Here is a 70,744-nt window from a genome sequence, read left to right on the forward strand (position 1 = left end):
ATGAAAAGGGAGAGGGCTTCTAGGGAGATGGTGAAGTGGTAAGCAGTGGAGAAAACAGCCTCTCTGAGAGTCACTGTCCAGACACTGGAATATAACACTGCGAGGAAGACAAGAAGCAAGGAAGTGGGTCCCCTGGACTCAGGAAGAATCCAAAGTGCAAATTGAAGCCCACAGAGAGAAGGACAAGAAAGACTTTAAGGAAGAAGAAGGCAGTAGCTGGTGGTGCCCTCTCTCTGAGATGGACTCATTGTGTGAGATGTTTGAATCTGGAGATGTATGGTCTGGGTGATGGTGACAGCTGGCAACCCCGGGGGCCTTTGCAGAGAGATGCAGCAGTGCGGGGAGAGGCAGATGTGGAGGGCTGCACTGGCTGCTGGTGAGTGCAGAGAACTCAGTCCTCGCCCAGGTAAAGAGTAATTAGCAGGAAGCCATTTTGGAGACAGGCCAGATAAGCCCAGACCTCAGAACTGCTGCCGGCTTCCTCTAGCAGCCTCTAGCTGGGCACAGAACTATGGAGACTGCTTGGACTGTGGTGAGCCCGATGAGTCTGGTCTCAGGGCAGGCCTGCAAAGATTATCCACTACTCTGCCATAAAGCAGCTGCAGGCTTGCTGGGATAGAGTGGCTTGATTCGGGGCTGTGTCTTCACAGGCTGTCCACTTATGAAAGCAGACAGAATGCTGGAGTGGACTATTTGTTGTTTGGTTGTTTTTTTCTTTTTTTTTTCCTTTTCTCTTCCTCCATTGTTTTTTTATGCGTGTGAAAGTGGTTCCTAACCTCTTTATGGGTTTTTCCTTTTGTCTCTTCCATCTCTTTTCCTTCAGTCTTCAGCACCAGTTTCCCCACGTTGGTGTGATCCCCCTTTGTCCTGTAACATTACTTGTAATTACTTTGTCTTCTTCCACTTCTCTATTTTCTCCTTAATCCATTTGAAATTTTAACACTGAGGGCAAAATTGACAGACACATTACAGACTTATATACTTCATATAATTATCTGGTTTATTTTATATTTTGTTATATAATCACAAATCTAGTTCATACAGTTTAAAATTGCAAAGTAAGAGTTAGCTCCGTTCGTTGTTTCCTAGGCTGTGTTTGATGCTATTGGTACTACTATAGCCAAAAGTGACCTAATTGTTCTAAACATCTGTTGGTCCTGATAATTCATGACTGAGATTAACTAAGGGTCACAGAAAATGTGATTGCACAGTACCAAACAACCAGGAACTAGGCCAAATGAGCAACAACTTCTCATCTCCAACAAACTGAAGAGGTAAGATCTTCCAACAGACTCAAAACCCCAAAACTAACTACAACTAGAAGATACCTCGGACAGCTATTTATCATCTAAGGATCCTAAATACCAATAAAGCAACCCACCATAGGTGACTTACAAACATCACCAGAAATTAAACTAAAAAAAAAGAAAACAAAATGAGAAGACACTTAAGCAAAATGCAACTCCAGATATCCAGATCACCAAAGGCAAATCCAGCGGGCAATGAGGTGGGACAATCTGAAAGCTCCCCTCTCTACAGTGGGAACAACAAAATAATTGAATGAGGTTCTGGGAAAATAAAATCGAAAGTAATCTCTTAGATAACTACAGAGATTAGCAAAATATACATCATGCTTAGCAATGTTAGAGCAGACACAGACAAAAAAACATAGATGAGTTTAAGAAATTATGGAAGCACAGCATAGGAAACAAATGAAATCCATAAAGCAAACTCAAGCAGATATCCAGGAGAATAAAAAAAAAAAACTCCACTGAAAATATTCAAAGCAGATTAGGCCAATATGAGGTCAGGATCTCAGATATTGAAGATAGGCTTGCAGTTAGTGACCAGAAAGATTTCTCAAAATCTTAAAAGGGAGCATGAGAATTCAATCTAGCAGCTGCTAAATAAGACAAAGAATACTTTAAGATTAATTGGAGTCAATTAACAAACAGGAGATACCACAAATGACATTTTTTAAATGTTCACAGAAAATTTTCCTGGTAGAGAAAAAGAATTTGACATACAAATAAGTGAGGTTTGTAGAACTCCAATTAGCAGTGATTAAAAAAGATCTACAGCCAAGCATATCACAGTCAAGATTTCAGAAATTCAACACAAGAATAGAATCTTAAAGGCTGTTAGAGAAAAGAAACAAATCACCTATTAAGGAAAGCCCATCGGAATCACAGCTGACTTCTCAACACAAACTCTCAAGTCATGGAGGGCTTGAAGTGAAGTATTCCAAGTTCTAAAGGAAGAGATTGATGTATCCCACAAAGCTCTCTTTCAAAATTGATGGAGAAACAAGATACTTCCATGACAGAGAACATCTGAGGAAATTTATGATCACCAAACCAGCACTCCAAAGTGTTCTGAAGAATATTGTGGAAAGAGATAATAAGGACTATAGCTCCATGAACCTCAACAGAAGGAATCCACCAGGAAGGCAAACAATTAGAGGGAGGGGAAACAAAGGGGGGAGCCAACAACAGGAAAGTAACATGGTAAGAATTAGTCAATACGTATCAGTTATAACCATCAATGTTAATCATCTCAGTTCACCAGTCAAGAGATACAGACTGGTAGAATGGATCAAGAAGCAAGATCCAACAATATGCATACAAGAAACACATTTAAACTGAGTGTGGTGGCACATGCCTGTAATGCCAGCACTCGGGAGGCCGAGACAGAAGGATTATTCAAAGTTCAAGACCGGCCTGAGCTGCAAAGTGAGCTCAAGGCCAGCCTGAACTGCATAGGGAGACTGTCTGAAAGAAAGAAAGAAAGAAAGAAAGAAAGAAAGAAAGAAAGAAAGAAGAAAAAAAGAAATACATTTAGTTCAAAAAAGCAATTCACAGACTGAAGGTCAAAGGATGGAAACAATACTCCATGCAATAGGAACCCAGAAAAAGCAAGGGTAGCTATTCTGCTTGCAGACAAAGTGAATTTCAAGCCAAGACTGATTAAGAGAAATAAAGAAGGCCACTATTTCTACATAAAGGACACGATCCAAGAGGAAGAGATACAATCATAAATATATATGCAACAAATACCAGTGCACCCAGCAATATAAAACAATTATTAGTGGATATGAAAAAAATCAAGTAATCCCTAGTATTTCTATTTGGAGACATCATTACCCACTATCACAAAAAGACAGATCAACTAGACAAAAAATTAGCAATGAAATATTAGAACTAAATCAAACCTTTGAACAAATAGACTTAGTAGAAGTTTATAGAATATTCCACCCCACAACACCAGAATACACATTATTCTCAGCTGCACATAGTGCATTCTCCAAAATAGACCATATAGCTCATAGAACATGCTTAAGTAAATGCAAAGGAATTGAAATTATCCCGTGCATACCATCAGACCACAGTGCAATGAAACTGGAAATCCATGCCAAAGAAAACCACAAGAACCTAATAAACACATAGAAATTAAATAGCATCTTACTGAACAACCAGTGGGTCACAGATGAAATTAAAGAAGTTAGACAGCTATTACAGTTGAAGAATAATGATAATACAACATACTGGAACTGGTGGGACACAATAAAAACAGTCTTAAGGGGAAAGTTTATAGCAATGAATATCCATATTAGGAAAACAGAGCAAGTACATATTAACAATTTAATGTTGAATCTCAAACTTCTAGAAAAACAAGAGCAAGCTAAACCAAAAACTTGTACAAGGGAAGAAATTATAAAGATCAGAGCAGAAATTAACACATTGGAGACTTAAAAAAAAATACAACAAAAGAATGATGAGTTGGTTCTTTGACAGATTAAATAAAATTGACAAACCTTTAGCTACCTTATCAAAAAAGGAAAGAAAAGACTCAAATCTACACAATTAGGAATGAAAAAAGGCAAAAATCACAACAGATCCTGCAGAAATCCAGAAAACAATCTATACCTTCTTTGAAAACTTGTATTCTAATAAGAAGAAAAATACAGGAAAAAATGGACAGATTCCTAGATACATATAAATTACCAAAGCTGAATCAAGAAAATATAGAAATCCTAAATATCAATAAATGAAATTGAAGGTATAATTAAAAACCTATAAACAAAGAAAAGCCCAGGCCTGACAGATTCACTGCTGAATTCTACAAAAAATTTAAAGAAGACTTAACACCACTACTTCTCAAAATCTTTAATGAAATTGGATGGGAAACAATACTTCCAAATTCATTCCTGGAAGCAAGCATTACTCTGATACCAAAACCAGAGAAGAACCTAAGAAAGAAAATGATAGGCCAGTCTCCCTAATGAACATTGATGCAAAAGTCCTCAGTAAGATACTGGCAAACAGACTGCAGCAAATCATCAAGAAGACTGTACATCATGACCAAGTGGGATTCATTCCAGGGATGCAGGGATGGTTCAACATTGTAAATTCATAAATATAATACACCATATTAACAGAGTCAAGGACAAAAATCATATGATCATCTCCATCTCAATAGATGCAGAAAAGCTTTTGACAAAGCCTAGCATCCATTCATGACAAAAACCCTACAAAAATTGGATAAAATTTGATAAAATCTGATAAAAGCCATCTACAACAACCAACAGCCAACATCATGCTAAATGGACAAAAACTGAAAGCTTTCACTCTAAAATCAGGAACAAGACAAGGAAGTCCACCGTCTCCACTCTTATATTCCTTGCAACTTTAGCTGGAGCATTAGACAAGAGAAAGAAGAAAAAGGAATAAAGATAGGAAAGAAAGAATTAAAGTATCGCTACTTGCAGATCACATGATACTCTACTCAGAAGACCCCAAAAACTTCGCCAAAAGACTTCTCGATTTAATAAATAAATTCGGTAATGTAGCTAGTTACAAAGTCAACACTCAAAAATCAGTAGCCTTCCTGTACACAATAGCTTTCTTGTACACAAATAACAAACTCACTGAGAGAGAAGTCAGGGAAACAATACCTTTTAAATAGCATCCCCCAAAAAAAGAAATACCAAGGAATCAATCTAACAAAGGAGGTAAAAGTCTTCTACATTGAAAACTACAATACTCTGAAAAAGGAGGTTGAAGAGAATATTAGAAAATGGAGAGATACACCATGCTTTTGGATAGGAAGAACCAATATAGTGAAAATGGTTATACTTCCAAAAATGTTATATAGATTCAGTGCAATCCCAGTCAAAATTATAATAGCATATCTCACAGAATTAGAGAAAACAATCCTAAAATTCATTAGGAATCAGAAGCGACCTAGAATAGCACAGGCAATCCTGGGCAACAAAGACAAGACAGGGTATCACAATCCCTTATTTAAAATTATACTATAAAGCTACTGTGATAAAAGTAGTGTGGTACTGGAAAAAAAAAAGACCTAAAGATCAATGGAATAGATTAGAAGATGTAGAAGCAACTCCAGACACACTAAGCCACCTTATTTTTGACAAAGGTACAAACACATTCCCTGGAAGAAAGATAGCCTCTTTAATAATGGTGCTAGAAAAACTAGCTGAACACGTGCTGAAGATTAAAACTGGACTCATCTCTTTCACCATGTACTAAGCTAAAATCAGAATGGATCAAAGATCTTAATATTAAAACAGAAACATTAAATCTACTGGAAGATAAAGTAGATAAAACTCTTGAAGACACTGGTGTAGGCAAGACTTTATGAACAAAACCCCAATTGCACAGAAACTATCAGAAGAACCAACAACTGGGATCTCGCCATACTGAAAAGCTCGTTTCACAGCAAGAAAAACACCACCAGAGTGAAGAGACAAGCCACAATGTGGGTGAAAAGTTTTCCAGCTGTTCCTCAGACTAAGGGTTACTATCAGGAACATATAAAGAACTCCAGATTTAAAGATTTAATCCAAAAGTGGGCATCTGAGATGAACACACTTCTCAGATGAAGAAATATGAGCAGCAAATAAATATCTGAAAAAGTGTTCAGCATCACTGGTCACTCGAGAGAAGCAAATTAAAACATCACTGAGATTCCACCTCACCCCATAAAGAATGGGTACTATCAAGAAATAAAGCAAAATCAAATTGCTAGAGGGGCTGTTGGTGGGAATGCACACTGGTGCAACCACTGTGGAAATCAGTGTGGAGATTCCTCAAAAACCTAGGATTGGAGGTTCAATTCAGGCCAGCTCTTCCCCTTCTGGGTATTTTCTCAAAACATAAATAAATAAAATGAAAAGGGAAATGAAAAAGCAGAGAAAAAAATTAAAACCAACCAACAATAAAATAAAACAAGTAAGAACATAAACACTGCTTTCCCACCAAGGTACTTGAATGCAGGGGCAAGGGTGAGTGATTGTAACCCTTGCCAGCTGAGAGGATGGTGGTGCACCCTGTGAGTCCCAGCACCTGGGAGGCTGAGGCAGGGGGATTCACAAGTTTGAGTCCAGTCTGAGCTACAAACAAAACCCCATCTCAAAAATCCAAAACCAAACCGAAGTGAACCGAGCGAAGGCTAAGGTTGTTCATCCCGTGCCTCCTGACTAACAGAAGTGGTTGGTGGCTGACATGAGTTGGGCTTCCTCTCAGTGGCTTTGCACCCTGGGACAAGGTAGGGCAGAAGGTGACGCTTACCACTCAGATTCCCTCTGGGGTTGTTTAGGCTGCAGAACTGTGGCTGTCCCCAGAGGCCTCTGAAGGGAGGGAGAGGCACCTGGCAGCCCAAATCTGTGGGCAGCAGCGGGACCCTCAGGTTCTAGGCTCACCCTCTTCAAACGGCAGGTTTCCCCAGCAGCAGATTTTAAAGAAAGGCGCTCTATGCTCCCTCCCCTGGCAGCCCACAGTTCCACCACGCAGAATTCTCTCTGGGTTCGGTCTGTTTCTTCTCCAAGCACAGCGCTTAGTGAGGGGGCCCCTCTCTAAGCCATCTGTGAAATGGTTTGGGGTCCAGCAGACTGGGAAACGCAGAAGTTTTCAGAATAGCAAGCTCAGACGGTAGGATCCTCCTCAAGAAAGCTCCCAGTCCCAGCCTTGTGTGAACGCCCTGGGAATGCGGGCAAGTCCTTCTGCAAACCAGTCACCGCAGAGCTCAGGTCTCCTCTCTTCAGAGCTCTGCCATGCTCTGGATCCTTAGACCCAGTGGAGCTCGCTGGGCCTCCTCTTCGGCACCCCTGTAATCACTGCCGCCACGTTCCCCTCTCATGCCAGCTGGGACCTGTTTCCCTTACCGTTCTGCTATCCAAGGGCTGTGAGTCACACCGGATGCCTGAGTCTGTCCTGTGGGTCGCCACTTCTCCCAGCACCACCCCCTCAACTGGCAGCTGCACACCTGCTGTTTGGTTCTGTCTCGGTGAGCAGCAGGCCTGCCATGGGCGTCTCTGATCTGCCATCTTCCATCTCCTGAGTCATAAACTTTATTACTCCTTAGATTAACAAAGCTCGAAGCCATCATTCCCCAAACATTGCTTCTGTCCTGACACTCTCCCCTCCTGGAACACTGGTTATATGTACGTTACACTTTTGGCCTTATCTCTCTCTTACTCTTTTGCAGTACATAATACTTACATCCATCCCTTGTGGGGGGCTGACACATACACATTCACATCTTCATTCCTTCTTCCATCCCTTTCCCTCCCCTCCCTTTCCCCTCCTTTCATCTCTTGACCCTCTTCCCCTTTGAGAAATATCTATATCCCTACTTACTATATGTCTTTTAATTTTGCTCTCTATCTATACTTCGGGTTTCTCAGATAACAGAAACCATGTGATATTTAAGCTTGTGTGTCTGACTTATTTCAGTTAATATTATGGCCTCACGCTGCATCCATTTTCCTACAGATGATCCAAGTTTACTCTTCTTTTTGGCACAGTAATAGTCCGTTGTGTGTAAGTAGCATGTTCTCTTTATCCACTCATCTACTGTTGCACATACAGGCCACTTCCAAGATTTAGCTGTAATGAACAGTACTGCTACAAACACAGGTGTGCATGGATCGTTATAATATGATGATGTCTTTGGGCCAGGGATATAGTTCAGTAGCAGTGACTGCTTGGAAGGTGCACGGTCCTGAATTTGAGTCCCAATACCAAAACATGTATATATATCTTTAGCTTTTTTGGGAAGACACTTAGAAGAAGAACAGCTGAGTCAAATGGAATTTCTTGTTTAGTTTTTTTTTTTTTAAGAGAAATCTCTGATTTCCATAGTAGTTGTACTAGTTTACATTCTCACCAACCAGTGTAGAATTCCCCATGGCCTCCCGAGCACTTCTTATTACTTGATTTCTTGATGATGGCCATTTTTTTCTGGGGTAAAATGGAATCTCATTGCTCTTCTAATTTGCATTTCTCCCGTGGCCAGTGATGATGAGCATTTCTTTATGTGTTTATTGGCTATTTGTTCTTCTGTAAAGTGTCTATTCATTTCACTCACCTGTTTCTGATTGGGTCTTTTATTTAGGAGAGTTTAACATTTTTAATTCTTCATATATTCTAGATATTAGTCGTTTGAGGAATAGCTGGCCAATTTTCTCCAATCTAAATACTTTCTGGGACTGTCTTTGATTCTAAACTGATACTGTACATTTCAATACTTAATTTCTGATATTTCAACCTGGATAGTCCATTTGATTCCTATTCATAGATCAAATCCTCTGCTTGAAGTACTCTATTTTTCCATCTTTTTATATATTTCTTTTCTTTTTCTTTCCAAGTCGATTTTATTTCAAGGAGAAAAAGGAAAACTAAAAAACTAAAACAAAAATTCAAAACACATCAGTCCGGGGGGACAATGGTGCATACGTTGCATAGTCACCCCCAAATCATTCACCCAGTCTTATAATTTAAACAATGTACTAATTATAGTCAGCTCACTCAGATCATCTCTAGGTCTGCTTCATTTGCTTTGTTTATTTGTTCATTCATTTTTGTTTTGCTTTTTGTTTGGTTGGGTTTTTGTTTGTTTTGTTTTTTGTGTCAGGAATCCAACTCAGAACCTCGTGCTCGCAGACTTGCACTGTGTGGCTGAGCTATGTCCCCGGCCCTCATTTGCTGCTTTGTCCCATGGTGATGGGGTTCTTGTTTGTTTGCTTGATTTTTTCTTTTTTTTTCATGGACAGTGATTGTTTTTCCCTTTTTGTCTTCCAGACATAGTGAGTAATACAGTGGAGGGGCTCTAACCTGTGTTCCTCTGAGTGTTGAATTGGGTTTTGGTGGTGTCTAATTTTGTAACATGAGTAGCTCATGGCCCTTCATCCTGGACAGCCTTCCTGCAATGCTTTTTAAGTTTCAAGGCATTGACGAGGTCCTATACATTCCAAAAGGTATAAGTTTAAAACAAATATCGTGAATGTTGAAATACAACTTTAAAATTTTTATTACCAAAAAAGACACGTTATTATTAGTCCCCTCAAAATTCTCCCCTTGCATCGAACACACTTACTCCATCATCCATTCTGAACTAGTCCTAGAAGTACTTTTTGTGTCTTTCTATGGCTGCCTTGATGTTCTAAATCAGTTGAAAATATTTATGACGATTTCTGTTCAACAAAGACATTGTGGTGTACCCTCATGCACCTTATTCACTGGATGGTAAGACCTCTGGCTCTTTTATGAGGTAAAAACAACCATGAAAGGCAAACATGCTGAGTCAGCGGAAGACAATGAAGTGGACACAGCACAGCTACAGACACTCACAAGAGAGGACTTCCGGAACTGCTTCAGAAAGTGGCGAGGACGATGGGACACGTGTGCTCACAGTGAGGGGAAGTACTTTGGGGAGGATCAGTGGCGATGTGTTTTTTGTTATGATTTGAAGAATCTCAAAAGCATTCACAGTATTTTTGGATCACTCCTCATATACTAGGCCAGGCCCAACCTCTTATATAGCCTGATTATTGTGCAGCTCTGGCTTTCTGCCTGGCCCTCGGCCTTCTAGAACTCTCTGCTGGGCTTTCTGTTGTCTTTCCATCATGTACGGCCACAGTAAGCCAAACGTGAGGGATATTTTTATGCAACTTTTGAGAGTCCTGTCTTGAACCTCTTCTCTTGAAGTGAGCTTGCCTTCAACCCCAGCTTGAGAAGACTCCAGCACGGCTACTTCCTCTGCCCGGAGCCCCTGCTGCTCTCTGTGAGGCTTTGTCCTTCTGTGCCTTGGTGTTTTACCTTCCCAGAAGGACAAGAATCCTGCTCTGCTTGCTGTCCAGGGCCTGCAAATTATTGCTTCTATGTTGCCTTTTATTGTTGTTTATACCAGAAAAGTGAGTTCCATGCCAGCTACATGTAATCGTGACTACAACTGCAAGTCAATACATTTATTTTTCTAAAAATAATGAATTTAAGAAACCTTTGTTTTTCTCATCTCTAGCTATAGTGCAAGGATAAACTTAAAGATGTCCCCCTACCGTGTGCTTCTACCAAAATTCAGACTCCAAATTGAAAGTTCTATATTTTTGTAAGTTGCCTTTTATTTTCATGCTTTCTGTAAAATAGTTAATAGCTTACTAAAATATACTCAGCCTAATCTTTAGTAAATTTCTTAGTATAACAGGAATAAAACTTAAAAATTTACCTATTGGTATTCCTATTAGTAGGCCATTTCTGAAGAAAAAAAAAAAAAAAAAAAAAAAAAAAGCTTTACTAGGTCAAAGAACATGGAAGTATAACCAACCAGATATTTTTCAAATGTTAGGAGTAAACTCAGTTAGTTTTGCCATAGCATTCCTTCTTGCTTTTTGCTGTTTGTTGTTGCTATTGTTGTTGTTGCTGTCTGAGACAGGGTTTTGCTGAGTGGCTCAGGCTGGCCTTGAAATCACAGCGATCCTCCTGCCTCAGCCCCTCTAGTGCTGGCATTACATGTGCACCACCATGCCTGGCTTCTTTTTTTGCTTTTTTAACAATATAAAAAATGAAGAAAAGCTATGCACCTTCACTAAAAGTGGCATACCCACAAAATTAGTTTAGAGTTAAGGAGCTCTACAATTCCCACTTTTCCTATAAATTGCCTTAAGACAATTCAGATCCTGAGTAGGAGCTGCAAATGAAAGACAAGACAATTCCTAGGTAGGAGCCTAAAATAAAACATTTATAGTAAAAAAGTTTCTGTGTTATGGTCTTAGAAACCAGCATTTATTTTTGTTTCCCTCATGTTAGGAAGAAAAAGAAGCTACTTAGCAATCCCTGTTTCCCAATACCCTGTTGCTACTTAATTAACATTGAAGATTAAAATTATTAAAAGTTTTCAAGGTGGTGTGCGTGTGTGTACACGCAATGCTGGATATCTACAAGGTACTTTTAAAAGTAGGATTCCCACTATATTCAAAGCAATTATTAAGTCATTAACTATGCATTGAACATTTATTGTTCAAATGAAAAGGTAATAAAAATAAGTTGCACATTGTTCTTACATTCAAGGATTTATTTTAATTTTGTGGGGGAAGTAAATAAATATAGCATGTGGAAGGAAGTGGCCACTTACTACATTTTATTAGTGTTACGAAAGTTCAAAGAGAGGAAAGATCTTATTGTCTGTGTGGTAGCACAGATCACAAAGACTTCAAGAACACAGTTGCATCAAATATGGCATGAAATTTTAGGTAGGATTTTGATAGGCAGAGTGTACAACATAGAAGAATCACATAGTCAGAGAAAAAAGGAACTAGAATAACAGGTGTTTAATGTGCCCAGATGTTATAGTTTGTGTCTGGATGTTCCCCAAAACTTCATGTGGTCATGGGGGGCGGGCAGGCATTTGGGAGGCAGTTGAATCTAGAGTTTGTGATTGATTCATGGGATTATGGGTGTGTTACAGCTGTGCTAGGGCAGGTATATTGTACATAATATTAGGGACAGAGAGAGTCTTATCTCTCTCTCCCCTCTCACTCTTGCTTGTTACTTTAGCCATTTTTCCATTGCCATGAATAGTTAACCCTCTGTCATATGCCACCCTGCCTTGGAGCCAGTCAATTATGAACTGAAACCTCTACAAACCATGAGCTAAATAAACCTTTTCTCTTTTAACTTTGGATGTCGGGCATTTTGTCTCCGTAACAAGAAAAATAACTAAGATGCCAGCAATTAGAAATCACAGTGGGAAGGTAGTGCCTTAGTCTGTTTCCTATGCCTATACTAACTCACCTGAGACCAGGTAATTTATGAGAAAGTTTGCTGAGTTCATGTTCTGGATACTGGGAAGTCCACCGCATAGTGCTAGCAACTGTTCAGCTGTGTGAGGGCCTTTTTGCTGCATCAGGACATAGCAGGGCGCACTGGATGGCTAGACAGAGCTCATGCGGGAGTGGGGCTTTTCTTCTGCTCTGATAAAGCCATGAGTCCTATGTTGGCCTTCACCCTGTTTGAAATGCTACTGGGAGAAAAGACCAGAAACTGAGAACAGGCGGTTATGCTCCCAGATTCCACTCTCATGCAGAACACTGGAGCCAGAGGGGACATTCTTGGAGAGGGCAGTAAAAGTAGGCTGACAGGAGGAAGGGTTATTGGTAAATTAGGAGATGAGGCAACCTTTTGGCTATGGGAGTTGATGGAGGGCAATTCCAATGGTGCCAGTTAAAAATTAGGGGTGCCAGGAGGACAACAGAGTAGGCAGAGGCCACACAGAAGACTATGTTCGGGCACTGTCATGTGGCTGTCCCTGTAGATAGCTCTTTGGCGATGCCATTGAGCCACTGAGCTGTTACCCTCGGGCTAGGGAGGAGGACTCATTTATTGATGAGACAGCAGACATTTGCGTTATACCTACCATGAGCCAAGCACAAATTTTAGGAGAAAGAGATATATTTGTATACCATTTCTGGAGATTCCTTTATAAGTCTATTTCTTCACTAAGTATGTGTTAATTTATATAATCTTTTTTATTGGACTAGTTTATAGTTTTTGACACTTTATACCTGAAATTAAAAAATATATTGCAAGTACCACAATACTCAGATTTACAACTGACCTACAAAATTACAAATGGATAGGCGACAGCAGCAAACAGACTCAAACATGTAAGGCAGCAGCACTGTCAAACTTGTCTTGGATTGTTTATCTTTTGAGGGGCAGGTAGATGGGTTGGTAGAATGCTCTTCTAAGGGAGAGACACACAAGTTGAAGGAGTCTATCTCATGAACACACATCTATTTTTCCTCTTCCTTTCTTTCATTTCATTGTTTTTTGTTTTGTTTTTGTTTTTTTCAGGTAGGATCTCAGTATGTAGTTGAGGCTGGCCTTGAGCTCACTATGTAGCCCATGCTGGCCTTATACTCATAGTGATCCTCCTGCCTCAGCCTCCTGAATGCTGGAGTTACAGGCCTGAATGAACACAACTGTCATATGCACTGGTGATTTCAGGCCTTGTAGTGGCAATATCCCTTCCCCTCACCCTGTAATAGCTAGTGCTTGGTCACGTGGCCCCATGTAGCTACGAAGGCAACTGCAAAGCACAGACAAACTGTGTTCAGCAAAAACAGAAACTGATTTTGTTGAACACTTAGCAGTTTTATGTAAATTGAAGTCATCTGTGAACATCAAATGTTTTATTTACATTTAAATAAAACATGCTTGGGGCTGGGGATTTAGCTTAGCGGCATAAGCGCCTGCCTTGCAAGCAGGCAGTCGTGAGTTCAATCCCTGGTACCGATAAAAATGAAAAAGACAAAAAATAAATAAATAAATAAAACATGCTTGTGAACAACATTTTATATTATCAGGAACAGAATTGGTTTTTGTTTTTTTGTTTGTTTGTTTCCTGATACCTGGGATTGAACTCACACCACAGCTTGCAAGGCATGCGCTTATGCCTGCTGAGCTAAATCTCCAGCCCCTGTTTGTTCTTTGAGACAGGGTCTCAGATGTAGTTCAGACTGGCTTTGAACTCACTACAAAGCCTAGGCTAGCCCCAAACTCACCATCCTCCTATGTCAGCCTCCCAAGTGCTGGGATTACAGTGCAGTTGGTGAACAGAATTGTTAACTCTGCTCTTCTGGGGAGAAGCAACTGACACCAAGAAGCAACTTCTATTCATGGAACAGTTACACTACACTTTCATGAGAATCACTGAGTCCTTCTAAGAATGTTCGGAGGCCTTGCGAGGGTATCATTTGCTTTTTGTTTCTGAAAAGTAATCTAAGAGAACTGACCTGCAGTGAGGGGCAAGAGGAAACTACTCCAGTATTAATCTGTTTGCTGCAAGCATGGCCTTGATGACTTCCTCTCTGTCCCAAAGAATGTGTCTTTGATGTGTCTGTGGTTTCTACATTCCTTTCACTGTCAGCACTTTTTTGTCTTCAAAATTGTCCTTAAAATGACCGCATCCTGCTCTGTACCTGACTTAGCCATTTGCCAGCCCATTTCCAGCAGACTCTGACTACGGGTCTCCTGGCCTTCAGCTGAGCCCTGCACGTGAGCCTATCGAATGTGAGCTGAGCAGCAGACAGAATCCCACGACTGGGAACCTATCACTACTCAGGATAGCACTCAACAGCCAGGAAACTTTGCATTAACTCATGAAATGTAGCAAGGAGGGGAGTCTTATTTTTAGACTATCCTTAGGGCTAAATTCTTGATAATTTAAAAGTCAGACATCTCTACGGAGGCTGTGTCCTCTCAAGTCTTATGGTTATCAGGGCTCTGCTTTTTGGAGCACTTCACCACCTTGAACAATAGCTTGCTTGTCTGCCATAGGATTTGGAAAGGGAAGGCTGGAAGGACATCAGGATTTCAGGTATTAGTGCTGTTTTTAGGAAGATCCTGGATAGGGGATGAGATCGTTTTTCAGGGAACAGTAGCACGTGGAGAAGGAGCAAAAAGGAGGCATGATGACTGTTAGAAAATCGCCCACAGTAGCATGGAATTAGATTACGTTCATGGACTTTGGCCTAGCATTGTCTGGGTAGGTCCTAGAATAGGCAGGAGGTGGGAGCTTGCAGGCCACTGTGGAAAATAGAGGAGGCTGATAATCTTCTCCCCTGACAGCTGGGCAGGCTTTGAACCTTGAGGGAGTGACACAGAAATGCAGGATGCTGGGAGATGACTGCAGCTGCCACGTGTGGGTGGCCGACTGCAGAGGTGACTTCCCAGGTACAAGATCCTCCACAGAGTGAGCCCGGTTTGTGCCACCGGGGCTGTGCTCTAGGATGCCCCATTTCCCCTGATTCACTGCTGTTATCTTTATCCTAGAATGCTAACCAGCACAAATACCGAATACAGTTACATTTTTCCATTAAAAACAAACGTTTCTTAGTGCAAAAAAAAAAAAACTTAAAAAAAATTTTTTTTAGAAGGTCTAATTTTCTAAGTTACCCAGGTCGGCCTCAAACTTTCCAACTTTCTATCCTTCTGCCTCAGCCTCCATAGTGCTGGGATTACAAGAGTACATCACTACTGACCAGCTGCAAGAAGTACTTACCAGTTGAAAAACAAGCTTTTAAATATCAAAACAATCCCCAAATTTAAAAACCCAATGACTTCATCTCCCCTACAGAACTACTACAAAAAGTTTTAAATGGGGGTGAGACAAGATACCCTGCCTGGCTTTTTCCTGGACATAAGAATGTGTCCTTTCTTTCTTAAGCTATTATCAGCAGTGCCACAGTACTACGGTCACGTTTGTTACACTTCACACAACCATGTCCTGAATCAGCTTCTTCTTCCACCTTAGCTCTAGAATCCCACCTCCAAAGGAGCCGAGACAGACTGAGCTGGTCCAGCCTCACCAAGTGTATCTGCCACACTAATTAAAAAGCATCTTTGAATAAACATATGTGCAAGTGACAGAATTTTCCAACCCAAGAAGGCATTCAAATGAGCATGGTGACTGGGTCAGAAAGCCCACTGTGGAGGGGAAAAAAAAAGAAATAAAAAGGTGCACCTCTCTGCAATGCAAGCCCTCAGCACCTAGCCCTGGCCTTTTCCTTTGGGTGTATGCAAATAATTTCAAAATTTTATATCAAAGTTGCTAGGATTCAAAACTTCTGGGGAAAGCTGAAGGTAATGAATACTCTCTGGAAAGGATGCATTGCAACCAGAAATATACTGAAGCATTTGGGGGTAACTTAGCTACTCAGTGAAACCCTGCATCAGCATGAGAAAAAAAGGGGTTTGGAGAAGCAGCTCAGTGCAAAGGCCCTGGATTCAACCCCTAGTGTTGAACACAGCAAAAGTTACTAGTTTCTCAGAATGTATTAAATTGATCTCTAATCAAAAAGAGCTATAGAATATACATTTAAAAATATACAGTTGCTTTTTTTTTTTTTTTTTTTTTTTAAAGACTAGGTCTCACTGTTTAGTTCAGGCTGGCCTCAAAGTTGTCTGATCCTCCCACCTCAACCTCCCAAGTGCTAGGATTCCAGGTGTGTGCACCACGCCCAGCTGGGTTGTTTTTTTTTTTTTCTCCTCTTTTTTTTTTTTTTTGTCTTTTTCATTTTTATGGGTACCAAGGATCGAACTCACAACCGCCTGCTTGCAAGGCAGGTGCTTATGCCGCTGAGCTAAATCCCCAGCCCCTTTTTTTTTCCTCTTTATAGCCGTATTTTAATACTAAAAATGAGAATCTATAATTTTCTTGGTGAGTAATCACTAACCCCAAATTATTTTAAATAAATACATTTAATAAACTAACAAAAAAACCTTCTGGTGATTTTCAAACACGTGTGTAGGTAACAGTGCTTTTTAATCTTTAAAACTGCAGTTAAGAATTTTGTTATTAAAAGTCACATGTGACTTTTCACCTCACAATGCCCTTTTCCCTACAAATCCTTTGATAAGGTAGTCAATCTTTTTTTTTTTTTTTAAGCTAAAAAAATAGGGCCAGGGATTTAGCTCAGCAGCATAAGAGCCTGCCTGGTGAGTGCAAGGTCATGAGTTCCATCCCTGGGACAAAAAAAAAAAAAAAAAAAAAAAAGCAAAAAACCCTGACAACAACCACAACAACAACAAAAAACACCATAAAATGCTTTATAAACAAAAGAAAATTAAGAATAATTTTTCAGATTCTGGGTCTCAACACTTTTTGATACTCAGTGCAGTAGTCTTCACATTTGTTACCATGGATTTCAAAAGAATTATCTACATTTCTAAAAGCTATCTATATAGAAAGGCAAAAGAGAACATATCAAAGCTGGAGTCTTTCCATAGCACCATCTTTGGGGTTCAAGCAGCAGGAGCCATGATGGGAGTGGAGCGGTTCCAGGCCGGGTTCCAGGGTCTGGAGTTCACACTGAAGGACAAAACTTTGAATTGAGGCTGCAGCGCACCTCAGTGCTGGAGTCCTCACCTAGCACGCTGGAGGCTCTGGGTTACCCGGGGTTCCATCCCCAGTGTCCCAAAGCACGTGGCTCACAAGAAGGTTGCAAATCAGAGCCTTTCCAGCTTTAGAGGCCAGGGGCCCTATGGTACTTCCAAAGCATTTCCAAAGATGCTGAGAAATCTCATATAGCTTGAACCTCTTTAAGAACAAAATGGGTTGTTTGCATGGCTTTTAATAGAAAATATTTTGGAAAGAAGCAAGTTATCTTTCCTTACTTGAAGCCCAGTTTCCTTTCCAGGGGCTCCAAACTTCTCAGTTGTACCTCGTTTATTCTTCTCAGCAGGAATCAGAGCCAGTTTTGCAAGACTACGTCTTTCATAATTGAACTCCCAAAGCAGAGTTGCTCAGTGGCGAGCGGCCTACCTGTTCCCACTCCGTATCAAAATTCAGCCAAGATTCCTTGATATGAGGCCTACAATATTTCCTGAAATGCAGAGCCATTCCGGGTATTTATGGATTACTATTATATGCACTACAATATAACTTAATTACCTTGTAAAATAAGGAACATAAAGGCACTTTTTTCCTTTGTGATGTTTGGCTAAGCCTTGAAGGGAAAATGGCTGTTTTAGCTAAGCTATATTCCTATTTCTGATAATTAAAAAAAATGAAAATCATTGGCTAGGTGTGACGGTGCATGCTTGTAATCCCAGCACCCAAGACTGATGCCGGAGGATTATCAAGTGAGACTAGCCTGGGCTACATTGTGAGCTCACGGCCAGCATGAACTAAACCCTATCTTAACAAAACAAACAAAAAAGCATACAGATGTAAACAAGCAATAGTAAATTTCTTCTTTCAAAGCACACTGGAAAGTAAGCAGTACTGAAAAAAAATTGGTAATGATTGACATTCAGTGAACACTTCTATTGATACAGAAGCTGTTATCAAAATGCATAAAGAGACTGGGTATGTTGGCACATCCCTGTCATCCCAGCTACTTGGAAGGCTGAGGTGGGATCCCCAAATCCTAGTTCCCAGTGCCTGGGCAATTTAAAGAGAGCTGTCTCAAGAAAAAAAAAAAAAAACAACAAAGAGTCTAGTTCAATGCTCCCTGGGTTCAATCCCTAGTGCTACAAAAAGAAAAAAACTCTAAAGCTGCATCTAAAAACAAGCTGCATTTATTATTTTGTGATCAGGTCATGATTGTTTCGCACTCTTAGCAAGGATTTGGGTTTCCAACTCATCATCGATGGACCTTATACACAGGTGTGAGCTCTGTCCTGGGTAGCAGAGATGGATGGGCACACATCTCTGCACTTGACTAGATGTTCTGTTTAACGGATTATGCCTCTGGCAGGCACTGCACCCTCTCCCCATCACACTGCCAGCAGTATGGTCTCAACTGTAGTTAAAATTCCTTTTTTTCTTTTGGTACCAGGGATCAAACTCATGACCTTGTGCTTGCCAAACAGGCACTTACACCACCTAGCTAAATCCCAGGCTCAATTTTAAATTGAAAATGAGCATTTCCTACCAAAGAAAACATAAACTCTTTTATGTTATAAGGTTCTACACACCATATTGATTTAATACATTTGGGGTGAACAGTTCTGTTGTAAAACACCTTGAAATACCATCCCCAGAAGTAACAACTAGGCTCAATGGCAAAATAGGTGTTTTGGAGTCCCCCATGTTTGTTTCTTTATTGTATTTTTAAAAGCCAATAAAATTAAAATCTTCTACACACCCAAGTGGCCTAATGCGAGATGAACAAAATCTGAGAATGTCAGCTAAATCGACAAGTTAAATAAATTTTACTGCTTATACAAAAGATGAAATAACTTTTTAACTTTTAAGTTTCCATTTCCCAGCTACTTAAAGAGTAAACATTTGTCAGTTTTCAGAATTCCACTTAATTTATCTGGAAGAACTGACTCTTAGTTGTAACTGATGCTCAGTTGCTAAGACCTTAGTTTTTGCAAGCCATCAGGTTGCAATAATAGGTACTACAGTTTCTTCCCTAGTGTAAGCCTGTATGTGCCTTTTAGTTACATTCTGTAGCTTCTTATTTCCTCCTAAACGTTTTCTGTTGAAATGTGAAACTGTTATCAGTGTTATGTAACAATATTTTACATTTGCAACAGACATATCAGCTTATCTTTGCTTGAAAAACAATGTATCAAAAAGAAAACTACCTTGGGTTGTGTGGAGAAAGTGTAGACGTGGACAAAGACATTAAAATACATTCATGGGGCAGAAGAAAGTAAAGATGTCCTATTTGACAACCATCCCAGTGATTTATTAACAGCCACAGGCAGCCCACTGATGACATGACAAGGTCCTAGATTAGCCAGCCATAAGTTGGTAACCAGAGGAAACAGGGCTTTAAGGTTTTTTTTTAAAGAATATATTGTGATTAAAAAAAAAAAAAAGCAAACCAAAAAACCTGAACATACTAGAGCCACTAGTCTCCCTGGCAGCTCCGATCGAACCTAATGACTCAGGTGGATAATTAGAATAAACTCTGACGTTCCTTCACTAGGTCTACATGGTGGGGAAAACGGGCGTTATTGGTATAGCATTTTTCTTTTCCATTTTCAGATTCTACATTCAGCAACAGTTCTTAGTCCAGTTCTTCCTGTATCGCCTAAATGCGATCCTGGGTGCCCGTGGGCAATCGCTCCTCGCAAAGTGGCCAAAAAAAAAAAAAAAAAGACAGCAAAATGAAATGCCCTCTCCGTGGGGCAAGGCCGCGCTAAGTTACCCAAAGGTGGAAGCACCTCGTTTTTATTTACTTATTCTGGAGGCGGCGACGGTGGAGGCCGGGCTCGGATGCCCCTGGGGGGTGGCGGGGGTCGTCGCGGAGGCGGGAGACAGCGGCGTTCTCCTGGCGCGATCCCCCCCACCCCCCGACCTAGTCTCCTCCGCTGCCTCCCCTTTCTAGGCCCCGCCCCCACTGCCAGGGCCCCTTATCACCCGCCGCGGCCCCCGCCGCCGCCTTCCGCAGCCCGGCCCGCGGCCCACGAGCCTCGCCCGGCGGGGACCTACCCGACCCCTCCGGCCGCGCCCCTCCCCAGCGGGAACGCACCTGCGGGCCCGCCCCCAGCCAAACGCCGAGGCCGGGCAGCTCGGCCCTCTAGACCGTCACCTTCCCTTCTCCTGCCATTCCGCCCACCCCCCGCGCTCAGCCGACGGAGCCGCTGCCGCCGCCACCGCCGCGCTTCTCGGCCGCCTCAAAAATCTAAAGGGCTCAGTCTCCGGCACCACAACCAAATGGCTGAGCCTCCCAGGCCGGCTGCGCAGCCCGCCCATTGGACCCTTCCTCCCCACCCGCCGCCACCACCACTGGCTGTTGTGCGGACACTCTCGGCGACGATTGGTTGAAGCTGCTGCCGTTCTTCCGCCAGGCCGCAGATCCCGCCTCCACGGTGATCAGGTTAGTGTGCGCCGCGGGTGCTGGGGGCTCGAGAACCGAGCGGAGCTGGTTGAACCTTCAAAGTCCTAAAACGCGCGGCCGTGGGTTCGGGGTTTATTGATTGAATTCCGCCGGCGCGGGAGCCTCTGCAGAGAGAGAGCGCGAGAGATGGAAATGGACAAACGGATTCATTTAGAGCTGCGGAACAGGACGCCCTCTGATGTGAGCATTTGCCAAAAATATCTCTGTCGGTCCATTCTCCTACTTTGTGTGTGTATGCGTTGGGGGAGGGACTTTTTTTAGGGAGCGCCCGGGAGGTGTGGGCTTGGGGGTCGGACTGCAAATGAATTGCAAGGTTGTTGGGGGGGGGGATTGCAATGCCATCCGTGCGTGTTCCGGCAGCCGCCGCCGCCGCTGCCCTTGGTGTGTGACTACCTGTACGTGTGCTCCCGCGTGTGCGAGTGTGCACCCATCGGGGGCCGGCGGGCGCACGCGCCGGGGTCGGAGAAAGGGGCGCGATCGCCCTCGGCTCCCTGACTCCGCCTGGGGGGGAGGTGATGGGGGGATGGGGAGGAGAGGGGTTGCTTCCTAGATTCTACAACAAAAAGGGAGTGTATTTTATAAATGCGCCCCCTTCCGCGCCGCCCCCTCCCTCTCCCCTCTCCCGTTCGCACGCACACAATAAGTTTTGGGCTCCGCGAGTCCGGTTTAGTTTTGGTAAATGTGGGCTGAGGCCCCCTGGGGGTGTGTGGGGAGGGGGCCGCGCGGAGTTGGGGAGGCCGAGTTCCGAGTGCGCCTTCGTCTCTTTGCAGTGATGAGGCGAGAGACGGGGGAGCCATATTTGTAACTTTGTAGTGTTCGTGAACGCGCCCTTTCTCTCCCTCCCTCCCTCCCCTCTGCCTTCCTTCCTCTGCTCCTCTCTCTCCCTCACTCTTTCCACCCCACCTTGGAGCTCGATGCCAAGCTTTCTTGCTTTCCTTCCTCACGGAGGACCCAGGAGGAGGAGGTGGGAAGGGATTGGGGAGCGAGCAGAGGCTCTGAGGATCATCTCCCCCCGATCACCTCCCCCCTAGGCGGAGTCGGGGAACCCGCGATCGCGGTGCAAGTTGCCCAACGGCGACGTTACGGGGCCCTCTCCCCTAGCTCCCTCCCTGCTCATATGTCGACCCTGACCCCCCAACCACCTCACCCCAGCCCGGGCTGCTTTCCCTGGGGTGGGCTCCCCGGCAGCCATGCGGCGCCAGGCTAATAAATGGGCACGGAAACTTTGTCAGGACTCGAGCCGCCAGGAGCCCGCACCCGCGGTGGGCACCGACCGGGCCGAAGCTAAGGGGCGGACGCGCAGCCCGGGATGGGGTCTGTCTGTCTCCCGTCACCGTCACGCACTGAGTAGCGGCCAGAGGAAACTTACGCGGGTGGGGACGTGAGAGCCCACCGCCGCGGAGGGGCCGCAGACGGTGGTGACTTGAACGCTGCTTTTTATTTCTGGCTCCCTCTCGTTTCCCAACGCGCGTGTTTTCTGCGAGTTGGCGGCCCCTGGGTCTTTGGAGATGCCGGCCGAGTTCCCGTGGGTCCCTCGCGGGAACCAGGGACGGGCGGTCGGGAAGCACCCCTCAGCCTCGATGGCTGGAGTGGCCTGGAGTTTGGGGAGCAGCGCGCGCCGATCGTCGCCCTTCCAGCCTGGAAGCCCCGATTCTCCGGCCGAAGCAGGCCGGCTTCTTCCTCTTTCCCCTAGTTCCTCCTCCAGACCTGATCGAGACTTTCGAAAACAAGATCCTTTTTGTCGCCGTTCCCAACCCCCTTCCTAAGGCAGCTGTGCACTGTAGACGTGCGAGCGCCTCGTGGCTCTCGGGGCGCGGAGGGGGCGCCGTGGCGCCCGCTGGAGTTTCCGTGGACCCCGATAGCTGCGCCCCATTACGAGCAAGCGTTGGGGGCTGGGTGTGGTGCCGGGGGAGGGGCGCCCGCGATGTTCCCGCGTACTTTCCGGAAGCCCCCCGCGCCAAGGGGGAGGGGAAGCGCGCCCGGGAGGGGCCGGGGTCGCGCCCGACGAGTGTGCGGGCGCGTTTGCCCTGCGAACCCGAGCGACACTGCTGGCCAACCGGGAGCGAGATCGAAAGCGGGTCGAACCGGCTCTTTAAACTTCCCGAGTGTGCGCAAGGGGCGGGGCGCGCGCCGGGAGCGGGTTCTCACGCTGCGCCCCTAGCCCCGGGTCCTCGGCCCAGGCGCTGCCCCCGGCCTAGAGGCGGGGTGGGGCGCGAGGGCGGGGGCACTTTGGGTACTTTAGAGAGGAGCGTGGAGAAAGCTCGCGAAAGAGGGACAAAAGGGGTGGGGGAGGAGATTTTTTTTTTAAATAAACGTTCTTAAGGCTAATGACTTCTAGCGTGCGCCCCTCCCGCCGCGATCCCCTTCCGAGCCCCCACACACCCACCTTCGGAACCTTTCCCAAACTCGGATCCGGGGGCTGGTGGCCACGCCGCGACGCCGAACTAGGACGAGCAGCCATGTTTCCTGGGCTCCCGCGACCAAGCGCCCCTCCCCCATGGCGGGCGCGGGGCTCGGAGTGCGGGGCGCGGGCGGGCGGCCGGGCGGGCTGCTGAGGGCTTGGGGTGCGCGCGCGCCGCCGGCCTAGCTCCTGGAGCAGGGCGCGAGCTCCAGGTGTTTTATTTAAGGTTGGGGTTTTAATAACCAAACCCGCTGGGGGCCGAGCCCCAGGGCGCCAAGGCGTTATTGGGGGGCGGGGGCAGCTGTCTGGGCCCTGCGCGCCTGTGGCACGACTGCCGGGCGCTGGGCTGCCATCTTGTCACCGTGGCTGTTGTCGCTGGGGGGGGGGGGAGCGGAGTCTTGCGCTATCGCCCCGACGGCCTCTGGCGCGCAGGCTGCAGGAGAGCTGGCTCCAGGACACCCCCCCCCCCCCGCCAAAGCCCCTGATGCTCTGCGCCCTTTGGGGTTTCCACGCGCGACCTGCGGCCTTGTTGGAGTCGCGGCTCTGGGAGGGCCAAGATCCCTTCTGCCAGTCCCCCACCCCCACCGGGCTCCCTGTCTCCCCCGCTCCTCTGCGCTTGGATATTGCGCCGTTTCTCCTGCAGGCGGTCTAGACGTAGTTAAATGTGGCCTTGAGGACGAACCGATCGCCCTGGCGTTTACCTCTTTGGCGGAAGTGATAGAACGATGTGCTGAAATATAAAACAGGAGGTTTCTTTTGGCGGACGAGGGTTTGTTTGCGCGCGCGATCCTAGTGGCCCTGGCTGAAGCCAAGGACAGCAGCTGCTGCTTCCTTGGGAGAGATGAGTTTTCGGTGATGCGGGGAAACGCCCTCGCGGCTGGGCACTCCGGTACGACTTGGGTGGGTGCTGCGGCACCCTGCAGGCTGGGGGAGCCCCTCGATTTCTCCCTTCTTTTCTTTTCTCTCTCTCTCTCTCTCTCTCTCTCTCTCTCTCTCTCTCTCTCTCTCTCTCTCTTTTTTTTTTCTTTTGCTGAGGGGAAGGGAGACAGCTTCCTATAATAGTAAACGTGACTGAGCCCAAAGGGAATAAGGTTTGTTTTTGGAAACAAAGTAAACGGCATTCCTCAGGCATTTCTCTGGCTATTGACTTAACACCCGGAAGTGCATTCGCTGGTCTCTGGGACTTTGACAAAGCGATGGGAGGTTCTGGTTAAAGTATTCACCAGTTGAACCTTGCTGGCTGTATAGACTTAACTTTCATGGCAGTGTCCGGTAAAGGCTGTCCTAGAACTCAGCTTTGACCTTTGGAATACGTCGCATGATGTTTTCCAGACTGACTTACTGCCTCATTGGGTTCAAATAGGCCTGATGTGAACTCTAGTTTGTGCAAGCCAAACAGATCACAGACAGAAAATCGAGTGAGTTCTCCAAAATCATGATCAGCTGAGTTTTGTTAACTGGTTGCTGCTGATGATCGTACTTTTGATTCTGGAGACTACGTAGAGAAGCAGTGTTCTGGAACTACACAGACATGGGCTTGAGTCCCCACACCCCACACTCCCCAAGAGGTAGGATTCTGCTCCCACCTGACACCGGTGCAGGTTACTTCAACCTCCCTCTTTTAACACCCGGTTTCCACTAAAATGGGAACCATAATTCTGTTTAATCAGTAAGTGACAAAACTGGTTTCATTTGGCCCTCATTCGATGTTCCGTTTAACGTGGTGGTATTCCCAGGAAAATGTTGGGGTTCTGTCAGGCATGACTTTGGGCTTCATGGTTTAAGACAACAACAATAATAGCAAGTGCTTAGGTAGCCCCACGCTGTGTCTGGCACAATGCTAAGTGGATTACATGAATCAGTTAATTTATCCGACAGCACTATAAAGTAGGTGCTATTGTTATCCTTGTATTAGGCTTAAGGGAATCGAGGCAGAGAAGGGTCATCAGAGGGCGAAGAACCAGGATTCAAACTCAACAGCTAGCAAAGCACCCGTGCATATAGGGCACTGTGGGAAGAGCTTTTTCTTCACCGATTCTGGACTGGTGCCACTATCTGAAGAGACTGGGTTTCCTGCTATTGAAGGCACTGAATGAAGACTGGGTGGCCTCCTGCTTGAAGGTACTAGGTGTGTGGGAGGGGTCTGGACCACAGGCTCTGGACGGATGTCACAAAGGAAAACCAGGCATGAATCTGGTGTAGCATAGCCCATTTGTTTAGGCCGAAATGAATCTGACCTGGTAGGTGCTGGGGGGCACTTTCTGTATAATGAGAAGTCGGGCAGGGGCCACTTGCAGGCATATATGTGGTTAGGCAGCAATGCATTTTGTTTTTATCAGTCTTCACCTGCAGCCAAAAGACTGAACACAGTTGGCAGGTCCTCAGTATCTGGGACATAGCATACTAATAGCACCTTATGGATCATCTCGCTTAATCCTCCTAGCCACTCATTAAGGGTAAGCCCAACAGGGCAGTGGCATTCTGGATCAGCTAGGGTTTGGGGGAGGCCAAACTGGTAGGCAGTAGAGTTGTGTTCTCTCCCTGGAAAGCCGAGGCCCCTGGAGTGGACAAAAGGGACTTTGAAGAGCTTAGAATCCACAGGAACCCAAACAGCCTGGTGTTACCAGAATCCCCCCAGGAAGCATGTAAAAATAAAATACAACCTCTTGGGCTGTGCCCTGGCCCTGTCATCACAGAATCACCAAACTGCACTTGCCTGTTTTGGTATGGCCCACGAGCTAAGAATAATTTATACTGATAGATCTGTTTTATGGGGAAGATTTAAAACTTTGAATTCAGTTAAGCAAAGTATCATCCTCCCTCTCCCCACAAAATATACTTGTCTCATTAGCAGACCTGTATTAATAAAAAGAAAGAAAAATTGCCCTTAATGTAGTTTGAATTTTGTTAATAAAGGAACTGCAGAAATGTGTGTTTTATAACAAAATCGTCTGTGTGTAGCATCTCAATTTTGTCTCCTGGTAAAGTTTACTGCAGTCTGCTTCCTTGCAAAACAAGCTTGCTAAGCTTTGGATTAGTATGTTGGCCCAGAGAGTATAGAGTGCTGATGTTTTGGTTTTTAAGCATGTGGCTGGCCATACCTTTGGGTGGCGCATGGGAGAGCTGTCCAAGTGCTTTCTAACCAGCTGGAGCTCAATACAAAAATCTCCATAGGAAAAGCCATCCTTGTTACTGCCTTAATATGGAGGACTCTGCTATCTTAGAACTGCCAAGGTTTTGAGCTTTGAGCTGCTGTGTATCCACTAACTGGCATCAGGCTTAGGCACCGATCACTGGAAACCATTGCTCATCCTGGAATCTGCACCTTGGGCCTGCCGCTCTTCCATCATGCCTCTGTCCTGGGGAATGAGCCAGTGGTGAAATGGCTTTGGGTTCAAAGCCCTTGTTTTCATCTCCAACCTCTTAGGCATAAGCTCTTAAGAGCAGAAGGAATGGATAGATGATTGGCCAGGCTGAGGTGGAAGAGGAAGATACAAATGGAAAGGAACAAACCCCAATCTTGGTAACTGCAGCCTGTACTTCAAGGGCCACAAACCACAGATCTGGTTCTGTCTCTTGGCCACTCCTGCTCCACCAATCTCTCAAAAGGTACCTAACCAGCCATCCTTATTTCCAGTGCCAAGAGAGAGGCGCTTGATTGGGTTGTGGAGCTAGCATAGCAGCATAGCACCTGCCTGGCAAATGCAAGGTTGAGAGTTCAACTCCCAGTACAAAAAAAAAAAAGCAAAAACAAACAAAACACCTGACGGAGCTTTCAGGGCTTGACATCCCAGAGCAGCAGTGTCAGATCTTCAGTGCACTGAAGTAAACTCGGGGCTCCTGATGACCTGGTAGTAGAGATCACATAGAGTCCTCATGAGGTGTGCCACAGTGCCCTCTGCCTTGGGGTGTCACTTCATGAAAGAGAAGGCTGGCACTTGTTGCTGAGTGTCGGGACTCTCTGGCCTAATTGTAACCAAGTCAAAGAGGAAGTGTCTTGGCCTGTGTCTCCTTGCCTCTCCCAATCCTTGTCTCCCCACTCCTGCACCAGAGAAGTCTCTAGTGTGCTAGGACCTGCCACCCACAGCACCTTGCACCTCTGCCTGACTCAGACAGGTAGAGAAATGTAGCCTTGATGCTCAGCCTGCCATTACATGGCGGTATAATTATACAGCGAGTGGTAAATCCCCAGCAATGATGTTTTCATTAAAGACATGGAGTCTGGCAGCGGTGGAAATTGATAAATGCACCTGTTACTCAGAACTTAGAAAACTGGTTGAAACTGAGTTAGCAAAACACTTCTGGCCCTGAACCGCCTCCCAGTTAGGGAAGCAGCTTCTTTCCTGCTGGTTTTTGAATGCTAAGTCCTGATCAGGTATCTATTCTACATCTCAAGTCCAGCCCTGTGCCATACTCTGTGACCTCTTGGATTCCCTCAAATTAGTTTTGTTTTAGCTTCCAGGCTGCTCCTGTCCATGTTCCTCTGTTACTTCCTTTACCAAAATTTCTCTAGGCACCAGATCTGAAAGATCAGCTTACTCTACTATTTGCTCTGATGTAGATTAAAGTTCGAGCCTTTCCCAGAGGTGTTTAACATTTGCAGATTCTGGTTTGGTGAGGAAATTAGCAGCAAACTATAAAAGGGTAGATGATCTTCTCAGAGCTTTGCTCTTAACGAAGTTGGCAAGTTGCTTGGCCTCTGCTTTCTCCGCCCCTACACGGGGAGTCTTGAATTAGATCTGTGGCCCTCGAACTTGCTGATTGGAATTGCCTTAGATATGTTTCAGAGTCGCTCAGCATGAACATATATGTAGGTTTGGAATGACGATATGCTCCCTTAATATATAGAAAGACTGATTCATTTAAAAAGAAAATGTGCTGGCTCAGAGCCATGAATTGATTGCGATTCTTGTTAATGTTCAAAAGATGTTAAAAGGTGGATATTAAGGTTCCTTCGTCATCAGAGATTTTGTGGCTTTGCTTGTGGACTGGGTCTCTGTCTCAGCCTTGTGAGATGTCCACGCAGAGATTGGTGCCGGTTTCCCCTTTTCTAAGCCAGCTTCCTTCTGGGCCCCCTTTCTCCAGCTGTTCTCTTACCACCTAACCCATTCTTAGCCCCATGGAGCCTCATATCACAAGGAATCATTATCCTCAATTCCTGCCCCAGACAAAATTCCTGGTTGTAGCCAGGTGTGGTGATTCATGCTTGTAGTCCCAGCTATTGAGGAAGCTAAAGCAGGATTTCTTGAGCCCATGAGTTGGGCAACTTCGTGAAACACCACCTCAAAGAAAAAAAACCTAAATAGGGCTAGCATGCATGTGAGAGGCCCTGACTTTGATCCCCAGCACTGAAAAATAAAAATAAAAATATAGACTATTTAGTGTTGGAGTTCTATTGAGTTTTCCGCATTGTATGTAAAAGTTGGTGTGTGCACGTAGGTGCATTTTTAAAAATTCCTGGCTCTGCCAGCAGCCCTCAGGCATCCATGGACCACACACTGTGGCGCCCACACTCCCCAGCCCCGAGTACGGTGGAGAGGAGACTGGGCCTGCCTCCCATCTCCTGCACTCCCAGCTGGAACACGGAGCAAGTCTCTTCACCTCAAGGTGGCATCGCCTGTAAAATGAGGCTGCCACAGTACCTCCTAACAGTCTGATGCACAGAAAGTACCCTACAAATGTTAGCTGATACTCACTTTGAAACAATCAACAGGTACATTTTACAACAAAGCAACACACATCCTGAAGCTTTCAGAGAGCTGACTTTCCCCAGGAGCAGTTCATCAGCCAGCCGCGTTCTTCCTAGATCTGCAGCTTCTATCATGAGCATCACTGATGCAGCCCTAGACTGCGTCCCCAGGAGAGGTTGGTTTCTAAGGAGGGTAGTGTCAGCTAGCGTCACACCGGGCTCAGCTCCTGTTCTCCTTGTTGGATTCCAGCTTCTGTTATTGCCATTCTGTGTTCCCTCACCCCTCTATCTGCTTTGCTTCCTCAGTAGCTGAGACTCCCAGCAGCCTTCATTTCCTCTGGTGCTGGGCACTGTTGGCCTTCATGGAATAGATTTCTCCCCTGAAATGCATTCTCCTGTTTGCTGGCATCTCTCCTACGGCTCTGCCACTCCCCAGGTTCTGATGTCTTCTGTCTGCTTCTGTGTAGCCATGAATTGTTGGGCTCGGCCAGTCTTGGGACCTGGGCCTCACAAGTCTCCTCCCTGACAGCTGCAGGTGCTAAGTACTGCCTGGGCTGTGCTGTTTACCTTTCGGCTAAGCCCATCTGTGGGTCCCAACAGCACCCTGCACTCAGGTCCAAAGGCAGCCCGTGCCTCTGAACCCCACCTCCCCATATACCCCACCTTATCTCTGGAGTCCTGTCTTACAGTACTGCCCACCACTACCAGCCAGCTGACCTCTCAGCAGTGGTCTTGTTGCCAGAAACCACACTTGCAACTTCAGTGCAGATGCAGTGGTGCCATGCGGTGTGTGAAATGTCACTGCTGTTCTCAAGGTGAAGTCTGAAATCCTTAATGAAACCAGCATGGTCCTGTGCCGTCCGGCCACTTCTGCCCTTCTTGTGTTCATCTGTTCCTTCCGTCCTGCTCCCTGCCCCAGCCTCCCTGAGCACTCCAGTTATAATTACACATTCCCCAATGTGTATTTAACACGTTCTAGCTGGCTCGAACCACCGCTGGTACATGCAGGACTGTCCTGTCTGGCGCCTTGAACCCCTGGTGGTTCAGAGCCACTTGGCAGCGGTGCACAAATTATGGCCCAGTTGTAAACATGTTAATTATTCACGTCTCTGTTCCCCTCAAAGCCAGGGTGCTGGGTGGTACAAGGCTCTGTTCACCCCGTGTACCGTTGGGGCTCAGTGCCGAGTTCAGGTGACCTAAGTAAGCACCCTAGGAGCACTGACAGTGGAAGAAATGGCTCGTACATATTCTTGTCACTTTTGTCTCCCACTGTCAGGTGTTTACAGTGGGAGCTACTCAGACAGACCGCAACCCGGAGTTGGCGGGTTTCTGATTAAGCAGCCTCTGCCTCGGTGGGCAATGTACACTCTTTTGGCTTGGCTGGCTTGGTTTCTCAGATTTTTGCATCTTTTATTGGTTAAATAAATGTTTGACCCTCAGTCTCAGTATGCCTGCCTTTTATTTATTTTTTGATTTAGTTTGTTGTTGTTTTTCTTGTTTAGAGACAGGAGCTCCCTCCTGAACCACTGGGAGTACACTGCGTGCCACCACACCCAGCTTTTAGCTGCAGTTTAATTACGGATTGTTCATGTATGTCACATATAAATATGCACATTCTAGAATATACCACAAGAAAAAGTGAATTGAGATAAAAGGGATAAATTTTTTAAAAAGTATTCCCCAGGTGTAGTAGCACACACCTATAATCCCAGTGTTTGGGAGGCTGAGGCAAGAGGATTATTGTGTTTCAGACCACTCTGGGCTGCATAGTGAGTTCACGGCCAGCCCAAACTACAAAGTAACCCTGTCTCAAAAAATGACATCCAACAAATAGAGTTTTCTTCCTGTACCTAGTGAAGTGTCTCAAACACACACTTGGGAGACCAGGAGTCTAATTCATTGTTCTATTTTTTAAATTGGTGATGAGAATTTATGCCATAAAAGAAATACCCATACCATGCCCAGCATTGTCACCTTGTTCAGAGCTTCCCAGCTCTGTGTACATGAAGTTGGAGGAAGAAGAGACAGTCACAGCCCTTTGGATGAGTCGGCTCCATTGCTGGTGTCAGCGTGCCCCTGCCTGGCTAGGACATGTGTTTGAATCCACAAGCCCCCTGCAGATGTCCCAAGAGGCCCGGAGGTGGCTAGGGTGAGGGGACTCCACTAGCCATTGGCTTGGAGCTGATGTGGATGGTTTCCTCCTGCTTGCTGCAGGTGCAGAGGGGAAGGGCAGGAACAGGGTGGAGGTGGTGGTGAAGAGGTTCCTGCAGGTGCTTCTGAGTGACCTCAGCAGAGTTGTACAAAACCTCGGCAGCCACCAGGACAAAAACAACTGGATGTATAGATTCTGCTGCCTCCTGCAGAAGTCCTGAGAACTCTGTGTGTGTGTCTGCCTGATTCCCCATACCACACATCCACACAGAATTCATACCTATTCCCATCGGCTTATAACTGTCTACCTTTTATGTACCTGTAGCCCCAGAAGCTGCTGCTTGGGGCATGGCCAAGACCCCTCAGCCCATCCTCAGTGGCTGGCACACTTGAGAGGCCAGATATGGTGGGCAGTGGCTGTGATGGGAGTAGATTAAGGACATCAGCCTGTCAGTCACCTCAGAGCCTCAGTTGGACCTCTATAAAAAATGTTTTTGAGTGTGGCGCTGGGTGTAGATCCAGGCTAGGCATGCTGTCTACCTCTTATCCACATCCCTATCCCTATACAATTACGATAACAAGCTAGGTGTGGCTGTGATCCCAGTGACCTAGCAGGCTGAGGCAGGAGTATCACAGGCTTTAGGCCAGGCTGGGGCAACCTAGCAAGAGTCTGTTTTAAAAAATAAAAACGGTTGTGGATGCAGCTCAGTGGTAAAGCCCTTGCCTAGCACATGCAAGGCATGCTGTGCGAGTCCCTAGTACCACACAGAGGCAGGTAACAGTAATACTTTTTTTTTCTCCCTGGGTTGTTGTCAGGACTGAAAGAAATACAAACCCGGGTGGCCAGCTCCTGGCGGAGGGACACTGACTGGGCTGTGCGGAAGGCTGTGCTGGCGTCCTGGATGTGTGTGACCAGAGTGCCCAGGAGGTGGCCTCAGTGGGCCAAAGCAGGTGTGTGTGTGTGTGGGGGGGGGGTGATGACTGCAAAGTGCAGGCCCACAGCGTTCTGTCGAGGTGGGGCCCTGCTGCTCCCCTCCTCCGTGCCAGTGGCTCTCGGCTGCTGCCTTGGCTGCAAACCTGGGGCCACATCTCTGAGGGGTCCCCCTCTCCAGGAAGTCCTTTGGGAGCCAGCTGTGTTCACCGGGTGCCATCCAGGTGACGCAGCAGGATCACCCTTTAGCTGACCCTTTGGCTCCTCTGCTGGTCCCTTTGTGCCCTGCCATAGAGCACAGGGAGCCTAGCGTGGCTGCCCTCGAAGGGCACCAGAAAGTGGTAATGTAGACGTGTTTCTCAGGCCTCTGCCTGTACTCAGGTGGGTCTATCCTGGTGCAGGGCCCTGTTCCATATGGAGCCCTGGGAAATGGCCATCTCAGCCTCCCAGGCCTGCTTTCTCCTTCTCTGTTGTCTTGTGCCATGGAGATTGGAGGAACCCCAGTGTGGCCTAGGTAGAGCAGGTGGGCGTGGACCGTGGCACACTAGGCTTTCCCTGCTAGGCAGTGAACCCTGTCTGCAGAGCTTGGCCTGCAGCCACGGGGAGCAGCTCTGCGCCTCAGAACCCATCTCTGCTGGCTCTGGCAGACTCGCTGCATGGTGTGGTGTCTCGGTTGATCACTGGTGTGGCTCGATGCGTGGGCCTGGGCTGAGTCACCGGGGGCTTCTGCTAGAGGAAGAAGAGGCCTACAGGGTGGGTGGGCATGGTAGGGGTGAAAGGGAACATGGGTGCCCTCATACCATCCGCAGGCACGATTTGTTCCCAGTAGGTGTGTGGCCTCTGGGCACTCCAAGACCTTCTGTCAGTCAGCTCCAGGGGCCATCTTGGTCACTGTAGGGCATGGCTGCAGGACACATGCACATGAGGGAGGGAGAACGTGCCTTGGAGTTTCACCAGACACCACAGACTCGAGCAGGGTGTGGATTTGGTATGGGAAGTGTCTGTTCCACCAACTGGACCTACATCAAGTGTGCACCTTGCCAGCCCGGCGAGGACATCATGGTCACAGATGCCCTGTGGTACAGCTCCTGGTGACATCAGTCAGGGTTATGAGGTGGTATTTGCACCTCGGAATTACAGCAGAGGGCCTGTGAGGCTTCCTCAGTTACCCAGGGAGTAAGTAGAAGTGACATTTGAAATCCCAGGCTTCTAGCCGCCCCTTTAACCTTTAACTTTTTTTTTTTGGTGGTACCAGAGATTGAACTTTACTTGCCAGGCAGGTGCTTATGCTGCTGAACTAAATCCCCTGCCCACCTTTAACTCTTTTACTCACTCTTAAGATATTGATTGCACCTGCTATATTGATTTATATTTATTATTTGTTTTGAACTTGAGGTGGGGGGTCTCACTTGGCAGCTCAGATTGGCCTTGAACTCACTGCATAGCCCACATTGGCTTCTGACACATGCACCACCACAACCAGCTCTTCCTTCTGTGTTCCGGGTGTGACAGTGAACTAGACAAGCAGGCCACCTGCCTTGCCTGGGGCCTCCATTCTGCTGGGAGGTGGTTAGGAAGCATCAAACAGAGGCATGGCAGTTGGTGACAGGTGCCACACAGGTAGATTAAGCTGTGTGAAAAGAGCTAGTGCTCCAGGAAGGCTTATCCAGGGAGGTGACATTTGAACAGACACTCATGTGACCTTCGCTGGACTTCAGGTCTCCATGAGCCAGAACCTGACCTAGAAGTGCCTCACGGACCACCAGTGTGGTGGAAGTGCTCACTGACCACCAGAGTGGGATTCCCACTGGCCTTCCTGAAATAGCAGTGGCCCCGGGAGGACCGCAGTCCTGGCTTTCAGATTCCACCTATACCTTTTATGCCTTCTTTCTCTGCCTTGGTGAGTGGGGCTGGGATCCAGGGGCTTCTGGGTGGCCCTGAGAGAACCTTCTTGATGCCTCTGGTTATAGATGATGAGGCAGGAGGCAGCAGGCCCCTAGGGCTTATTTTAGGGAGGACAGAAGCACAGGGTTGTTAGAAGTCACAGATTACAGCTCCTGACCCACCTCTCCCAAAGACCAGGATGAGCTGTAATTGCTGGTGAGTTTTCATCTAGAAGCAGGCTTCCTGAGGAGAATGGAAAGGTGCTTCTGGTTACAGTAAGACTTCGTTAATTAGCTGGGGAGAACACAGCTTCCTGGTGTCACGGGCTGGATAATGTGATGCCTACCGATCTCCTTTGAGCTCTACAAGGAAGGTGCAGGATTTCCATCTTCTTACTAAGTAGCAAGGAAAAAAGTAGATTTTTTTTAATGGGTTTTGCTGTTTTTAACAACCTAAAACCTTTTTATGGGTTTTGTTTATGTGCCAGATACCATATTTATTCTTATTTGATCTGCCTCACAATGCCACAGGATGAAGGGAGTTGTTCCCACTCCAGCAGAGGAGGGAGCTGAGGCTCAGGGAGGCTGAGTAACTGCTTAGCCCAAGGCTACGGCACTGGGGGAACCCAGGCTGGGATGCAAAACTGGCTTATCAGCTCCAGAGCTCTGAGCTTAACCTGGAATCTGAGCTTTGACCTCCTGTCCCTCCCAGTCACTTTGGTGGTGATATGGAAATGCTCTGGCCTCTCACTTTCCATTTCTTTCTGGTCCACAACGTAAGTCATGTTTGTTTTCCCAGGAAAGTGGAATGGTTTATGCCTGTATCTTGATATAAAAACAGTGTTCTATTGTGAAATAGAACACACAAAAGTAAACAAAATAAAGGTGAGCTTTGATTCTGTTCTGTCTCTCGCTGTCTTTCTCTCCCTTCCCAATTTAAACGATTGTTTTATACTTTCGAAGATAGCCCAGGAAAGTCACTACCCAGGTATTTCTGCACCAGGGTCTTTTAACTGACTGGGTTCTTCCTGTGCTAGGGCTGCAGATAGGAAACACCCAGCGGGCCTCAGAGATACCACATAGGGTCTGGAAAGTGGGAGGAGGGTAAATCGTTGTTTTGATCCCCTAGAACACTCCTGAAGTGTAAGTGTAGCCACCTATTTTGAGATAGGTGGAGAGGTCTCAAAGGTTAAGTGGCCTCAAGACAAACTGACCAGCCCTGGGTATTGTGACAGGGTCTCCGCCTGCCCCTCTCCCAGGCAGAACATTCCAGGGGCAAAGGGTAAGGACACCGTTATCAGTTTTGCCAGCACCTTGCTTAGTGCCTGGTGTTTAGCAGGTGCCAAGCGGCATTTATTGAGTGCACGGAGGCCAAGTCATTTGTCTGCAGAAGTGGGCAGTGAGGAGCCCATTTGATTTGTGGGACTCCCAGGGCTGCCACCTTATAATTCGAAGCAGATCTGATTTCAGCTGTTGTCACTGTGCCAGGTAAATGCAAAATGACACAGATTAGCTTATCTATGTTGCAAAATAATTTATGATAGCAAAAGCCTAGAAGCAACGCACATGCCCATCCGTAAGGGGCTGGTTAAGCTAAACAGTGCCACACCCAACAGTGGCACCCGGAAGTTGCAAATGACAAACAAGGGAGGGTTTTCTGTGCCCTGTCACACAAACTCCATACAAGATTGATATAATATGCAAGGTGGGGATGAAAGGGATAAAACTATGATTCTGAATTGGTTGTATGGCTATAAACAGATACCAGAGAGATGCTTGATAGGCCCAGTGGTTAACTGGTCCTTGGATGGGACAGGAGGAAAATTAACTGTTTGTCTTATGCATTCTGACTTTGAAAACATGAGCATGAATGTGTTGCTTATTGAAAAAATTGGCGAACAACAACCAAAACCAAAAGTGACTTGGAACCAATTGTTGGACTTAACTTACCTGCGCTTTGGACTAAAAGAGGGTGGTTTTCCTTACTTTTCTTGTGGCTGGAACGAAATACCCAACACCCAGAATTCAAGGAAAGGTTTATTTAGCTCAGGTTTGAGAGGCTTCAGCCCATAATCAGCTGGCTGTAAGGCAGAGTGGCATGACAGAGGGGGTAACCTTTCAAGGCAGCTGAAAACAGCAAACACAGACTACCCGCTCCAGAGCAGGGGTAGCACTCACACCCCAATCCCAGCACTAAACCACGAACCAGTCACAAACTGGGGTCAGCTGCCTCCCAAAAGCCTGCCCTGCCATAACTACATGAGGCTTAGGGGAACATCCAGACACAAACCATAACAGGCTCCTTCATCTGGAACTGGACACTGCTAAGGTGGCCAGAGAGCCAGGAGCCTTCCTCAGAGCTTATCAGACCTTGTTTCCCCTCCCCATTCCTGTCTGTCCCACGCTATGCCAAGACAAAGCTGATTCTTGTTCCAAAGCGAAGAATGCTGAGAAGAAGCTGTTCGACAGTATTTTTGTTGCTCCTTCATAGGATGGGGCATGGGCCAGAACTTTTTCCCAGGTTACTTTTCATGCTTTTCAGTTCAGCAAACATTTATTGAGAGCTAAGTACACGACAGCATGGGGATATTAGAATTATGCAACACCTGGTCTCTGCTCCCTGGAGTGTGAAGGCTTAGATAAGCACACGCGCTCATAAACTGTATTACAGTGACTTCTAGATAGCCCAGCTTACTGAGTGTATCTGCGCCCATTGTCCTGTTTGGCCCCACAGAGCCCGGTGGGGTTGGTACGGGATGGCCACTCCGAAGGTGCTTCCTAAGAGGCACAGGGCAAGGGAAGTCAGAGGTTCATGGCCAGATCTTGGCCTCCCTCCTATCTGTGTCCAGGTTGTCTTCCTCTGCCTGTTAAACCCACCATCCTTCCTGCTGTGTGTGAATTTCCTGCAGGTGTGAAAGGTGTGTGACAGCAACCACTTTCACCACACGCACAGCCTCACACTACAACGTTCTTCCCTCCCCTCCCCTCCCTTACCCTCTGTCCCCCAATTTTGTTCCTGCTCCCTGGCTCCTCCTCAGTAGGGCGAGGCATATGTCCTGCCCAAGGTCTTTGCACTGAATGTTCATCCTGGCTCAGAGGCCCTTCCCAGATACTCCTGTGAGCTCAGATCCCTGCAGAAAGCTCGAGTGGATAGGCTTTCCCAGCTACTCTTTCGCTGTTTGTCTTTTGTTACTGTTTATCCCATGTATGTATTTGTTTTAGTCAAGGTCTCACTATGTGTTCCAGGCTGGCTTTGAACTCACTGTGTAATCCAGTCTGGCCTGAAATTCCGTGTGATCCCCTGCCTTAGCCTCCCGTGGGATTACAGGTATGAGCCACCATGTCCCATGCCTGGCTGTTTATTGGACTATTATCTGGTTCCTTCATCACTGTGCCTGATGCCAGCTACTCTGTAAAGACGGTCAAGTGAGTAAACTGGATGTGTGGCCTAAACACATGCTTCTCTGTTAAGAAGAAAGAATCAAGTTGTAGCATTTTAGGAGGTGAAAAGACCCAGGACTCCTCTCTTTGCAGAGCTTCCTCCAGCGCTGTCATTAATTCACTTAGCAGTTCAGCACTGTTTATAAGAAATGCTCCTTGTAGGTGGTCACTTAGCAGGACACCCGTTTCCACGGTGGCCGGTTCTGTGGGCCCCCTTGATCCAAAGGCCTCTATCATTCCCACTGAGCAGCCGATTAGTTGGAGCGCCACAGAGGAAATGTCCTTGTTTTGGCTCGTGACCCTCCTGCAGATAGTTGGGGGCAGATAACTATCGAGGGTCCCACCCTCCAGCCTAAACACCATCAGTTCCTTCAATTGTCGATGTTCCAGGGCCAGGCACCTTCCTGCCTGCTGCCTGCCTCATGACACTTCCCTGAGTTTGGGAATTTAAGGCTTGGGCGGCCCAGGGCAGAGTGTTTGGGGCCCCAACCAGAACCGTCCTGCTGCTTTCAGTCCACACAGTCCTGCTGGGGTAGCCTGAGGTGTGTGATAGCATAGCTGAGTTTCCTTCAAGGAGACAGATCTTTTAGCAAATGGAAGGGGACCAACAGATGAGAGAGGTAAAAAGAACTAAGATGAGTTACACACATGTACCACCTCCTATGAGTGTAAATCATGTACTGCAGCATGGATTAGTAAATACGTCAATGTAAACAAAAAGATAGCTGTACTACTAATTCTATTAGTTCTTGGAACAAAACAGTTAACATTCATAGGATTAGACCAATTTTGCATGTTTATATCTGGTAATCTGAGTAACTCTTTTGAAGGTAACTATGCAAAATAACAATCAGTCTGTTCCTACCTCCTTGTTTTGAAAGCCTCTATCCTTATTGTTTTGGGCTCTTTGTTATTGGTATTTATTTGTCTTTTGTTTCTTGTTTTTCTCATCATTTGTTTTGCTTTGATTTTACCTCTAATACAGAAAGAATAGATGTACATGTATAGGCTTGTAAATGCCTAGAACTTTTTTTTTATCAGTATCAGGGATCAAACTCACGACTGAGTGCTTGCAAGGCAGGCACTTATACCGCTGAGCTAAATCCCCAGCCCCCTAGAACTTCTAAAGAGTTTACAAGAACTGATTTTATTATATGTGAGGTTATGAACAGTTACTTTGAAGAAAATGAGACATTATGGTAGCCATTGCTGATTTCCTGTCATCTTGTTGTGAAGTCCAAGAATGCTTTTATTGTTTGGATTGGTTTTAGTCCATTTTATATCATTTGATTTCAATATATGTGAAGGTATGGACAGCTGTTTTGAAGAAAACAAGAGACATCATGGTTTCCTGTTGTCTTGTTTTGAAATCCTGTGTTGATTGCATTGTTTTGTTCTGATCTGCTTTGCTCTGTTTTGTTTTATTCTCTTTAAAATAAAAAAAAAAAGGAGCTGTTGCTGTGGACAGATGGCTAGGTTCTTTGTACCTCATCTCCCATTATTGCCTAGTGTCTCCCAGGCTTGTAAAAGTTGTAAGGTTTGCTTTTAGCATTTTGAGATTTAAAACTGCTACAGACTGTGATTAACCTAGATTCAATTTGAAAAAAAAAAATAATAAATCTAGGTAAAATTTCTTCACCAAAACCCAAGGGTGGAAGCTGGAATCCTGCAAGTTCCTACAAGGGTTTTTTGGAGAGCTGGCGTCTTGCTGAGGAGTTCAGGTTGGCCTGTGCAGCCTGCCCCAGCTCGGTGCTGGGATTACAGGGTTACAGGGTTGGCTCCTCCCTTTCTCTTTCTGACTGCTGACTCGGCCCCTGCTGCTCTTCCTGCCCCAATGGTGGCTTCCTCACCCTCCCTTAATCTGCTGCTTTCGCTTCCCCTTTTTCTGTTAGCAGAGATAATGGAAGCCGTTTCTACTCAAGCAGTTTCTCACACTTCGCCCTAGGATGCAGGCAGGTTGGGAGTGAGGTTCATGTCCCACCTGGGGGTGGTGGTGCTGAGATTAAGTCACTTCTTAGGAACAGCCCAGGGCTCTTCTGTGTGAAGGCCGCCTGTTCCTCCTGAATCCTCGGTTTCCGCTGGTGCTAGGACACCCAGGCAGCATTTGCTCTGCCCGTTGTGAGGCTATGATCAGTTTGGGTGGAGGTGACTGGAAGGTGGCCAGGGTCAGAGTTTCAGCTCTGAGGCTGTTAGACCTTCCCTGCCCCTTAGGCCCTTCCAGCCTTGCGGGCTGGCCTGGAGCCTGGGCTGTTTCCCAGAGGTCCCCTTTTCTTTGCCTTCTGTGTGTCCTGATCGACCTGATCGACGGAGCTCAGTATAGAGAGACCTGGGACCTTGGGGTGAGGGCCAAGGCTGGAGTCTTGAGTACAGCCCACAGTGGGGTGAGTCTGACCTGGGGTAGCCACTGGAATTTCTGACTGGCTTTTGGGGGGGGGGGCGACATGGGGTGTCACTATGCAGTTCAGGCTGATCTTGAACTTGCAATGGTCCTCCAGCCTCAGCCTTCCAAGTGTTGGCAGTTATAGATGCGTGCCTACACGCCCAGCTCTACCCAGCTTTACCAGAAGTAAACTAGAACTGGGGCAGAGTCAAGGCCTCTGTGCCATCTCAGGTGGGTTGCTAAGTGGGCGGCAGCAGGCAGAAGTTAGAATCACCAGCCCAGGAATCTTTAAGGACTAAAACTAAGAAAATGAGTTCACTTGGTTTTTTTTTTTTTTTTGTTTGGTTGGCTTTTTTTGGGGGGGGGGTACTGGGAATCAAACTCCTACTTGCCAGGCAGGTGCTATGCGGCTGAGTGGTATCCCTGGCCTTGGTTGGGTTTTGTAGTCATGGTCCACACCAAGCAGAGGCTCCAGGCTGGGTCTCCTCTGCAGACATCTGTCCCCTGTGGTCCACAAGGGACCCTGTTTGAACTGCACAGCAGCAGGTTCAGCTCTGCCCCGCGGAATTCCAGTGGACACCTTGCCTCAGAAAGGACGAAGGGGCAGCCTTCTAGGGCCACTGTTCACTGCCCCTTCTCTTCTCTAGCTGGCCCTGTCCTGTTCCCCTGTGGGCACTCAGCAAGCATCTGCCGAGACAGGCAGAGAACGAGAGGATACCAAGACCCCAGACCCTGGCAAGGCTGTATTTGGGGGACAGAAGAAAGACTGACCATGCAGTGGCGCTCAGTGGGTCCCAGGCAGGGTTGAAGAGGTGGGATTCCCATTGTCTGGGAAGGGGAGCATGTCAACTAAAATGGCAGTAGGAGGGGAGGGTGGCAGACTGTGAGGTGGGGACAGGCAGCCTGGGTGAGGGGAGGCTCGGGGATTTGTTCGGGAACACTGATGGGGGTGTCTTTGCCCTTGATCCCCATGACCATTAAAGGCTTTGGGCAGTGAGCAGTGAGATGCGGTGATGTGATAGGTGCTTGACTGGGATTTACCGGCTCTGCCCTCCAGGCTGCCCCGTTGGCCTCTTCTGGGCCTTTCTATGGTACTGGGACAGTGCAGTGGCTCTTTAATAAGATCACCAAGACTAGCTGCGGTGCCTGGTGGGGGGGGCAGGCCTCCTGAGGTGCCAGGTCTCTTCCCCACCCTCAGGTCTTTGGAGGCCTCCTGGTGACCCTGTGAGATGACAGACAACAGATAGGACTGTGATAGGCCCCGCCTTTGAAGCCCGCTAGATATGCACTTCTGTATCCCCAGATTATTGCAGTACCTTCCTGGTCCTCTCTTTCCACTGCCCCAGTGTCGCAAGTCAGACCCCAAATTGCTCTTCTTTTTCAGGTCTCAAAACAGCCAGGTGGGTCTTACTTCCTGCTCTGGGAACTTTTCCTGTAGTCAGGCAGGGGCTGGACAATCAGAGAAGGCTTCATGCAGGAGGCTGACCCAATAGGACTGCCTGGGACGCTGGAATGAGGTTTAACGGGAGGAAAGCAGAGGTACATCAAGGGAGGGGTCCAACGCTGCAGGAGTTCAACAGGGAGGCAGTCCACCCAGCTCCTGCCTGGGTGCTGTCTGGAGTCCTCCCTGGATGGAGGAATACACAGCTGGGGCCTGCCTAGAAGTAGGTCCTCCTCACGCTCTGGGGAGGAGGGCGTGGTTCCCTGGGGCACCAAATTAGTCACAGGGTTTATGCCAATGAGGGCACGCCCCCACCACCCCCAGCCTATGAGCCGGCCCGGTGATAGCTTTATGCTAACATGCGCCCCGCCCCCCGCCTATGAGCGCCCGTGCAGTTTAATTACCACAGAGTCCTAGAGAAAATAAGTGTGGCGTCACTGCTTCCTGTGCCATGTGCTCGGTGCCTTCCCAGCGCTATTGTAGGAACAACAGAGGACCAGAGATAGAGATGCTTATTTCTTAGAGAGATGTTTGCTTGTTTTTAAAGTAATGTGAGACCTTGCCCAGAACTAGCTAAGATTTTGGAAGTATCTTGGAGAGCTGTGAGGTGGCCGGAGCCTCAGGTACCATAGAGGCTGCAGGAAGTCATATTCAGGGATGATCTATTAATCCCACGGCCTTCCACTGGGGATGATGACTCTTGATTCAGGGTGGCCGTGTGTGCTGTGGCAAAAAGCAAGTTATTTAAAAAAAAAAAAAATCGTAAGGGTAAGTTTTGTGTATGCCTATACACATACAAACAAGACATGTACTCAATCTAAAATGTCTTTCCTGGGGGCTGGGGATTTAGCTCAGCGGCATTAAGTACCTGCCTTGCAAGCAGGCAGTCGTGAGTTCGATGCCCGGTACCGATAAAAAGGAAAAAGACAATCAATCAATCAATAAATAAAATGTCTTTCCTGCTATGGCTTGTGGTTAGACGGTCACCAGCCCAGGTGATCCCTGGTAACTTTGAAAACGTTTAACTTTCTCCCAGAGCTTTGGCCATCCTGCCAGCATGGGACCTGACTGATTTCCACAGGTTTTGCCACACTGGTTATTGAGCAAAATCATAGCTTTTATGGTTAAAAACAAAATCACCAAAATATATCTGTTGTCTCTGCTTAAGGCCTTGATGTCTTAAGCAATTTGGCCTTCTCACTAGAAATGGGATCTGTGACTGGTTGGCCCATTTAAAAGCTGACCTATTTAAAACCCACAAGCACCAAAAACACCAGGTCAATTTGATTTGAGGCTCCTCTTCTGTGCAGACTGGAACCTGAAAACTAAATTGGTCAGGGACTGACAAGGTTGAAACCAAAGCTGCACATATTTACTGCAGTCATGCTCATGAAGAAAGAGAAAATTCAGGCTCGAGGTTATTGTAAAAAACCTGACAAAACAAGATGTGGGTGTAAAATCGAAAATCGCCACCTAGGTTCATCAGAAGGTGGGGAGGGCCCTGAACTTTCCACAAGGAATCCGTGCAGGCAGCTTGGCTGGTTTGGATGGTGTAGAGCTTGCCCCTGTTGCCATTCTTGGACTCTTGTGCACGCAGCAGTAAAGATGGCTGTAGATGAGGGAGGAGGCACACAGCTTGCTCCAAGCTGAGCTGCATTAGGTACAGTGTTTCATTGTACCTAATTCCTGGGCGCCTTAGTCAGAGGCGGAAACTGGAAGCCTGGGAGGTGAAATGGGCCAGTAAATAGAAAATCTGGGCTTTGGCCAGCTCCGTCTGACTCTAGTGCCTGCCTTCTGTTCACCTCTCTCCGATGCCTGAGAAAGTCCTGGAAAATGGCTCGCTCGCTCAGAGCTTCCAACTCCAGTTCGGGCTTTTAGACGGCTCTGTTTTAGGCCAAGCTGTCCGTTTTAATCAGGGCTGCCTTCACAGCCATGTGACTGGTGCAGCACAAACTGCTGTCATCGTCCTAGAATTCACCTAGTGCCCGGCAGATTTTTTGAGCAAAGACCCCTGGTTCCATTTTGCACTGGGCCTTTGAGCGCTGTAGCTCAAGAGCATCCGCCGTAGGCAGCATCCTGTCTCTGGAGCTCTAGGGGCCTGGCGTGTCTAGTGGAGGCATGTGAAGAATGCACTTCGCCCTGGCCTAGGTCCTGCTACCTGGCACACTGGACTGGAGTTGTTTACTGGCTGGTGTCTCCTCCCAGCCAGCCACTAGGCCTCTTGCTGGCAAAGATCTTGACCTTGGCTCACGATCACCTCCGCCTCTGTGGCCCCTCTGTGTTGCCGGAGCACCCTGTGCAAGAAGGTGGGGGATTGTATGCAGAGCACCAGGTCAGGTCAGGAATGTGCCAGTGACCTGTCACCAGGGCCCCTCTGCTCATCTGGGCCTCTTTGAGCCGCCCAGGGCACGAAGCAGCTATTGTTTAGTGAAGGCTGCCCCCATTCACTATTTATTCCTCCAGCTGAACCGAGCGTTCCTTGGCAGTTTGCCTCCCTGGGTATTCCTGGTACCTAGCATTGTGCCTGACACCATAACCAGGGCATTTGTTAAGCAGTTGCTTCTGTGTCCGTTCCCTGCTAGGCTGATTACAGGGAAGGACAGTCTCTGACCTCTAGGAGGATCAGATGCTTAATACACGATTAAATGATTCATGCAGCAGCTGCACTCCAGGGCTGGGATGCTCAGAGCTGGGTACAGGGAAGGGTTCCTGGGGTGGGGGACTGGGATTGGATTTGCAGCTCGAGGCCGGGAGGAAGGGACACTTTTACCAGGTCATGCTTAGGAGGTGGAATGTTTTATGAAGGGGTTGCAAGGCCAGACGTTTTGTGGGCTCAGGTTTGAGCTTTATAGGTTAAATGCTTGTCAAGTACCCTCCTGGGACCCAGAGGGGTCATTTGACCAGAGGGCTCCTTGGCCTCCGGGTCAAGCCCTGTCATTAGTAGTTCAGGCTGCTTCCTAACCACAGTTGTCCCCGGGGTCACAGGGACCTCATTTGGACGCAGAAGTAGGCTTGAAGAAACTCAAGGTGACAGTGACCATGGTTGCAATGTCGGAAATGGACAGGAAAGGTCAAATTGGAGCAATTTGTACAGATAATACTTCAGCAGTTACTGCAGCATTTATGTTTATCCTGGAAGTTGGGAAGAGGCTACACTGTGGGGATCCATTTTTTGAGAAGTGCCTGGGCCAGGCCAGTCTGACTTCTTAGGGGACAGGACGTGAATGTGGCCTTCTCCTGGGTCAGATCCCTGGCTGAAAAGCTCTTGATTCAAGCAGAGTGATCCCAGTTGTTGGGTTACTGAGAGTAACCGCACTTGGGTATTTTTAAATGGCCACTGGAATTGGGAGAGACTCTAAACCCAAAGTACAAATTTGCAGTTTAATTTTAACTTTGCACTTTGCTCACACCCAGGACTTGGCAGGGGAAATGGACTTTTTTTCCCCTTCCTTTTTAAGCAGAACACACTCTGGATGCAAAGGGGATGTGATTGTCACGTGGAAGGGTTAGCGCCCAGCCCATTGCCAAGTAAGGAGGAAATGGGCTGGGATCTAGATGAGCCAGCGGGTCCCAGGCCTGGAATCCCAGCAGCGTGGCCCTGGGCGGCCAGCAGACAGGCAGGGTAGCCAGGCTGGTTGTGAGGCTCATGGTCTTGTTTTATCCTGTTTGTCCACTGTAGAGACTTCCCGGGCAGCTCACTTACTTTCTGATAGTGACGCAGCATGTTTTGGGCTTTTTTTGTGTGGGGGCACCAGGAATGGAACTCAGAACCTTGTGCTTGCCAGGCAGGTCTTGCGCCTCTGAGCTATATCCCTGGCCCCTGGTTTTGGCTTTTTGGTGACACCAGCAAGCTTAAGGATCTCAGCTGTACCCTCTCCTGTACCCCCACAGTTAACTGTGTCCTCTCCTCTTGTCAGGAATCCCTAAACTACAGGAATCCAAGAGACCTCCCCTGTCCCTTCAGAGACTCAAGTTTCCTTAGCCTCCCTTACCCAGCTACAGCCTGCACCATCTACAATCCTACCACCACCTGGAGTCCCAGCACTCTGGGGGACTCAGGCAGGAAGTTCTAGCTAGCCTAAGCTGAGCAGTTTGGCAATTTAGTGATACCTTGCCTCAAACTTAAAAAAAAAAAAAAAAAAAAAAAAGAAAAGAAAATAACAGGATTGGGGATTTTGTTCAGTGCAAAAACCATGGGTTCAATTCTCAGTAATGCAAGGGAAAGGTGGGGGGGGCAAGTTTCCCAGGGGAATGGAAGCAGCCTTCTCCTCATCTGCTCTTTGAGCACTCCTCTGGGTCTGTCCTCTCTCCTGCAGCCATGAGGCAGGGCCAAGTCAGGTCCAGTGCTTTGATTTCTGAGGAAGTGTAATCAGGACGAGGGCCTCTGGGAATGGTTCCCACCCTGTCAGTGGAGCTGTTAGAAGAGGGTCCGAAAGGAAGCAGTGACAGCCAGGAGAGCCTGTGGCATCAAGGTGGAGTGTAGGGGAGCGTGTGCACTGCTTTTTAGGAATGTCAGAGCCTTCAGAACCTCCCTTTGTATTTTGGGCCTCCTGATCGCTTTGGGGTGGGTTCTGATGAGGCTGGGGGGTATCCCCTGGGTATCCTGTGGAGTGGCTTTGGGGATTAAAACCCTGTGATATGCCTGCTGAGGGCCCAAGAGAGCCAAGGACAAGAAGAAACCCAGTAATTGTAGTGACTTCAATATAGTCCCTGAGAGGAGTGGCCACCTGGCTTGGGAGTTGGGGACCAGCCTGGTGGGTCTGGTGCCCCAAAGCCTGCCCCAGCAGCACAGTGGCAGGGGGTCGCCTTGACCTCTCAGGACTGTGTGTCCATCACCTGCTATCCTTGGGTAAAGGTACTAAAAGCCTTGACCAGTCTGGAGAAGCCACAGGAAGGCTGAAGGGTTTGCAGAGTCCTGGAATCTTCCTGTTTGCCTTTCCCTAGTCAGCTTCAGGAAACCAATGGCACCGCAGGCTATGGCCCTGTGCCCTCGGTGCCCATCGCACCAAGAGAGATACCCAGAGTCACTGACCCTCCATTCATCTGTCCCCTAAGGCCTGGAGTCCTGGCTCTGTGCTACTTTCCTGCCCTGGGCAGAGGCCACACAGGAATTTCTCCCAGGCACTCTGGCCTGTGACCTTGAGAAGGTGGCCTGACCTGCTGTCCATCTGGCCTCTCTTGGGGACTAAACACCCCTTCCACCCCATGTGTACATCACCCCTCCTTGCAGCCAGTGCCCAGGCTGAGTGCTTAGTAGCTTGGAAGGAGAACTGAGGCTCCCCAACCTTCCCCCACCCCGCCCCTCGGGCTCTGCCAGAGGGAACTGTCCTGCTGGGGCAGTGTTCTCCAGTCCATCTGGGGGATAGAGGCAATACAGCCGCAGGGCCCTGCCGGGCACTAGGTTTAGTCAGTTCTGCCCATTGGGGCTGGGGATTTAGCTCAGCAGCATAAGTACCTGCCTTGCAAGCAGGCGGTCGTGAGTTCGATCCCCAGTACTGATAAAAAAATTTTTTAAAAAAGTTCTGCCCATGGTCCCCCTGCTCTGCTCCTGACCCAGAAACGCCCTGGGTAGGGACTGGTGAGAAGGCATGGGGACAGCAGTGACCCTTGGGACAGACAAGGCAGGGTTGCAATGGAGGACAAGCCCATGCCGTGAAATTCATGGACAGAAACCAGGGCCTGTGGGTAGGTCCCTGGGAAGGAGGTGGCAGATTCAGTGGACAGCGCTGTTTCTGGGAGGGGCACTATGCTGTGTCCTGGGCTGAGGGACCAGTGAGGAAGAGCTACTCCGGGGTTCCTGCCAGCCCCCAGAGCCGGCTTCCCCAGCAGCGGGTTTGCCCCCAGGGCCAGGTAGGGAATGGCTGACCTAGGGCCAACTGCTGGCAGCTGGTCTCCCTGCTGACTCTAGGTCACCTCCCGCCTGCTCTTCCTCCTGCCATGCCCGAGCCTGGTTTTCCCTTCAGCTCAGTCTGCCCCCAAGAGAGGGTGGCTTTCGTCAGTTCCTTCCACATTAGAAATAAAGCATTAGGCTCCCATTTGAGTGCAGACTGGGTGAGGAGCTGACAGGTCCCAAAGTCACCCTAGAGGTCTTGCCTAGAGACCTAGAGGTCTCTACCTCATATACAAGGCTCAGGAGCCACCACGGCCAGTGGTTTCTCCTTTGGACAGCACAGAACTTTTCCATCCTAGTAGGAACAGTGCTGATATGAGCACAGAGTTAAAGGAGTCCCTGCCTGCTGCTCCTATGGTGGGGCAAACCAAGTGGATACCAAGCCACAGTGACGAGTGCCTGGGCCAGGAGGGCAGGCTGTGACTGATGCAGGGAGCAGCGGGGAGTGGGTGAGAAGCCAGGTACCTGCATCTGGAGAGCAGGTTGCTGCATCTGGGGAGCCTGGTCTGGCTGGCCCACGGTAGGGGGCGCAGGGCATGGGGCATGCTACGTGCTGTGGCTGGAGCTGGGAGGGTAGGAAACATTAGAACGAGACCCAGTTGAGGTGTGTGGCTTGTGACAGGGTGGTTTTCCCTGTCCCCTTGAAGCCCCCTCCTTGCTTTCTCTGAGAGGACAGATAGATCAGGCAGGGTGAGTCCATCCTGCTTATTCGGGGGCACAGGGGCCAGAAAAACAGGAAGAAGCAAGGACACAGCGACTTGCCCCTAGTTGGATGTCCTGTCCTGACCATGCCCTGCCTCGCCCCCACCTGCTTCCGTTCACGCAGCCTTGCCCTTTCCAGGTGAAAGAACTGGTCCTGGACAACTGTCGGTCGAATGATGGCAAAATCGAAGGCCTCACAGACGAATTTGAAGAACTGGAATTCTTAAGTACAATCAACGTTGGCCTCACCTCAGTTGCGAACTTACCAAAGTTAAACAAACTCAAGAAGGTAAATAGTGCCTTGTGCCTGTGTGCTGGGCGGTGGGCAGAAAGGGGTTGGCACCAGCTCCTTGGGGGCATCACTGCCCGAGTGCATGCCCCAATCTCCGGGTCTGCTGTTCTGGCCTTATCATCAGAGAACCTCCATTTTCAAAGCCCTTTCTGCTTGTTCCTCTCTGCCTCATTTAGCTTGAACTAAGCGATAACAGAATCTCAGGGGGCCTGGAGGTATTGGCAGAAAAGTGTCCGAACCTTACGCATCTAAATTTAAGCGGCAACAAAATTAAAGACCTCAGCACAATAGAGCCCCTGGTAAGTCATTTGGGTTCTACCTTTTGTGTGTTGGGGGGGAGATTGGTATGGGGAGCCCTACTTTTTATTTATGTGTCTCCCTTTTATTAATTTCTCTTAATTTCTTTGGCTCTTGTGTGCTAGGAGATAGAACAGAAGCTTCTATTTCTGCATAGTCCAAGGAGAAACTAAAGCCCAGAGATATTAAGTGGGTGAACCAAAGTCACACAGCTAAAAAGGGCAGTCGGTGTGGCTGATCTGAACTTGGCTTTAGTTTCTGCTCCCAAGCTTTCTCATAGTTTCTGCTGAACTTTGGAAGCCTGAGCCGTTTATTCCCGGGCTCAGGAATCAAGCCCGGGTGTGTGGACTCCTGTTTCTTCTCTCAGGTGTTTGCCAGTGCTGGCCAGTGACTCTGAGCAGTGGAACATAGGTTAGAGGTGACCCAGAGCCCCGGAAGGGCAGAGGCATGCAGGGTGAGAGCCTCATGCAGGCCTCTGTCTCTGCTTGGGAGCATCCCTGGCCTCCCTTGTGGTGCCTGGGGCCTAGAGACCTGGCTGGCTTTCTGGCTCCTCTGCTTGTCTCTGCTGACCCGGGCACACCCTGGGCTTAGCTAATCTGTTAACTGGAAAGGGGAAGGGCGGGGCATGGTTAGACTGGTAGCTTCTCCATTACCAAGATCTGAATTACTATAGTCCCTACACTTTAAGGAATGACACTGTTAAGATGTGTCACACCCCCTGCCATCACAATGGCCTATTGTAAACACAAACACACACAGGAGCCACGTGGTAAATCAGGTGTCTGTGGTTGGGGAAGGCCTGGGGACGCGGCCATGGCTGTGTAGTGTCTATCAGGTGAAGGCTGTGCCGGGTTGGTGGGTTCTTGACCTCAAAGTGCTCCTGGCTCTTGTGGATACCCTTGGGGCCTCTTGATGGGCCAGGGTCTCAGGATGAGAAGCCAGCATAGCTTCCCCAAGCTGAGATGTCACCTGTCCGCTTGTGTCCCTCAAATAGAATACACTTCCCACAGAACAGCTCCGGGCAAGGTCTTCTGATCTCCTAGAAGGCAGAACTGATCTGATCTGTGTGGAGGTTTTGCTTTCGTAATTTCACTACGAAAAGAAAAACCTTCCCAGTGCTGGCCTTGTGTATATCGGGAATGCGGTGGAGGACCAAGCAGGGTGGGGACTGAGCGAACAGAAGCTTTCCACAGCACTGAATTTGAGTTTGGGTGCCCTAGGAGATCATACACACTCACTCACACGTGTCACAGCATTTCCCCACCCTCATCCGTGTGATGTATCCTCAACCCCTGTGAGCAGAAAACTGCTTTTGTGGGGAAGAGGTGCTGGGCCCGCCTCCTCAAAGACCACGCCCAGACACATACACACACCCCGAATTTGCCTCCTGGGCCTCCACCTCCACATCGCAGTGCTGGAGAGCTGATGTGATCCCACGGGGCAGGTATTGGGTTGGGACAGGAGCTCTTGGACCTGGCACATTGCAGATGGCTGAGTTGGGAAGTTGGGGTGCAGCCCCCTCACTCCCTAGAGGGAGACCTCTTCTTTCCTGGGTGTCAGTTTCCTCGACCATCCAGCAGGGTTGGCTCCCAGGGGTGGCTCCGGCTGGGCCAGCTATGGTCCACAGCTGTCACAGACTTCCCATGAGGTGGCAGAACAGAACCTGGGCTCCCCTTTGTCCTTTCTCCATCCTCTGTGATGAGTATGTTTCATGCAGTTAGATCACAGGTCTGTCCTTTTCCTCATCTGGCAAATGAACTGGTAATTACTTTGCTGCCTCCCAGGGGCTGAGGGAAAGCTGACTTGGTGTACACAGTACTGTGTTAATTGCCAGAGTGGGTGGGTGCGTTGGACCTTTTCAATCCCAGGCTCTTCCATCAAGGCAGAGCTTCTGGCTCAGGCCTTAGGAAGGCCCCAGGCTTGTCTCCTACTCCATTGCCACCCCACCTGTTCCACTGTTTGCTTCCGGTTTCCCCCTGCAGAAGAAGTTAGAGAACCTCAAGAGCTTAGACCTGTTCAACTGCGAGGTGACCAACCTGAACGACTACCGAGAAAACGTGTTCAAGCTCCTCCCGCAGCTGACGTACCTCGACGGCTATGACCGGGACGATAAGGAGGCCCCTGACTCTGATGCAGAGGGCTATGTGGAGGGCCTGGATGACGATGAGGAGGACGAGGATGGTGAGTGGCGGGGCTTCCTCTTGACTTTGCAGAGGGGTAGGCTGCAAATGGGGGACCCCATTTGCTGTGGCTTCCCTGCTCCCCAAAGTGACTTTTGGGTGTCACCCCTAGTAGGACAATGCAAGAGCCCCAAAGAAATGTCAGCAGGTACTCAAGTTGCTCAGTAACCTGCTGGAAACCACCTGTATCATGGCTTTGATGTCTGTCCCTTTTCTAGTGCTCCACAGGGAGTGACATTCTGCAGTGTCGCTCACACTTAGACACGTTCCCAGCAAGTGGATAGCGAAAGGTGAGGTGTGGTCTGGGGATTCTCTTTGCCCGTCCAGGTGTCCACTAATGGACACCAGGTCATCAGCTGGAGGGCTGTGGGGCCCCCTGGTGGCTGCAGCCCACAGTCTCAGTACTCAAGGGCAGGCATTGTCCAGCATTTAGGGCTCCAGCAGGAGAGGGGTGCATGCTCTGACAGCCCCCCATGTCCTGTGCTCCCTACACACATGTCCTCTCTGCAAAGGGATGCTGAGAGTTGGAGCACTGCCCATTTCAAGCAGACACCAGATTTTACTTTTGCTTGTTCGACTAGAATATTGTTCAAGACATCCAGCTACCCCATTGGCTTTGGTGAAGGTTTTTGTAATGGCAGATGATAACTCTCCACCACTCTGGGAGCCAGTGTGATGCTTTAGCACATGCTGGAGGTCTTGGGGTGCAGGAGAAAGGCCTGGGGTCCCAAAGCAAGTTTGCAGATCCTGTCTGGCTGCTCCTACCAACTCTTTATGTCACCTGAACAGTCCATTTCCTCTCTGGCTCAGGTGTCTGGCCTGTGAGTGGGGACTGTGGCCAAGGTGCTCTTTCTGGGTGAGGTAACCATTGCCCAGTGTGTGGCCCCAATGTGGAGGGACAGGGCTCTGGGGACAGTGCTTGCTGGGCAGGTCACTCGGGGCTGTGTGAGGGGCTCAGTGCCACTTTTGTGACTCACAGCACTTAGACCTCAGGCACGGGTAGTGTGGGGGACACCGGTCCTCTTTGCAGGCCCCACCACCTGGGCTTGTGCTAGTGGGGAACCCACTCACCCCACTTCCATTTTTGTCCCCGCTGTGACCCCACAGAGGAGGAATATGACGAGGATGCTCAGGTAGTGGAAGATGAGGAGGATGAAGATGAAGAGGAGGAAGGGGAAGAGGAGGACGTGAGTGGAGAGGAAGAGGTAAGGAGGCAGCTGGCTGTGAGGCCCAGGGGGCTCCCTAAGTTCCCTCGAGGCCCTTACATGGGCAGCCCTGGCAGCCTGGGCTCTTTCTGTGGGACAGGATTACAGAGTCCTTGGAGATGTTGGCTTAGGAGTGGAGAAGCGGATTCCCAAGGCTTCTGTGGGAAAACCTGCTCTTTCAGATGCACCAAATCCCAGCCCTGCTCTCTGCTGACTTGCATTTATATGGAATAAAGACACTGAGCACTTAAACCCCATGCCAGGCAGAATCACAGACAGCTCAGAAGGGAGCAGTAGTAGGTCAGGGCCTGCTGGAGCCCAAACTATAGAAGGACCAGGTTGCACATACGAAGTACGCATCAGGCCTGGCCCAGTACCTAAGGACAGACCACTTCCCAGCAGGTATGGAGTGGCTGAGTCCCAGCTCTGCCAGCTGCTAGCTATGTGTCTCTGGACAAGCTACTTGACCTTTCTGAGCCTTCTGTATTGTATAAGATCTCTTTCTCTGGTTGTGCAGAAAATAAAGTAAGTGACATGCTGGGGACAGTGTCTGACTCCTCGGTATGGGTGCTCACGCCCCCTTTCCATGTCCTGGAACCACGTACCAGGGCTGGAGCTCAGTCCCAGTCTCTCCACTGCAGAGCCGTCTTCTGTGACTTGTTTAGGAGACCATACCAGCTCTTCCTTTTTGTTTTTGAGACAGGGTCTCAGTATGTAATTCAGTCTGACCTTGAACTCACTGTGTATCCCAGGCTGGCCCCTAATTCACAGCGATTCTCCTGCCTCAGCCTCTCGAGGGCTGGGATTACAGGCGTGTCTCATCACACCTGGCTCTCTTAGTCAACTCTTAGTGCTAGCACACAGTAGATCTGCTAGGGGAGGTTTTGTATTGAAACAGGATCTCGCTATGTAGTTCAGGCTGGCCTGGAACTATGTAGCCCAGGATGGTCTCAAACTCACTGCGATCTTCCTGTCTCAGCCTCCAGAGTGCTGGGATTATAGGTGTGCGCCACCCACTTTTCTAAAGTTTCCAGGGAGGGGAAAGCAAGGATGGAGAGTGAGGCTTGAAGTCTGTGTGTTGGCAGGGATTCTCCCCACCCTCCCTTCTGGAAGATTCAGGCTTTCGGGACAAGGAAAGGGCAGAAAATTACAGTGGAACTGGCTTTTCCAATACTCGGGCCTTGTTCCCTGGAAACCAGAGCTAGGCTGAAGCAGATGAGAAAAGCCTGGTCTAGTTTTCAGAGCAGTGAGTCTGATTGGGACCAGAGTGTGCAAACTGCAGGCTACCGAACCCTGGCAACATGGCACGGGTAATCCTAACGTCTGGGGGAGCCCACAACCCTACACGACCATTTCCATGCATACTGCATGATTTAGGTGGTTTCTGGGGAAGGAGGTGAGTGCTTTCCACAGATTCCCAAAAGGCTCCTTGATCCAAACACATGAAGGCTGTGGTCAGGCTCCAAGGGGCTGGAGCGACAGCCCTAGACCAGCAACATTTCTTATCTTGTGGTATCCCCTTTTTCTCCTAGGAGGATGAAGAAGGTTATAACGATGGGGAAGTTGATGATGAGGAAGATGAAGAAGATGCTGGTGGTATGGCAGCCTTTTTGTTCTCTGTGGGTAGTGGCCTGGTCCCTTCACTTTGGCATCAGCCAGATTGGGCTCCAAGACCCCTGGCAGATGCCCATGAGTCTCTGGGTGACTATGCTTCTGGATTTCCGAGACGGCAGGGCTTCCTTTACCCATGATCTCTGGCTTCGGGGTGGGGGTGGAGGGTGAGTGACAGGTGAGGTGGATGGGGTGTGTGGTCTGAATGCCTTTCTTTCCCTTCCGCCTCCAGAGGAAGAACAGGGTCAGAAGCGAAAACGAGAACCCGAAGATGAGGGAGAAGACGATGATTAAGTGGAATCACCTATTTTGAAAAAACTTCCTATTGTGATTTGACTGTTTTTTACCCGTATCCCCTCCCCCCCTCCAAATCCTGCCCCCCGAAACTTATTTTTTTCTGATTGTAACGTTGCTGTGGGAACGAGAGGGGAAAAGTGTACTGGGGGTTGCGGGGGGAGGGAGGGTGGGAGGGGTGGAATAAAATACTATTTTTACTGCCACTCTTTTATTTTTTATTCCCCTCTTTTTGTGTCTGATTTTTGTCCCTGTAAATGCAAAATAGCTGAGTACACGCCAAGTGAGCATCGTCCCTTACTCTCACAGAACATGGCTTGCAGGTCTCTTGTGTTTCCTGGTATGTCCCCTGCCCCCGGAAGTGGCCGGAAGGCCAGGGCTGGCCTCAGTCCAGTTATGCACAGCCCAGGAGGGGCTGAGTGCCTGCCTGCTTAACTCTTGCTTGGGTTCACGTGATTTCTGCATTTCTCGGCCTGCTGGAGGCATCCAGCACCCTGGTTTGTAAATAGCAACCTACACAGGTGTGTTTTGGCACTGGTTGGGGACAGTCCCCGTCTCTCGTCCCTTTCCCCTTCACAGATGGTGGTGGGCTTCGCCCTACAAAGAGGATTCCGATGTGATGTCTTGGAAGCTGAAAACGGCAGGCTTATGAGTTACAAAGGGTTTGCTAATGATCATGAAAAGAAACCCTCAAACCTCACTCAACCTCTTAAAAAAAATTAACTGTCCTCTCTTGTTCTGTAAAATATTAGACGCTTTGTTTTACAAAAATGACAGGAGACTTCTTCCATGTGTACTCCTGGGCTTGGAACATTTTTACAAACCCAAGCCCGGGGGGAATGTTGCTGCATGTCGGCTGGGTTTTTTTTTCATACACCCGAGCACGGAAAAAACTAACGCAGAATTGTATTTTCTTACCTAGTGGAGATCCGAAATGACTGCAGAGTCCTAGTGAATGTACAGGTTTGCATTTGTGTCCCTCTCCCGGGTCGCTTTAGAAGTGATGTGTTATTTCCCACCCTGTGTTTCATCTGTATAAAAGACCATCCGCAGCGGTTTTTCTCCTGCCTCTCAGAAAAGCCAAACTTTGAGTTTTATGTCTGTTTGTCATTGATAAATTTCAATAAATCTTTTTATACAATTTTTTGGGGATGGCTTCTTTGAGTGTCACAGGCCCTTGATCGCTCTGAGATGTGTTCCTGGTGAGCTGCTAGCTGAAGAAGGAACTTCATTTTTGCCTGATGAAATCACTTTAGGAAATAACGTAACCTGATGGTCAAGCAGTACACTTTCGGTCACAAAGAAGACTTGGCCGGGTTAGCTTCACTCAAAGCTACGTTTAAAAAAACTAAATGTTAAAATAAAGCATTGAAATGATCAGGAGAACATTAGACTTGCCTTGGAACCTTGTTCTGAGTGTCTTTCGTTGCTTGCTTGTTTCCTTAGCATAGAAAGTTTGCTTAAACTCAGGAATATAAAGCAAATTGTTGCACAAGGTGAGAATTCCATGTGGTCCGTCACCCTTTCAACACGATCACTTCTCTGCTTTCTAAATAGTTGGCCAATATATAAATCCTAAGGAGCTACACAGAGGCCCCTCGACTGTATTCTGATTTGTTCAGTAACTGACGTTCTGATAGATGAGGACTCACACTTTTCATGGTGCTCTCAGAACAAACTAGGATAGAGTAGAGCACCACTTCTCTGACAGGGCTCAAGTACAAGGTTCCAGGTTCCACTGTGTTTGCCACAGCGTTTATATTAATTTACTGAAGTTGGTTATGTGGGGACCCCACAGGCAGCCCCTAGTTCTTCACACTGTCTCAAGGTCACTGTGTGACACCAGCAGTCAAGAGCTCCTGGGGTCCACCTTGCCTCTGGGTGGTGCCTTGGCACCTCGGGCACCCTGCCTATGGTCCCAGGCCTAGGACAAGAGCTGGCCTCCTGGGCCAGGTGCTATGCCTGGCACAGGGACTCAGGCACCAGGCAAACTGCTCTCTGCCTCTGAGCTGGGTGGGATAGAGACACCGATTGGCCCCAACTTATTCCATGAGTGTTCAGGAACACAGGAAAATAAGTGTTACCAAATGTAAGACGAAGTGGGTGATGGTCAGAGATGACAGGAGGGAAACCCCTGTGGGTGTCATGCTGCTCATTCACATCAACCTCAAAAAGATTGCCGGAAGCCCACCGAACAGACAGAAAGACTGAGGCTGGGAGGAAGACGAGACCTAGGTTGCCAGGCCACATCCATCTAACCTAGTCAAAAATGGCAACAGCAGCCTAGGGCTGGGCACAGCATCTCGAAAACTGAGTCAGCACCTTGTAGGCCCTGTTGCCTTGCTATCCAGATGGCCCGCAGTGACTCACCAAGGTCGCATGGCCATGAGGAAGTGCAGCACCTTGAGGAGCAGGCCAGGTGTGCCTGGTTCAGGTGCCTGCAGTCTTTTCCTCACCCTGCTCACCCCTGCCACCTGCTGCCTGCCCCCCTGCCTTGTGGCCACCTGTGCAAGGAGGCAGCTGGGCTGTGGGCCTCAGTGGTGGCCTCCACAGCTCTGGAGAGGAGGCTTTGGCCACTCTGCCAACAGAGCCCCTAGAAACCGCCCAGCGCATCCTCTTTCTGTAAGGGACTGGCAGTGATCTGGGAAAACCCCAGGATCATGCAAACCAAGCTGCAGACCCATATTCATGCTGAGGACGCATTGAGTGCCCAAGGCCATTGAGGACGTGCATGTTGGAAGGGTGTCACTTTATTATCCCCCCTCTTTGGCAATACTGGGGTTAAACCCAGGGCCTGCACTGAGCTGCATGCCCAGCCCTTTTAGTTTTAATTTTGAGACAAGGTATCATCAAAGATTCTTGAGACAGGTTCTCACTAATGTAGCTCAGCTGGACTTGAACTTGCAATCCTCCTGCCTCAGCCTTCCATGGTGTTCAGATCACAGCATGTGCTAGCACCTGAAAAATGTCACTTTAAGGAAACAATGTGTTGACGGGCGTGGTGGCGCACTCCTGTAATCCCAGCACTTGGGAGGCTAAGGCAGGTGAATCACTGCAGGTTCAAGACCAGCCTGGGCTACAAAGTGAGCCCAAGGCCAGCCTGAACAGCACAGGGAGACCCTGTCTCAAAAAGACAAAAGGGAGGGGAAAAAAAAAAAGGAACAATGTTGTTTACATTGTGGGGTGTGCCTGTAATCCCAGGATTTGGGAAATCGAGGGGGTGTGGTGAGTTCAAGGTCAGCCAGGCAACTTGGTGAGATCTTGTCTCAAGGAAAAAAACAAAACAAAAAAAACCCAGTGTCAGGTGCTTTCCTGGACTAACAACAGGGCAGCTGGCCGGTGTGCCCAGGCCCGATAGCGTGGCTACTCATGGGATTGGTGGCCCACAAAAGAGCGCTGAATTTATGCTGCACCTACTTAAGAAACGCAGAGTTTTGTGCCTTGTGGCACAGCCCTGTCATCCCAGGACTCCAGAGGCTGAGTTTGAGGCCAGCCTGGACTACATTAGTGAGAATTTGTCTCAAAAAACAAACAGCAAAAAACAAAGACTGTAGAGAGTAACAGGGAACTTCAGGGTTTAGACATAGATTCTCTGGTCAGATTAACCCCAAGGGCACTCCCCCTGGCGCAGCCTGCCAGCCTTGACAGAAAAGGGACAAAAGTTCCTAAGCCAGGAAGGGGGTGCACAGGAGACAGAACTAGAAGAAACAAAACCTTTAAATATGAGTAAAATAGACACAAGTGAAAGTTTCGCAAAATAAGCAAGCAATCACCCGACCCAACGCTCTTATTTGAAACCCCAGAGACGGTGGGTCACACAGAAGAGGGGCACAGCCATACCTGGAACCCAGAATGCCCATGCAACACGTCTCCCACGCTGGTCGTGAGCCGCTGCTCGGGCGTGGGCTGCAGATCCACTGCTGTGTCCCACCCTTGATAAGGTGTCACAGCTCTGCCAGCTGGTGAGCGACAGGAGAAGCCCCAGTCCCTGCTGGGCGTGGTGGTGCATGCCCAAAATCCCAGCGCTTGGGAGGCTGAAGCAGGATGACCACAAGTTCAAGGCCAGCCTGGGCTCCATGGTGAAACTCTGTCTCTAAATAAAAAAAATAAGAAAAAAACTTGGTCCTTGGCTTAAGTGCCCAGCCAAAGAGGGCGGGGCTGAGCTGCTCCAAAGCCCATTGCTGGTGCTGGAAGGGTGCTCGTGCAGGCCCCTAGGGATCTGCACTGACCACAGCTGCCGCATGTCCCTGCATGGCCCTCCATGGCCCCTGGGTGCAGAGAGAGAACTGGAGCGGGCTGGGGACACAGAGACAGTGCTGATGCCAACAGAGCCCCAAGGAGCCACCAAAGTGCCAGCTGAGGCCCGACAGGAGAGAGACCCAAGTCAATGGGACATCGGTCTATGGCTCACTCACTATGCCTGAGGCCTGCCAAGCATCCACCAGTTCCTCCTGGTGTGGCGACATCACTGTGGACCTCTGGAAGGACCCACACAGGTGTGGACCACTCTCCGCGCCCACAAATGCATAATAAGCTTGCTAGGAAGTTCTTCCAGGTTCTTCTTTTGAATAAAAAACTCAACAAAATGAGCAAACAGTAGTGGCCAAGTTTATTGGAGAAAGTAAAAGTACTGAGTGGGGGGAAAACTGGCTCTGCAGCGGGCAGAGTAAAAAATTAGAAGTACACACTGCGTGTGGGAAACAGCGTGGGCTACAGCAGCAACACAGGTAACAAGCGCCCACGTCACACGTGTGTCCTTTACACTGTTCAAATCTCAGGGAAACCCAGGAGTATCTACATCCAGGTCCTGAGAGGCGGAGCTGTGATTCCGGGTCTCTGTGACGTCGGCTCCAGGCCATCCCACGGAAAAGCTGCTGGAGGCCACGGGAGCAGTCCACGTGCAGGGCTTTGGCAACTTCCGCGCAGGTGTCCAGGATCTTGCGGTTCGCAGTCACACCCGCTGCCCTGGCCAGCTTGTGATGCCCTAATTGGCTGTCTCACTTGGCCCCCAGGCAGTTCCTAGGGGCTGGTGACTCTAGTGACCACTGCTCCACACACTGCCATTGTGCAGGGATCAGTGGGAGTCCACGCGAGTTCTTGGGATTTGGGTGCCTGAGAACCCTGCCTGGAGGAAGCCTGGCCACCACACCAGTGGGAGCCAGGGAGGTGGATCCAGAGGGGCTCTGATGCTTGCGTCTCGACCTGGAAGTTACTTTGGCAAGGAGATGCTGACCCTGGACGTGTATAAGAACTGGCTGTTAAGCCAAGCACTGGGGAGGCTGAGGCAGGAGGATCACTGCAAATTCAAGGCCAGTTAGGGCTACCTAGTGAGTTCAAGACCAGCCTGAATTACATAGCGAGACCCTTTCTCAACAACAACAACACGGACTGACCATTGCTAGACATTGTTCTGTGTAGCACCCATTATAACCATTCCAAAGGTGACCATCTATAAGTGCTCACTATACACCAGCTGCCCACAAGCTGTGTAGACATCCGCCTCCTAGTCCCCAAATTCCCCTGACAAGAAGCCTGGGCTTGTTGCATCTCCAGACCAGGCCCTGGGGTTTTTATCAACATCCGGAAGATTCTCCCTCTAGAGGTATGGGAAATGGCACCTTGGCCGCAATTCCCACAACAACCCGAAGAAATAGATTTACATGGCCACACTCATTTAAAGCCGAGGACAGCGAGGCTCAGAGATGTTACATTTTCTCTCCAAGGTGCACACAGCTGGCAAGTGGCACAGCTGGATTCAAATCTAGGTCAAGACGAACATAATGCTTTTTTGTCTTTCAGTGCTGTGGATTGAACTCAGGACTTCATGCATGCGAGGCAAGTTCTGTAGCCCAGCCCACTTCCACACCCCTTATAGACAAGGAAGGATAACAGCTCTGTGGTCTCACAGATGGTGATGCTGGAAGGCGGCAGTGGAGAGTGGAAAGAGAAATGGCTATTTTTCAGAACATGATGGTAATTTTATGGTAAAGAAACCCGAACAACCCAAATATTTTAGGGGACAAATTGAAAGCAAAGTTGTAAATGTTGCTAGGGAATTAAATCATTTAAACTACATGTGATATGGAACATCTATAATCCCAGCTAGTTGGGAGACTGAGGCAGAAGGATTGAGAGTTCAAACCCAGCCAGGCCAAGATACTAAGACTCCATCTCTGATAAAATTAGCAGCTGGGCATGGTGGTGTACACCTGTAATCTCAAGGAAGATTGTTTTGAGTTCAAGGCCAGCCTGACCTACACAGCAAGAGCAAGACCCTGTCTCAAAAAAAAAAAAAAAAAAAAAGGCAGGAGACGAAGGAGAAGAAAAACATAAATACAGGTGGTTATGGGTTTATCATTCCACGGTGGTAAAGTTCTTGCTTGAGGCTCTGTTTTCCAACCCAGTACTACAAAAGAAAGGAAGAAAGCGGGGGAAAATCTATAGGAAAAGACACCCTCCCTTTTTAAAGTTTATGTACTGTAAAAGCTGCTGTTTGTTTTCAACAGCACAGTGCAGTTATAGAACCTCTTCTGGGTCATAGCAAAGCGTGGCTTTGCCCTTTGGGACAATCTCAGCCTTGCTGGTGGCCTTGGAAGGCATCTCACAGCGTGGCGAGTGCTCAGGAGTCGGGAGGCCTGCGTTCCCATCTTTGCTGCTGAACAAATTCAGTCCCCTTTCTGTGCTTTAGAAAAGGTGAGGCTGACCAGAAGGCTCCTGACAGCCCCAGGGGAAAGTTTGTTGAACTCCTTCTATCACTGCCCGCAGGCCTCCAGTTTTATCTGTTTTGCACAAAAATTTAACCTCCCGGCCAAGGCCCTGTGATGGCAGTGACAAGAGTCAGTGCAGGAGAAAGGGCTTTATGCTGAGGCAGGAGCAGTTCAGTCAGGAGTTAGTGAAATGGCTTATGGTGGCCTGGATGTGTGGTGTGATGGGTCTCCACCCACCCGCCATTGCCGGGAATCCAGAGGGCTGAAGGAAGCAGAGGGGAAACAGATCTACACTGAGTGTCCCTTGTGTGTCTGGAGCTTGACATGTGATCTCATTTCACTGCACAGCAGAATCCCCTGTGAGTGTTATTACCCCACTTTCCAGGCAAGGAAACTGAGCCCAGAGATACATGCTGCCCGAGGTCATGCAGCCCGGCAGATGCGAGCTGGGCTTAGAACTGTGGCTTTCTGGGCTGAAGTCTGGAGGTGCTGCCTCAGTTTTTAGGACCAGAGCAGTCCACAGCTCACTGAAGCAAGATTCGTCCCTCCCAATCTTGGCTTGGCTAATTTCACACCTTGTCTCAAGATTCTCGCTCTCTCTGGGCCCAGCACAGTCCTCCCACTCAGCTCTGCCGTTCTCCTGCCTGTCGTGAGCCTGTGACAGAACCAGTCTTTCAGTTGTCCCCAGGAACAGATGTCTTGCAAGAAAAATGCTTTGAACCTCAGGAGTGAGGAGAACGGATCTCAGCTTCTGGAGAGATGGACGACGGATCAAGGACCACCAGATCTGACGTGATGGGCAGATGGAAGCGCTGTGCTGCCATGCTGGGCTGGAGCTGGGAGGCCCGAGTACACTCGGACAAGCCGTCTCTGGCTAGTCTGCCTCCCCAGTGCCAGGAGACACGGCTATGGATGCCAAGGCCCGATCTGCAGAAGGGGAGTGATGGATGAGCAGGGAGACAGGAAGAAGCCTGCAAGATATGGAGGGCTGGGACCAAGTACCTAAATGGTCTTGGGTAGGGACAGGACACTCCCTGTTTGCAGCAAGAGAAAGGAAGAGAAAGGCCGGAGACGTGGCTGTGTGGGTGGATTTGCTGATGGGAAGAAGGGAGAGAGGCCCTGTCAGCTTTTGAAGGAAATGGGAGGCAAGGTCAGGAGTGAGAGGCGTGGGCAGAGCGGGGCGGCGTGGGAGTCGAGGGTGGAGGGGAGACGGCAGGCAGGTGTTCAGGGGGCTGGGGAAGCTACCACCGGGGAGTGTGGGAGGGCTGGATGCCGTTCAGCTGAGATGCTGAGCATGGCTTCGGGGAAGGGGGGAGAAGGGTTGCCATGGCTCGGCTGCCAGAGAGTGTGCACCAGGAAGGCTCGCAGGTGGGCAGAAGACGGGATGCATGAATGGAGGGCAGGGTGAGGAGGGCAAGGCATTCAGAAGGTTGCAGGATGGACAGGAAGTCCAAGCTGGGTGCAGAGGCCGGGAGGCCCGGACTGAGGATGTGAGCCTGGGAGAGGGCCGTAGCCTGGAGAACTCCTGGATCTGCAGGCGTGGGTGGAGAGATGGAGGTGAGGAGCCGGGAGCCGAGGGCAGCAGTGAGGAGACAGAAATGCCCAAGGGGGGAAACTCAAGGGTATGGCTGCAGGATGGCTGGGTGCCTCATGGGGGGAGGAGCAGGTCTTTCCTGGGGAGGAGGAGCTTGAAGTTCATCCTTGAGACTTTAAAGTCATCACTAATGAGCTGACAGATGACAGGCAGCAGTGACAAGGACACAGTCACGCCTCTTCAGAGGAGGCGGGGGGAAGTCAGGAGGAGGCATGGTTCTCCAGTTCCAGGGTCTGGGGCACAAAACAGGGGACAGACCTCCCTGAGTCCTCTAATGCGAAGCCTGTGGGGAAGTGGGGTCACCAGGCAGGGCCAGGGCCATCAGGAAGAGTGTGACGGGGTCATCAGACAGGGTGTGGGGTAACTGAGGGGGCAGGAGAAGCAACCCTTTGCTAAGAAAGGAGATCTCTGAGTTCAAGGCCAGCTTAAACTACACAGGAGATTTCTGTCTGTCTCAAAAATAGAAAAAAAGACGTAAGAAATCAGGAGAGAGCAGATATACGGGGCTTCGCAGTGGAGGATCTTGAATAAGGGAACGGGCTTGGTTCTGCGGACACATGAAATTGATTTCTTCCCTGTAGAGCGGCTTTTACGGCAGTGGATCACACCACAGAAGGCAGTGTGGTACCTGCCGGCCACTGTAATGGGTGTTGGGGAGGGCTGCAAGTTTAGGGGACTCATTTTCTGCTGTGTTTCAAGATGGAAGAGGAAGTACAACTTGGACTTGAGATGTCTCCTTGAGATTTTACAGTTAATTCTGCTGAATTTGACCAGGAGTGATCAAAATTTGATCATTATTAAAAGTCTCAGAGTGGAAACAGGCTTGTGACATTTTTAACCAAGTGGGACCGGGTTTCCAGATTTATTGGAGGAAAAATAAATACAATGTGTAGGTGTTATAATATTTATTAAAATGAGCAGAAAATCTATTAGCATATAAATAACAGTGTATGGAGTTTTTTATTGTTATATGAAAAGACAATGCTCTACAATTGAATAAGAACAAAAACACAGCTTAATAATGAGCAAAATATTTAACCAGACCATTTCACAAAATAAGATACAAATGGTCAATAGGTAAAGTGCCTGCCATGAGCAGTTACCAGGGAATGCAGACTAAACTTACTCTGGAGGATGACTGAAGGGTGTGTAAAACCCTATAATCTCTTAGGGAAAGGCTCTGTCAATGTCTCTTAATTTTATAATTCTATATCTACCCTCTGGCCAACCAATTCCATGTTTAGATATTACCTAACAAAAGAGCAATATGCTCACAAAAGACTTGTGTAACATTTACAACAATATTTATAGTGGCTCTAAATAGGAAACAACTCAAATGTTCAAAACCAGGTGGTTTTGAAAAAAAAAAAACTGTGGTATGTCCATATAATGGAATACTACACAACAAAAATAAATGAATTGAGGCTGAGGCAAAAAGATTGTGCAAGTTCGAGACTAGCCTGGGCTACAAAGTGAGCTCGAGACCAGCCTGAACTGCATGGCAAGATCCTGTCTTGAAAAAAAAAATCACTGATAAGCGCAAGCACCCAGGAAGATCCCAGAAAAACATGCTGAGCTGGGAACAGAGGTGCATACCTGTAACCCCAGATGCTCAGGACACTAAGGTAGGAAAAGCACAAGTTTGAGGTCAATCTGGGCAACTTGGCGAGACTCTCTCAAATTAAAAATTTTTAAATGAGAATGTACTCACTGGTAAAGCACTTGCTTAACATTCAAAAGAGGCCCTACAATTCAGTCCCCAGTACCACAACAAACAAACAAAAAAGCAAAATATGTGTTGAGAAAAATCATGCCGGCCACAATAGAGTGCGTACCATTTGACTCCATTCAAATGAAAAAAAAAAAATTGGTGGTTGGGGATGGAAACCAGGGCCCTGCAATGCTGGGGCGTGTGCTCTACCACTGAGCTGCAGCTCCAGTCTTCCATGTGACAGTCAATGACAGGCACCACCACCCATAGACAGTGATAGAAGCCAAACGCTGCCCTGCCTCTGGGACCTGGGAGTGGGGCAGATTGGAAAAGGGCACGGGAGTTCTACCTGGGGCAATGGAATTATTCTATATCTCAGTGGGGTTATGGATCACATGTGGTGTATACGTTGATCAAAATTTACCAAGCCCTTTACTTTTGTGCATTGTACTATGCGTAAACTAAAAAAAAAAAAAAAAAAAATACTGAAACACAAATAAATGTTGAACTACAGCTAACGATATGTATGCTAAAGCACTTAGAGATGAAGTATGCTGATTTCTGGAATTCATTTAGGAACACATTAAAAAGTAAGATGGATTAATGTATGTGTGATAAAGTAAATATAGCAAAACGCTAATTATAGAATCTAGGTGATAAGTGTATTTTCAGGTTTTCTGTACGTATGAAAAATTTCACGTTGAAATAACGGTGTGAAGATAGCATATCACACAAGGATACTACAGAATTAAGATTGTAGCCAATTTTTTCATCTTAAATGTCTTTTTTTTTTAATTAAGTTTTTGGTACCGGGGATCAAACTCACAACCGCAGGCTTGCAGGGCAGGCGCTTATGCTGCTGAGCTAAATCCCCAGTAAACCTTAAATGTCTTAAAAATTAGCTTTGTGTTTTTATACTCAATCGGAACAGAATTTTTGTATTACCAAAATGACATAAAACTCATCATAAAGATGTTGGAATTGCAGAGACAGAAATTTTTTTTAGTCTTCTAATGACTCAAAAAACCACTTACTAACACATTAGTATATTTCCTTTTAAAAATTAAAGTATCAGGGGCTGGGGATTTAGCTCAGCACCTGCCTTGTAAGCACACAGTTGTGTTTGATCCCCAGTACCAAAAGATAAAAATAAAAATAGAAAAAAAAATAAAGTATCTTGACTATTTCCCTGTTATTAAGTATTCCTCAAAGTCACAATTTTTAATAGTAGTGCATTCCATTTAAGTAAGCTTTCTATGTAAACTGTTTACTCACTCACATTGTTACAGTCTGGCTTGTCTCCTAGTTTTTCCATCACAAACAAATCTGGGGTAAACGTGACTGTGTACACTGTGGCCCACGTGGGTTGTTTTCCTTGGGAAAATTTTCTCCATTTTGGCTTACTCAGAAGTTAGGCACTTTTTAAACATTTAATACCAGCAAACTATTTTCCAAGAAGATTCTACGAATTTGCATATCCTGTGTAATGGAGAAGAGTGTTTCCCGCAGCTTGGTCATTTTGGGGTGTTTTAAAATTTAGTTTTTCTTTTCTTTTTTCTTTTTGGTGTTTTGCCAATTCCCACAGGGGGAAGATTGTATCGTATTACAGTTTTTATTCATACTGCTTTAGATACAGTTAAAATGAAGCATCTCTTTTTCTAAACTCTGATACAGGATCTGAGGTACCTCTTCCACTCCTAGGCTGTCCTGAGTTCCTGTGCAGGGGACCCTGAACTCAATGCATGCTTGACGTCTGATTGTAACTCAAGTTGGTTGTAAGTCCAAGACTATTTTTCCCAGAAGAAATCACGGAAATACCCATGTATCCCAAAACTCCCAAAGCGTCCCTTAACTAACTTTTTCAGAAATACAAAAGGGTTGCATAATGTGTGTAATTTACCAGAAGCTCCAGTAATTTTCCTAGAGGATTCATCAAAAAGTTATAAAATGTGCCCAGATTACCAGAAACAATGATTTCACGCTGCACTCTCCGTTCAAGGTGACACCTTCAGCTTGCAGGAGGGAGGAGGAGCCGGAAGGGGGTGCCTGCTTAGAGGGACAATCCCCTTCCTTCCGCCAGAACATCAGGGATCTGGGCTCAGACTGATGCTTACTTGTGCGTAGTTACACTTTTCTGGCTTTGTGTGTCTCCGTTAACCACGGTGTAGACCCTAAAATTCCTGTCATGACCCAAATTGTTCATATCTGAGGTCTGTCACAACTCAAGGGTCCACTGTGTTTCTTCTTTGACTTCTTAGTTGTTTATATCCATTTTCCTGCCATTCCGGGGCAAGGAGACTTTGACTATTTTTGTATCAGATTATTGAAGTGTTTTATTAAAATAAGGAAATATATTAATTTCATGCTTTTTGTCTCTGTTATAGCTAGTTTTTCTCAATTTATTGTTTTATCTTTTGAAAATTCTGTACTGAAGATTGAACCACTAAGCAAGCACTCTACCCCTGAGTTCCTGTACACCCTTGGCCCCACTGATTCATTTATTTGTTCATTTATTGAGAGACAGGTCTTACTAAACTTCCCAGTCTCTCCTTGAACTTGTGATCCTCTCCCTCCTGCCTCAGCCTCTTCAGTCACTGAGATTACTAGCATGTGCTACCAGGCTGGCTTGTTTTTCATTCTGAGTTAATCATAGATTTATGGCATTGTAGAGAAGGATGCAGAGAGACTCGCATGCACACCGTTTACCCTCTTTCTCTAGAGGTAAGATCCTGCAAGATTATAGTACAACATTACAACCATGGTATCAACACGGGCATAGTCAAGACACAGAACATTTCTGTCACCACGAGGATCCCCCATGTCCCTAGTCCATCCTTAATTCCTTGGCATCTATGTATTTTTCCTCCATTCCTAGAACTGTGCCATTTCAGGAATGTTGTATAAATGGAATCACACAATGTGTAGTCTTCTAAGATTGTCTATTCTCAGTATAATTTTCTGAAGAAGCAGCCATGTTGTTGTATATACCATTAATTTGGGAGTTTTTCTTTTTGAGTAGTATTGCATGATTTTCATGTACCATAGTTTACCCATTCATGCCTTCTAAGTTTTTACTATTATGAATAAATCTTCTATGCCATTCATATACCTCTCTTTGTTGTTGTTGTCAACACAGGGTCTTGCTATGTTGTGTTGGCTGGCCTTGAACTCACTTTGTAGCCCAGGTTGGCCTCAAACTCATAGTGATCCTCCTGCCTCAGCCTCCTGAGTGCTGGCTGGGATTACACACACCCAGCCTTACTTATTTCTGTGTGGACAGAAACCTTCATTTCTCTGGAATAAACACACAAGAATGGCATTTGTACGTTAGTGGCATGTTTTGTATGGAAGAAGACTGCCAAACTGTTTTCTGGACTGACTTTATACCATTTTGCATTCCCTCCTGGAATATGAGTGATCCAACTTTTCCACATCTTTGCCAGCAATTGGTGTGACTGCTGCTTATTTTAGGAATCCCAGAGGTGTGTCACAATAGTTTGCACTAACTTTAACTTGCATCTCCCGGTGACTAATGAGGGTGGATATTATCTCTGTGCTTATTTACCACCAACACATCATCTGCAGTGAAATGTTTTACGTCTTTTGTCTATTTTCTAGTTAGGTTGAGCCTTTATAGTTCTTTATGTACAATAGATATTATTCCTTAGTTCAACGTGTGACTTGCAAATATTTTCTTCCAGTTTGTATCTCTCTTTTTATCCTTTTAACAGCCTTCTGTGGAGCAAATTATTTTAATTTTGATGAAGTCCAATTTATCATTTTTTCTTTTTGATGTCAAGTCTAAGAACTCATTTAGCACTAAACCCAGATTGTTTTTCTTACTTTTTTTCCTAAAAGATCTATAGTTCTAATTTCTGTCTGAAGTATGAGGTTTTGACTCAAGCCTCCCCTCTCCTCCTGCCCTCCCCTCCCCTCCCCTCCTCTCCCCTCCCCTCTCCTCTCTTCCCCTCCCCTCCCCTCCCCTCCCCTCCCCTCCCCTCCTCTCCTCTCCTCTCCTCTCCTCTCCTCTCCTCTCCTCTCCTCTCCTCTCCTCTCCCCTCCCCATTAAACTCATGGAGGTCTAATTTTTCCAGCAGTGTAATTTGAAGGTTTTTTTCCTTCACTGTTTTTGTACCTTTGTCAAAAATCAACTGGGCATGTGAATGTGAGTCTACATCTGGGTTATCTATTGATCTGTGTGCCTAACCTTGCACCAAATAGAAGTCTTGATTATTATAGATATGGGATAAGTCATGAAATAGGTTTATTGTTCCTACTTTATTTTTCTTTTCGAAATAACTTCAGCTATTCTAGCTTTCTGTCCTTTCATATAAATTTTAGAAAAATCTTACCTACTTCTACAAAAAACCAGATTTCTAAGATTTTTTTTTTTTTAATCTGTACCGGGGATTGAACTCACAACCGCCTACTTGCAAGGCAGGTGCTTATGCTGCTGAGCTAAATCCCCAGCCCCAGATTTCTAAGATTTTGATAGAAATTTCATTAAATTTACATACCAATTTAGAGATAAGTAGCATTCTTACTGTGTCCAGTCACTGAATCCATTAAGACAATGTGTCTCAGCTACTTAGATCCTTACCAGTGTTTTGTAGTTTTTAGAACACAAGTCCTGCACATATTTTGTTAGATTTGTACTTAGATTTTGTTTCTGGTTGATTATAAATAGTATTTTATTTTAAAATTCTGAATCTTCGTGTTCATTGCTAATATACAGAATTACAGCTGAGTTTCTATCTTGATCTTGTGTGACTTTCTTTTCTTTTCTTTTTGCAGGTTCTTTCGAGATTCCTAGGGAGACAATCAAAGTTGAGCACAATGGTAGATGCACATCGGTAGCCCCAGCTACTCAGGAGGCACAGGCAGGAGGAGAGCGTCAGCTCAGAGTTCTGGGCCAGCCTAGGCAGCATAAAAAGACCCCATCTCTTAAAAATAAGTAAAACAGTGGATACCAGGGATCCTATTATCTACAAATGGGGCAGTTTATTTCTTCCTTCCAGTTCTCGTTTTAATTTTCTTTTCTTGCCTTAATGCTCTGGCTGGAATTTCCTGCACCACATCAGAGAACGAATTGTCTTGTCTTGCATCTAAAATTTAGCCAAAGCATTTAGCTTTGCTCCACTAATGCTAGCTGCAAGTTTTTAATCAGGTTGAGAAAGTTCACTTGTATTGCTTCTTTCTTAACTTGTTAATATGGATTACAATCATCAATTTCCCACCGTGGAACCCGTCTTACTTTGGAGGTAAAATTCTTTTTCAATAGTGCTGAATTCTATTTGCTAATATTGTATTAAGGATTTCTGCATCTGTATTCACACTGGTAGTCTTTTCTGTACTATTTGTATGTGGCTTGGGTATCAGGGGATACTAGCCTCATCAAATAAATGGAGAACTATTCCCACTCCCTCATATCATGGGAGAGATTGTTGAGAATTCTTTAAACATCTTGTGGAATTCGCCAGTAAAACCATCCAGGCATGCAGATGTTTTTTGGGAGTTTTCAACTTATAAATTCAATTTTGTTAATATTTTGGGGGATACTCAAGTTATCTCTTCCATATTATAAGAGTTGTAGCAATTTGTGTTGTTCAAGAAATGGGTCTTTTTCATGAAAGCGCTCTAACTTCTGTGTCTAGAGCTGCCCATGGTATTTGTCTATTTTCCTTCTGATTTCTGCAGGACTGTGGTGAAATCTCCAACCTCTTTCCTGATATTGGTAATCTTGTCTTTTCTCATTTCTCTTGGCCCATCTTGCTAGAGATTTGCCAGTCTTACTGATCTTTGCAGAGAACCCATTTCTGTTTGACTGACTTCTCTCGGTTTTCTGCTTTTCATTTCATTAATCTCTCTTGTCTGTGTTACTTCTTTCCTTCCTGTTTTGAGATTATTTTGAGATTATCTTTTTTCTAGGCTCTTGAGGTGACAGCTTAGATTGCTGATGTAGGGCTTTCTATATTGTCTAACATATCAATTAGGGTTAAAATTTCCCTCTCAACACTGCTTATTACTTTAAATGTGAACCACAAATTTTGATGTTTTCCTTCCTCTCTCTCTCTCTCTCTCTCTCTCTCTCTCTCTCTCTCTCTCTCTGTGTGTGTGTGTGTGTGTGTGTGTGTGTGTGTACACGTGTATGCTGCTGGGGGTCAAACCCAGGCCTTCACACATGCTAAGCAAGTACTCTGATACTGAGCTATACCCTCAGGCCTAATTTAATTCTTTAACTCTTGTTTTAGGGCCTACCAAGATATGGTCTATCTTTGTACTTGTTCACCGAGTGCTTTAAAAAGGTATTTTTCTGTTGTTGGGGGATGTGTTCTAAAAATATCAGTGAGGCAGTTTTGACTTTTCCTTGTCTTTGTTAAATTTGTGTTTAGTATGTCGGTTGGTAAGAGTACAGGCGCTTTCAACTGTTACTGTGGCTTTTTCTATTTCTCCTTCTGGTTTTATTACTTTTTGCTTTACATATTTTTGTGGCTTTGTTATTGGGTGCATACATATTTATGTGCTTTCTTGTCAGATAGGCCATTGTCTGGTAAGAATCTTTACCCTGAAGTCTACTTTACTTGATGTTACTATTGCCACTCCTGCTAGAGTTTCTTTAAAGTTAGACGATGAGAAGTCTAGCTTAAAAACCATTTAAAATATAGTGAACTCTCAGTTACCCATAATGAAAATAACCTAAAAGTGTAAAGACCAAATAGCATTGCTAAATTCACCTATTTTATTATTTATGTTGCTTTCATGTAGGGAAAAAAACTAATAAATATATAGAAATAGATCCAGCACCTGGGTACAGTGGCACTAGCCTATGACCCCAGCATTCTGGGAGGCTGAGGCAAGAAGATCACAAGTTTGAACTCTGCCTAAGCAACTTAACAAGAACCTGTCTCAAAATAAAAAATAAAAAAGGCTAGGGATACAGATTAGTGAGAAAGCCGAGTTCAATCCTCAAGCCTACAAAGAGGAGAGAGAGAGAGAGAGAGAGAGAGAGAGAGAGAGAGAGAGAGAGAGAGACAGAGAGAGAGAGACAGAGAGAGAGACAGAGAGAGAGACAGACAGAGAGAGAGAGACAGAGAGAGAGAGAGACAGAGACAGCGACAGAGAGACAGAGAGATGGATCCTAGCAACTAATATGCCTCATCCAAACTGGTTTATCCCGGTCTTTGCAGAACTTTGCCAAGAAGCAGAGCCATGATTCCTGACTCTTGTCTCTGTGGCCTCTAGACTTGGTGAGGTTCCCCAGACCTCACACTGCCAGTAAAAT

At 47.3% G+C, this 70,744-nt stretch overlaps 1 protein-coding gene and 1 long non-coding RNA gene across 4 annotated transcripts; one reads left to right on the forward strand and one right to left on the reverse strand.

Moving 5' to 3' along the window:
* Window positions 1-19,482: 19,482 nt before the first annotated feature.
* On the reverse strand, window positions 19,483-23,039 carry LOC134477804 (uncharacterized). The gene is made up of 2 exons (XR_010050005.1): window positions 22,032-23,039; window positions 19,483-20,766 (listed from the first exon to the last, which is right to left on the reverse strand). It is a non-coding gene; the product is annotated as an uncharacterized LOC134477804 (long non-coding RNA).
* Window positions 20,656-54,591, forward strand: Anp32a (acidic nuclear phosphoprotein 32 family member A). 3 transcript variants are annotated; one of them, XM_003480036.5, is made up of 7 exons: window positions 20,656-20,842; window positions 47,711-47,860; window positions 48,040-48,162; window positions 50,143-50,341; window positions 51,448-51,545; window positions 53,078-53,141; window positions 53,389-54,591. In XM_003480036.5, the coding sequence occupies exons 1-7, from the start codon at window positions 20,789-20,791 to the stop codon at window positions 53,448-53,450; spliced, it is 750 nt and encodes a 249-aa protein (XP_003480084.1). In that variant the 5' UTR covers window positions 20,656-20,788; the 3' UTR covers window positions 53,451-54,591. The 3 variants fall into 3 exon arrangements, with proteins under 3 accessions (XP_003480084.1, XP_063112944.1, XP_012999387.1); XM_063256874.1 differs by lacking the exon at window positions 20,656-20,842 and adding an exon at window positions 39,090-39,110; XM_013143933.3 differs by lacking the exon at window positions 20,656-20,842 and adding an exon at window positions 39,270-39,539.
* Window positions 54,592-70,744: the final 16,153 nt, after the last annotated feature.

Source organism: Cavia porcellus, unplaced genomic scaffold, assembly GCF_034190915.1.
Source record: "Cavia porcellus strain 051 isolate PalLab524CR breed Dunkin Hartley unplaced genomic scaffold, mCavPor4.1 scaffold_10, whole genome shotgun sequence".
NCBI lineage: Eukaryota > Metazoa > Chordata > Mammalia > Rodentia > Caviidae > Cavia > Cavia porcellus.

What these genes read in the sequence shown, in the direction of transcription:
- Anp32a (XM_013143933.3), top strand. Translation starts at nt 39,285, where the DNA reads ATGATCAGTTTGGGTGGAGGTGACTGGAAGGTGGCCAGGGTCAGAGTT. An exon ending in CGATGAGGAGGACGAGGATG is followed by an intron (nt 50,342 to 51,447) that starts GTGAGTGGCGGG and finishes GTGACCCCACAG; the next exon opens with AGGAGGAATATGACGAGGAT. An exon ending in AGATGAAGAAGATGCTGGTG is followed by an intron (nt 53,142 to 53,388) that starts GTATGGCAGCCT and finishes TTCCGCCTCCAG; the next exon opens with AGGAAGAACAGGGTCAGAAG.